This window comes from Myotis nattereri, assembly GCF_964212035.1.
Source record: "Myotis nattereri genome assembly, chromosome: 5".
Classification (NCBI taxonomy): Eukaryota; Metazoa; Chordata; class Mammalia; order Chiroptera; family Vespertilionidae; genus Myotis; species Myotis nattereri.
Window position 1 is genome coordinate 110,485,401 of NC_138080.1, and position 69,928 is coordinate 110,555,328.

At 60.0% G+C, this 69,928-nt stretch overlaps 2 protein-coding genes across 2 annotated transcripts; both read right to left on the minus strand.

Moving 5' to 3' along the window:
- Positions 1 to 13,202: 13,202 nt before the first annotated feature.
- On the minus strand, positions 13,203 to 14,390 carry FOXL3 (forkhead box L3; the record flags this gene model as incomplete). The annotated part of the gene is made up of 3 exons (XM_081092811.1): positions 13,203 to 13,583; positions 13,858 to 14,026; positions 14,284 to 14,390. 3 exons carry the CDS (start codon positions 14,388 to 14,390, stop codon positions 13,203 to 13,205), a joined length of 657 nt encoding a protein of 218 aa, XP_080948937.1.
- A 6,728-nt stretch (positions 14,391 to 21,118) lies between these two features.
- On the minus strand, positions 21,119 to 51,483 carry FAM20C (FAM20C golgi associated secretory pathway kinase). Its single transcript, XM_081092695.1, has 10 exons — positions 50,901 to 51,483; positions 49,158 to 49,336; positions 39,614 to 39,692; positions 27,876 to 27,968; positions 26,936 to 27,051; positions 24,217 to 24,397; positions 23,476 to 23,585; positions 23,183 to 23,264; positions 22,257 to 22,316; positions 21,119 to 22,006 (listed from the first exon to the last, which is right to left on the minus strand). The coding sequence occupies exons 1-10, from the start codon at positions 51,479 to 51,481 to the stop codon at positions 21,748 to 21,750; spliced, it is 1,740 nt and encodes a 579-aa protein (XP_080948821.1). The 5' UTR covers positions 51,482 to 51,483; the 3' UTR covers positions 21,119 to 21,747.
- Between the last annotated feature and the right edge of the window lie 18,445 nt (positions 51,484 to 69,928).

Here is a 69,928-nt window from a genome sequence, read left to right on the forward strand (position 1 = left end):
CCTGCTCAGTCCTTTACTGAGAAGCTGCTGTGTGACCAGCCCCAGGGGCAGTGGGCACTTCTGGGAGGTCTTCAGGGGCATCTGTGGGGTGAGCCAGCTGGTGGGCAGGGCACAGAGGCAGGCAGCACCCAGGCCTGGGTGTCCGGGAAAACAGGTGCAGAGGTAGGAACCAGCTGCAGCCAGACAGGGAGCTGGTCAGGACGCATGGGCTGCAAGAAACAGAGGAGCCCATCAAGGTGCCCTGACCCAAGGCGGGTGACCAGCTCGGTGCTGAAGTCCCCGGGGCCAGGCTCTGCCGCTCCCATTGTGCGAACTGGAGACCAAGGCACAGGATGGGCTCTAAGACCCCACAGCTGAGCCTGGCCGGTGTGCTCAGTGGTCGAGCATCGACCTAGGAACCAGGAGGTCACAGTTTGATTCCCGGTCAGGGCACAGGCCCGGGTTGTGGGCTTGATCCCAATGTGGGGCGTGCAGGAGGCAGCTGATCAGTGAGTCCCATCACTGATGTTTCTCTCTCTCACTCCCTCTCCTCCCTCTCTCCCCCTCCTCCCTCTCTCCTTCTCCTTCCTCTCCTTCCTCTCTCCTTGTCTTTCCTCTCTTTCTCTCCTTCCTCTCTGGGGAAAAAAAAATCATACAGCCAGTAATTGCAGTTGAGATTGGACCTGGGGATTGGACACTCAGCACAGGAGGCAGCTGCTCTCGGCAAAGAGGGTGGAGGACCCTGATGGCTGGGGCTGTGACGGTTAGGGTTAGGGTTAGGGGCGCGGGCTCCGGGAGACAGCGGGCCCAGCGAGGGTCTTTCATGCAGGAATGCTGGGAGAGACTGCAACGGGCTCCGTCCAGCGCACCCTTCTCCCCACTACCTCCACCTTCCCTGTGAGCTCCCCGGTCCCCGCCCTGCTGCCCAGAAAACTGACGCTAACAACACGACTCGTGTTCGTGGGAATCAGGTGGGTTCTGTGGGGATGACGTCAGGTGGTGGGCAGGCCTGCTTCGAGCACCTGCGCACGCACCTCAGCTCCTCCTTCCTCACGATGTGGGGGTTTGAATTCTCCTCCAGCTGGTTTCCTCACTCCCTAACGAGTTCAGTAAAATCCCCAAGACATGTATGTTCGTGGCCAGTCATAACTTTACTCTTAGCAGCGAGCCTTCACTGCGCTTGGTCGTTGAGGTGAGGGCAGGTGGGGGAGCCTGGGGAAGGTGGGGCTGAGCCGGGGATGGGCTGGCACAGGCCCCCCACAGGCTGTCCCCCAGCACGTGAGGCTGGCATGTCCCGCTGGGACGCCCTGACCCACCCCGCTGTCGGCCTCCTGTTCTCACAGGCGCCCTGGACTCCCAGCAAACCCATCCCTGCTCACGCTCACTGCAGTGCTGGTGGCTGATGGTGGTTTTCCACGGACGCCTCCAACGGCTTTAAAACCAGACACTAAAGGTATCTCCCGCGACAGCCCTGCTCAGTTTCAAAATTCCCTCAACATTCCCGTTTTAGATTCGTAAAAGTCCACCTGCTGTGCTGGGGACCCCGGTGTGTGTTTTAGTACAAAACTCGGGGCCGCTTAGAATCAGCCGCGGGTTTCCCAGCCCACGGACCCCTCCAAGGGGCAGCTGGGGTGCCAGTCTGAGACCTCCCTGGGGTTCTCCAAGGAAAGCCCTGCCTGGGGACTCAGCCTGGGTGGGGTGACTCCAGACTGGGTTCAGGCTCAGCTGGGCGCTAAGGAGAATTTGGAGGGAAAGGGGCCCCTGGATCCGAAACCTCTCCCCGACAGCTGTCCTCTGGGTCCCCCCAAGAGACCACAGGGAGGGCAGTGGGAGGAAGGGGGCGGAGCCCAGGGTGGGCGGAGAGGGTCAGCGCCTCCTGGGCCCAGGGCTGTTTCTTAGCTCAGGCTGGAGGACCTGTGCCCACGAAGGGCCAGTCCCCCGCCCGGGCCCGGCCTGGGCCAGCGGGTCCAGCTCCCTCCGGCCGGGTCCTCTTGCGCCCAGGTGCCCGCCAGGTGCGCGTCCTTGTCTGTACCGGGTCCTCCGCGAGGCTGAAATGAGCGGCAGGTGCGCAGGGCAGGCCTGCGGGCCATGGGCCAGCTCCACGGGCAGCCCTCCCGCCGCCCCGCCCCAGCACCCACAGCGCCGATTGCATTTCAGGGGGTCGCTGCCGGAGGACCCTGGACCCGGGACCCCAAACCTGGGAGCAGGCAGTCGGAGGGGGCGGGGCCTAGGCCGCGGGGGCGGGATCTGGGCGGGGCTGCTCGTCCCTGCTCGGCCCCTGCCTGACCGCCAGGCCCGTGGCCGGCGCTCTGCTGCCACCTGGTGGCGCCGCGCGCGCGCGCACCTCTGGCCTCGCCTGCAGGTGGAAGGCAGAGCGGCGCCCTCAGGCCCCAAGACGGTGTGGGGTGGTCGCTGGCTGGACGGGGTGGCGGTGGCGTTTGATGGAGACCTGAATGAGGACGGAGTGAGCTCATGCCGGGTCAGGGGACAGGGCCCAAAGGCTGGGCAGGAAGAGCCAGAGGCCAGTGTGGCTGGACGGGACGGACGAGTAGAGAGGGGAGGGGAGGGAGATGGAGGGGAAAGTGGGGAGCTAGGAGCCCGAGGGGCCTGGAGTGAGGGGGCAGGGGGAGGGGGCGTGTGTCCCACTGTGGCTGCAGGTCAGAGACCAGCGGAGTGGGCAGGAAGCAGTGGGCACTTGCCTCCTTTGGTGACAGGGGACAGCTGGACGCAGGGCTGGGGAGACGGGAGACGAGCCGGCTGGGAAGGGGCTGGCATGGGGCTGACACAAGGAAGGATCAAGGCCGCTGCCAGGTGTCGGTCCAAGTCACACACAGGTGTGATGGCCCCGGGCCAGGTGACGTTACCCAAAGGCCCCACTCCCGGCTTCAGGTCACGTGCAGGTATTATCTCAGTTACTTAGCACAATGGCCAGGGTGTTCCCGGCCTTATCTCACCGATTGGCAAACAGCCTGTGAGTCAGGGTTATCGCCCTGTTTCAGACATAAGGCAACAGTGGCCGAGGCTGCCAGGCTAAGCTTCTGTGCAGGGAGTTCACCCTGGGTGCGCGCGTGCAATTGTTAAATTAAGGTCTGATCCATGTAACTTAAAGTCCACTATTTTAAAGCGTACAGTTCCCTGGTTTTTATGTATTCACAATGTTGCACATCCATTACACTATCTAATTCCAGAACATTCCCGTCATCTTACAGAGGTCGCAGCCTCTGTCGGTGCTCACTACGGACCTTCTACGGCTGACTCATATTCCACGTGTAGATATGCCACCCTTTGTTTATCCACCTCCTCCTTGAATGGGCATTTGGGTTGTTTCCACGTTTTGGCTGTTGTGGGTAATGCTGCCACGAACACTTGTGTACAGGAGGACGGAGGGAGGAGGGAGGTGGGACCGGAGGGGGAAGGGAAGGGGGAGAAGGGGAAGGGAGGAGGGAGGGGGAAGGGAAGGGGGAGAAGGGGAAGGGAGGAGGGAGGGGGAAGGGAAGGGGGAGAAGGGGAAGGGAGGAGGGAGGGGGAAGGGAAGAGGGGAGAAGGGGAAGGGAGGAGGGAGGGGGAAGGGAAGAGGGGAGAAGGGGAAGGGAGGAGGGAGGGGGAAGGGAAGGGGGAGAAGGGGAAGGGAGGAGGGAGGGGGAAGGGAAGGGGGAGAAGGGGAAGGGAGGAGGGAGGGGGCAGGGAAGGGGGAGAAGGGGAAGGGAGGAGGGAGGGGGAAGGGAAGAGGGGAGAAGGGGAAGGGAGGAGGGAGGGGGCAGGGAAGGGGGAGAAGGGGAAGGGAGGAGGGAGGGGGCAGGGAAGAGGGGAGAAGGGGAAGGGAGGAGGGAGGGGGCAGGGAAGGGGGAGAAGGGGAAGGGAGGAGGGAGGGGGAAGGGAAGAGGGGAGAAGGGGAAGGGAGGAGGGAGGGGGAAGGGAAGGGGGAGAAGGGGAAGGGAGGAGGGAGGGGGAAGGGAAGAGGGGAGAAGGGGAAGGGAGGAGGGAGGGGGCAGGGAAGGGGGAGAAGGGGAAGGGAGGAGGGAGGGGGAAGGGAAGAGGGGAGAAGGGGAAGGGAGGAGGGAGGGGGAAGGGAAGGGGGAGAAGGGGAAGGGCGGAGGGAGGGGGAAGGGAAGAGGGGAGAAGGGGAAGGGAGGAGGGAGGGGGAAGGGAAGAGGGGAGAAGGGGAAGGGAGGAGGGAGGGGGAAGGGAAGGGGGAGAAGGGGAAGGGAGGAGGGAGGGGGAAGGGAAGAGGGGAGAAGGGGAAGGGAGGAGGGAGGGGGCAGGGAAGGGGGAGAAGGGGAAGGGAGGAGGGAGGGGGAAGGGAAGAGGGGAGAAGGGGAAGGGAGGAGGGAGGGGGCAGGGAAGGGGGAGAAGGGGAAGGGAGGAGGGAGGGGGCAGGGAAGAGGGGAGAAGGGGAAGGGAGGAGGGAGGGGGCAGGGAAGGGGGAGAAGGGGAAGGGAGGAGGGAGGGGGAAGGGAAGGGGGAGAAGGGGAAGGGAGGAGGGAGGGGGAAGGAAGGGGGAGAAGGGGAAGGGAGGAGGGAGGGGGAAGGGAAGAGGGAGAAGGGGAAGGGAGGAGGGAGGGGGCAGGGAAGGGGGAGAAGGGGAAGGGAGGAGGGAGGGGGAAGGGAGGAGGGGAGAAGGGGAAGGGAGGAGGGAGGGGGCAGGGAAGGGGGAGAAGGGGAAGGGAGGAGGGAGGGGGAAGGAAGGGGGAGAAGGGGAAGGGAGGAGGGAGGGGGAAGGGAAGAGGGAGAAGGGGAAGGGAGGAGGGAGGGGGCAGGGAAGGGGGAGAAGGGGAAGGGAGGAGGGAGGGGAAGGGAAGGGGGAGAAGGGGAAGGGAGGAGGGAGGGGGAAGGGAAGAGGGGAGAAGAGGAAGCCTGAGGGGTTATAACTGACAGAAAGAACTTCCTAGGCCAGTGGTCGGCAAACTGCAGCTCCTGAGCCACATGCGGCTCTTTGGCCCCTTGAGGGCGGCTCTTCCACAAAATACCGACTTCTGCGCGTGGGCCACGAAGTTTCAATCACACTGTACGTGTGCGCCTGCACGTGGTATTTTGTGGAAGAGCCACACTCAAGGGGCCAAAGAGCCGCATGTGGCTCGCGAGCTGCGATTTGCCAGCCGTGGTCCTAGGGTGTGACTTGGGAAGAAGGAAATGGGCCCAGAAGGGGGGGGGGGGTGCGGGAAGGAGTGGTGAGTGGAAGGGCCCTCGTCTGGAACACGGGGCTCAGGGGCTCACTGTGGAGACACAGGAAGGACAGTGGGGTCGGGTGATGAGCACAGTGGAGCTGGAATCGGTCGAGATGCGTAACTGCGAACAGCACCTGTGCCCTGGCCACGTGCAAGCAGACGCCACCTTGTTAGGGGCAGGGTTAGGGAGCCCAGCCCGGTGTGTCTCTGCCCGGCGCCAGGGGTGGGAGGAGGCTCTCCGAGGGGCTGCGTTCTGAGGACAGTTCTTTGTTGTGTGGGACGGTCTTGTTTATTGCCAAATGGTTAACATCCCTAGTCCGCACCCAGCACTGCCACACACTCCAGGCTGTGTAAGAGCCGAGGCGCAGACCCCAGAGAGCCTGCAGCCCCGGGAGGCCGCCCGGCCCGGCCCACACGGCCGCTCCCACTGCACTTGCCGAGGACAGGTCCCCAGTCCTATCAACACCCCATCACTCACAGACTCAGTGACTGAGCGGGACGCCTGCTTGGGAAACGCCTCGCAGGCGTGAGTAGGAACCCACGTTCATGTTTCCTGAGAAGGCGGAAACCGTGAGGCAGGGCACCCCCAGGCCGGGCGCAGGCTCAGATGCGGGGTCTCTGGCCCACGGCCCACGGTCCAGCTCTCGCTCTGCGTCATGAGCCAAGGGACATGGACGTCGAGTCCATGCAGTTCCTCGAGATGCACCAGGCAGAGTGACACGCACTGGCTTCCCCCTGAATGGCCCCCTGGTGTGGGTGTCTCGGGGTCGCGGAGCTCCCTGTGGGACCAGGACAAGGCCGGCTCCCTCCGGGGCTTTGCTTACCGACAACAGAAAACTAGTCTGCGTGACGTCAGAGTCAGACATTTGCCGACAACCAGCGCGGCCCTGCCCCTGATCACCTGGCAATCATGAGGAGAGACATTTGACATTTCCCTTTGATTTACATACAAAGCTTTCCCTCCCGGGGCTGGCTGGGCTTCCCCTCCAAACGGGCTCTCCGTGGGGACCCCGAGCACCCTGCCACCTGCCCCAGGAGGCGGTCGACCTGGGAGTTCCCAAGTGCCATTCTGTGCACCCATTTCCTGGCACCGAAAGGACTGGAAAGATGTTTGCATTGAGGGATGGGGACACTGGTGTGGCTACACCTGCCCAAGCTTTTCTCAGGCCAGTGCGGGGGCTGGAGATTCCTCCTAAGTAAGTGCTGTGGGCAGGGTCTGGGGTCCCTCCATTCCAGGACTGGGTAGTGAGGTCCCTCCATTCCAGGACTGAGTAGTGGGGTCCTCCTATTCCAGGACTGGGTAATGGGGTCCCTAGAGAGGCAGCCCCTAGGCATGGAGAGGGAGACTTCCATGCCCAGCAGGAGGACAGTTTGGGGGTGCTTGGCTCCTGGGCCTGGCTCAGCCCCCATCCTGGGCCCAGACCACCCCTGGCAGAGAGGCTGTCAGCCCTGCAGATGAAGCTGGGGTCCCTACGCCCGCCTGTCACCTCCCCTGGGCTGAGACTCATCAGCCAATTCCTGGCCAACGCCTGGCCCAGTTGGTGAATTAAACAGAAATAGTTCCCATCTCCCCAGGAAGGGAAGACACACGTGGCCCTCTTGGTGCCTGGAACACACTGCTCCAGGGCCCGGGCTTATCGGGGTGTGCCCAGGGCACACTCACCCTGGGTGCAGGCCGGGTGCAGGACACCGACTGCACTCCTGCCCCTGGGGTAATCGTGCCAGGCACCTCAGCCACCCAGCCACACGGGCCTGGCACCTTTGTATCCTGGGAGCTGCGGCGTCCTGCCCAGTGCGGGAGCCTGTTGGTGCCTCCTGGGAGCGTGGGCACCAGGGAGGCCTGGATGGACCCGGCCGTGGGAGCTGAGGAGGCCTCTGTGAGGCTGAGCGATTCTGATCTCTCTCCCGCCCCCCTTCCTCTCTCTCTAAAATCAATGGAAACATGTCCTTGGGTGAGGATTAACTAATCTCTCTATATAAACTAGAGGCCCGATGCACGAAAATTTCTGCAAGAGTAGGCCTTCCTTCCCCAGCACTGGCTTCCCTCTGCACCCAGGACCCGGGCTTCTCTCCTCCGGCCGCTGGCAGGCACCCAGGACCCGGGCTGGCTTCCCTCGGGCTGCCCTCCAGCACCCAGGCCCTGGGCTGCTTCCTTCTGGCCCTGCTTTGTCAGGAAGGATGTCTGGTCTAATTAGCATATTACCCTTTTATTATTATAGAAGCCTAAGTGACATTCGATGGAGGGACCGCACTGGTACACGAATCCGTGCACCAGGCCTCTAGTAAATAAATAAAAAGAGCAGGTTTGAACTTTCTTCTTCTCACCCCAAACTTGGAGAAGAATGTGGTGTCCCATGGACCAGACCCGCTTGCCTGCTGTCAGGCTGGAGCCTGGAGCCAACTAGGTTTGGAGGGTGAGGCCCGGTGCGGAGAACTAGCCGTGGGGTGATGCAGAGGGTGCCAGGCGGTCCCATGGGATGAGTGGGCATGCGTGGTGAGCAGGTGGATGGAAACAGCTGTGACTGCAACCCACACACAGGGTGGCACCTCCATGGTGACTGCCTAGGGACGAGCCGCTGTCCCCTCCTAGGCGGGTGTGGGAGAACTCGCCATCCGCACCCCTCCCACGGGGCCCCTCCATCGTGCCCGTCCGTGGTGCCTGTCCGCAGTGCTTGTCCGCGATGCTGTATCCCCACAGGGCGCAGAGGGGAGCTGAACAAAGTTCGTAGGTTCCCACCCAGTTTTCTTTCCTGTCTGAGAACCGCGTGGCCCACATGGCTTGTTGATTACAAATCTCGGTGCAGGTTCCAGCTGAGTGAGCTCACATCCTATTTGGACCCTGGGCCCCACGGCGCCAGGAGCGGGAAGAATTCAATCTCACAGAAGTGCACGGGGACATTAATTTGGGCAGCGGCCCTGACAAGCTGCGCCCGTGGGTGTGAGGACCCGTCTCTCCAGCGAAGCCATGGATGAGGCCCATTTACATGCAACGCATTGGTATTTTTAACAGGATGAAAGCACATGATTTTGCAAATGTTTATGAATCATTCGTGTGGCTGAACACAGAATCGCGTTGCAGGTGATGGACTGTGTGCACTTCCCCTTCCCTGCTTCCTCTGGTCCCAGGGGAGGCGGTGTGGACCCCAAAAGGCCACTGAAGGCATTAGGCTGCATGGGGTCTGCACCCTCATCCGGTTCCAGGATTAGGGGTCCCTGGCGCTCAGGGGTCAAGTGGTGGCCACAGCCACTGTGTGGTGTGTGAGCTCAGGTAAGTCAGCTGGTATGGAGGCCACATTAACCAGGTAAAGTGCCCAGGATGTGGGAGGTGACTGTCCTGCAGGAGATGCATGTCAAAGGTTAAAGAAATGGGGTGTTTGGCTGGACTCAGGGGCTCCGTCCTCCACCTCCCACCAGCCACACTCTTTTCTGCAAACCCCTCCCCCATTTCTTCCCACCTCAGAAGTTCCTCTCACTGCCCTTCCCCCCGAATGCCCTTTCCGGTGGCACAGCAGCCCCTGCTGGTCCCAGAGGGCCCTGCCCAAGCCCAGTCCAGCTAGCTGCTATGCCCATGGTGAGCTGCCCCCTCAGCACCTGGGCAGGGCCTGCTCCCGGCGGCATGGGGTGAGAAAGTCCGAGTCACTCGGTGGCAGCTTCCCGTGCACGTGGCTGGGACACAGTCAGGGCCTCTGGTTCATAATGGCACCCAGCGCTGAGCACAGCTCACAGATGTCTGTTGATGGAGTGAAGAAACAGCCCCAATTTGATCAATTAAGGGAGGAAAGACCCAGGAACCAGGAGGTCACAGTTCAATTTCTGGTCAGGGCACATGCCTGGGTTGCAGGTTGATCTTCAGTGTGGATCATGCAGGAGGCAGCAATCAATGATTCTCTCTCATCATGGATGTTTCTCTCTCTCTCTCTCTCTCTCTCTCTCTCTCTCTCGCTCCCTTCCCCTCTGAAATCAATAAAAAATATATTAATATATATATATATATATATATATATATATCCTATATAATAAAAGCCTAATATGCAAATCAGCTGAATGGTGGAACAACTGGTCACTACGATGTGCACTGACCACCAGGGGCAGATGCTCAATGCAAGAGCTGCCCCCAGCCTGCAAGCCCCAGGCCGGCCAAGCGGGTGCCAGTGGGGGCCCCCTGTTTGCCCTGCCAGTCACCCTGCAGAGAGAGGAGACTGGAGGCGGTGGTGGCAGGGGCGGGGCTGGTGAGCAGGCAGCACCAGGTCGGCCAAGGCAGGTGCCAGGGGTGCCCCCCCGATCACCCAGCCGGTCACCCCCCAGATTGGCCCTGACCACCGGCTAGGCCTAGGGACCCTACCCGTGCATGAATTCTGTGCACCAGGCCTCTAGTATATCTACACTAATAAAAGAGAAAAATGGTAATTGGCGTACGGCGATACCTTTTTCATTGGCTAATCAGGGCTATATGCAAATTAACTGCCAACTAAGATTGGCAGTTAACTGCCAACAAGATGGCGGCTAATTTGCATATGTAGGCACAATGCAGGGATGCGAAAGGGAAAGCAGGAAGAAGCCCCCTGCCACTGACAGTGATCGGAAACCCAGGGGGGAGCTAAGAGCTGGGGGGCAGGGCAAAGGCGGCCCCAGCCATGATCGAAGAATCAGGCGCCTTTGCCGCCCTGGCCAGTGATAGCAGGAAGTAGGGGTGGAGCCAGCGATGGGAGCTGGGCAAGGTCGAAGCTGGCAGTCCCAGGAGCTAGGGGTCCCTTGCCTGGGCCTAAAGCGAAGTCCACGATCGCGGCGCCCCCCGCTGCCACTGCAGGTCCCCGCTGCCTGGGCCGGACGCCTAGGCCAGAGGCGTTAGGCCTGGGCAGGGGCGGAGCCTGCAACCGCGGGGAGCTGGGGGTCCCCTGCCCAGGCCTGACACCTCTGCCGGAGGCCTCAGGCCTGGTCAAGGGGCCGATCCGGTGATTGGTGACCGGAGGGTGATGAGGGTCAACTCCTCTGGCTGAGGCATCAGGCCTGGGTGGGGGGCGGAGCAGGGGAATGGGGGGATATGATGGTCCCCTTGCCCAGGCCTGAAGCCTGGGTCAGAGGCGTCAGGCTTGGGCAGGGGGTGGAGCAAGCGATCAGAGGGAGATGGGAGTCCCCTGCCCAGGCATGATTCCTGGGCCAGAGGCCTCAGGCCTGGGCGGGGGCCAGAGCCAGTGATCGGGGGGAGATGGGGGTCCCCTGTCCAAGCCTGACACCTCTGGCGGAGGCGTCAAGTCTGGGCAAGGGGCCGATCAGGCGATCGGAGGGTGATGGGGGTCAACGCCTGAGGGCTCCCAGTATGTGAGAGGGGGCAGGCTGGGCTGAGGGACACTCCCCCCCCCCCCCACACACACCCAGTGCACGAATTTCGTGCACCGGGCCCCTAGTATATTTATAAAACAAGAAATATAGGTGGGGGAGGAAGGAACTTGGAGAGAAATGAGGCCTCTCTGCTGCCCAGGGAGACGGGCCAGGACAGCAGCTCGATGTGGTAGGAAGTGTCCAACCGGGTGCTGTGGCTGAGGGAGGCCTCTCTGGGGAGCCCCAGGGTCTAGGGAGGAGGCGAGCCCCACCTGAGGCTGGTGCGCCCTCACACACCTGCCCACGCTATGGACCCTCGGCCCTGCCCCTGCACCTGGGGCGGGTCCCCCTGCCTTCCCAGGAGGGATAGGCCCTCCCTGGCCCTGCAGCCCCAGCTCCGGAGGAGGGACACCCCCACTATTTCCAAGTCCCGGGCCCAAAAACTTTACTCCGCACGCAGGAACCTGCACGCGTCTCCAATCACTCCGCTCGCAGCGCCTCCCGACTTTGCTAATGGAAACCTGGTGATCCATGACCGTGAGTGGCAGACACCTGCTCCGGGTAATGTGGCATAATGTACATATCGGTGATCAATCAGCGGATTTGCAAGAGAGGCATAAACTACTTAATTATAATTACGCCGGCACGGTGGTGTGGTGGCGGCGACATTTGAATAGGTCAGAGGCAGCCCTCGCCGTGGCGCTGTTTGGTATTAAATGCCACTCACTCTCGGGGCTGGGAGCCCTTCCCAAGTCGCAGGATACCATGGGCTGGCAAATTGAAAATGTCCCTTTGCTTTTGCAAACATGATTGATATCCTCTGCAAAACAAATGTTACACCTTGTAGTGCACGGATCCCGCCGCTGGGGCCGCCCCGCTCCGAGCAGCCGGGGTCGTGTGCCCAGGAACAGCGGGCGGAGGTGCCCAGCAGCACCCAGCTCCTCCCCAGGCCAGGCCTCCAGGGATGGTCTCTTCCAGGCAAAGGCCTCACTCACCAACAAAGCACAGGAACAGAGCAAGAACCCGGGAGATAAAATGCAAATTTTATTTGCTCAGTTGGTAGCAGAAAAATAGACCTTCAGAGGCTCCAGATGCCATAATACCTATGCCTGCTTCATGTCACCTCCCACGTACACGTATGTCCAGCACAATGTGCTGTGTTCACCACCCACATACACGTATGTACAGCACAGCCTGACACATGTCACCACCCAGGTACACGTATGTATGTACAGCCTGCTTCGTGTCACCATCCAAATTACATCTGGTATAGTTTAAAACAATGCTTTTAGCACCGCCAACAAGGGATATAAGTAAGGAGAATGCAGCCAGTCGCACAACACACACCTCCGAGCACACACACACACAGGGGCACATGCCTGCACCTGGCCCAGCCGCTGCTGTAGACGGGAGACGAGAGTGAGCCTGGCCTCCCAGCCTGGCAGGCAGATGCTGCAGTTGGCAGGGCCGGGTGGGGGCGGCTGAGGGGGCACTGGCGGGGGGTGGGGGGGTGGGGGGCGTGGGCGGTCGCCATGGAGCAGCCGCCTCTCTTCTGGAACAATTAAAGGAGCACCAGAGGCCCTGTTTGCGGGGCGGGGGTGGGGGGTGGGGGTGGGGGCGAGTCCTCCGCTTAAGGAAACCAGGCCTGACCAGAGAGGAGGCCAGGGAGGGTGCCTGCATTTACTCTCAGCCGCCTTCCAGATTCCATGAAGCAGCCACCAAAATTTTGCGTTTACAAAATGAGCCAATCATCATCATTATCATCGAGTGGATCAGATTAGGTGCAATCCACACTCAGGTTCAAATTAAGCCATGGATAGCAATTAACTGCAAAACGGGCTGGTGAAAAACGATAAGATTGTTCAAATAGGTTCACTGTACACAACTGTGGTTTTTAAAATGTCCATCTCTACACAGTGATTAAATAATTTACATTTACAAATGCAGTGAGCCTGCCTCCGGTGCTCGGAATTGTGCACACCGCACAGTGGAGGGGGCTCTGTCTCCGCGGCTATGATGTCATGGGTGGAGGGCACCGACTGAAGGGGCACTAACTCCTCTCAGAAGAATCAGGAAAGTGAGCTTTGCCTCCACGTTGTCCCGGACTTGGACCCCCCTCTTTCTTCCTTCCTTCCTTCCTTCCTTCCTTCCTTCCTTCCTTCCTTCCTTCCTTCCTCCCTCCCTCCCTCCCTCCCTCCCTCCCTTCCTCCCTCCCTCTGTCTTTCCTGTAAAAAAGTGCATGGAACGTCCTAGACAATCACCAGATATTCTGCCCACAACCGAAGGTGTATCTGTCCCTCACAGGGGCACCCAGAACCTGGGCCGCAGTCGGGCCATTAGTACCTGGCGTCCGCCTTTGCACTTTGTTGTGACTTGTCTCCTGCGAGGAGATGCGCACTGACTCTCACCGAGAGAGCGACTGGCAGCCCCGGTGTGGCCGCCTGTGACCGAGTGAGCGACCCAGGGCCTGTTCCCATTCCCTGTGCGGACGGACGGACGGACAGACCAAACCCTTAGGCGCAGCAGGGAACCTGGCTCTGCAGGCCGAGCCAGCACCGCGACGCGATGCGATGCGCACCTGCCCCAGGTCTGCTTCCCTCCAACCCAGGCTCCTTTCAGACCCAGCGCGCCCGCAGGTTTGTAAGGTGCCGGCAGCGCCTGGCTTCTCGGCTCGATGTGGGACTGCAATCACCCCGAAGACCCCAGGCAGCCCCGCGGGGAGCGGGCAGCCTCAGCCCCTCACAGGGTCCAGCAGTGGAGGCTCGTGGGCTGGGCTCCCTGCCGGCCGCGGGGCGAGCCGGGCCTGAGGACCGGGTCGGGGGCGGAGAGAATGTAGTCGATGCTGAACTTGATGTCCTTGTGCGGCGCCTTCCCCGGGACGGGGCCGGCGGGGGGCGGGGACTCCCTGCGGGGGGCGGGGGACCTGGGGGCGCAGGCCGGCCCCTCCGCGCCCCCCGCGCCCTCCGCGCGAGCCCCCCGCGGCCCCTCGCGCGTGGCCCCGCGCCGCCTGCGCCGCCGCCGGTAGTTGCCGTCCTCGAACAGGTCCCGCAGCGACGCGCAGCCGCCCGCAAGCGTCCAGTAGCTGCCCTTGCCCTTCCCGGGGCCCTCGGCCCGCGGCACCTGCGCGGCGGCGGCGGAGGTCAGCGCGGGCTGCCTCGGTGCCCCTCCCGCCCGCTGGGCGCCCTGAGGGCGCAGGGCACGTCCCGGGGGGGGGGGGGGGGCGTCGCCCATCAGCAGGTGGGGGAGCCCCATTGGCTAAGGGTGAGCTTGGCAGCAGCTGCCGCTCCCCCCCCCCCCCATCAGAGAGGACCTGGCTAGGTGTCCCGAGCCCGGGCCTGGGGTGGCGGGGACTGGGGTGGGGACCGGGTGGCGCGGCAGGGACTGGGGGACCCACCTTGACGAAGCAGCTGTTGAGAGACAGGTTGTGGCGGATGGAGTTCTGCCAGGCGCGCTGGTTGGCGCGGTAGAAGGGGAACCTGCGCATGATGAAGTCGTAGATGCCCGACAGCGTCACCCTGCCCGCCGGGCTCTGCTGAATGGCCATGGCGATCAGCGCGATGTAGCTGCAAACGGGGCGCGTCAGGCCCGCGGGCGCAGGAGGGTCCCCAGGCCGCCCTTCGGGGCGCGGGTCCCCTCCAGAGGCCGCCGCGCCGGCCCTTCCCCCGCGCCCGGTTGGAAGGGGAGGGCGCTGAGGGCTGTGGGGGGAGCGATCCCTGGGCTCCCTGCTCCCCGCTGTCTCCCGACCCCAGAGAGGAAGCTCTTCCGTCGCCGGGCAGGGCCTGGCTGTCCCCGCGCCCACCACCGACCCGGCCCCGGTCACCTGTACGCGGGCCGCGTGAGCCGCTTCTCCTCGTCCGCGCTGCCGGCCGGGTGGTCGTCGGCGTCGTAGTTGAAGCAGTTGTAGGGGTACTGCGAGCTGTCGAACATCCTGGCGCGCCCGCCGCCTCCCCGCGCGCCCGCCGGCTCAGGTCTGTGCGCACGTCCTGGCGGCGGCGCCGACGGCCGCTCTGCACTGCGGGGTGCTCTCCACCAGAGCTGGGACCTGGGCCCTGGGGTCCCCACCCGTCCCCACCCGTCCCCACCCCGTTCTCTCGCATCCAATCCCAGCGCGGGGGAGGCCCCGGCCGGCGCAGTGGCGGAGGGGAGCGAGCGGGGCTCTCCGTGACCCGCTGACTGGGCAGGAGAGAGGCGGGATGGCGCTGGGTGGTCCCGCGGGCGGGGCGGGCGGGCAGGCAGCGCTTCCCTCCCTGCGGCCCCAGAGTCAGGGGCTGGTCCTCCCGCTCCCTGCGCCGGATTTATCCGGGGGCTCCTTTGTCCCGCGCCCTGGGCGCCAGGAGACGGGTGGGTCTTTCCGCACAGAGACCCTGGGAGTGGACCCTCCCTGCCAGTCTCAGCCCCTCTCAGCCGAGCAGCCGTCCAGGCGGGAAGGGTGCCCCACAAGTGTGTCCCTGCCTGGGTCAGAGCCTGTTCAGATACATGGTCGGTCCCCCCCAGCCCTGGTCCCCACCGCTGTCTCTTACTGCTGGAAGGTGCCTGCTCTTGGGGCCCCCAGGCCGGGCTCAGCCCTGTGGGCTGGGTCTGCACTGTGCCCAGCTCCCGTGTGCCTGGGCAGCCACGCCACCAACCGCTGCCCTGTCCCTGGTGCCAACGCCCCTGTGCAGGGGTGTGCAGAGAGAAGGCAGGGGTGTCAGGACATTCTTGTGGGAAGTCAGGTGGGACCCTAAGCTGCTGGGGGGAGCGGGGGCTTTGCCTCACCGTGGCTGTGTCACCAAAAGGTGTTTCCACAAAGAGTCTGCGGTATTCTGAGCCATGTCTGTGACTCTGCCTGAGGCCAGGAAGCCTGGGTAGAATTCGCCGGAAAGTTCTGCCTTCGACACTGCACCCTTAGCTCAGAGTGACCTGTGCCCCCAAAGCACCCAGAGCTGCCCTTGGTGCGGAAGGTGGGCAGGCCCGCTGGGGTTGGTTGGCATCCCACTGGGGTTGGCAAGATGTCACCATCGGGGAATGGGCCCGTGGAATCTCTGTTTTATTTGTTACAACAGCATGGAATCTACAAATACCTCAAAATGTAAACTTTAAATTGAACACCCTGCCATGCTCCGGGCCAGTGGAGCTCAGTGGTTGGGTGTCATCGCACACCAGGAGGTCTCTGGTCTGATTCCTGGTTGGTCAGGGCACAGGCCCGGTTGTGGCTCCATCCCCAGTGGGTGGCGCAGGAGGCAGCCGATGGTGTTTCTCTGTCACCCATCTTTCTATCTCTCCTCTCCTTTCCCTTCTCTCTAAAATCAATAAAAACATATTTGAAACAGTTTAAAAAGCAACTAAATGAAATAAAAACCCTGCAGTGGTTGTGGAGACCAGCTCCTTCCAGGGCAGACCCCCAAGGTGCGAGGCTGCGGGGATGAGCTCACTAGAGAGTCACCCGTTAGCGTCTGAGGAACAGAACCCCATCACCGCCCTCCGTTGGGGTTTTCTTTGCTGAATGGTGACGCCACAGCCGCTCACCTGCCAGCCCTACCCGTCCTCTTCCTCTGCTTCCCCCCTCTGAGCAGCGGTGAGCTTCCTGGGAGCCCGGTTCCTGGTTGTCCTCTGGGAGCCCAGGGTCAGGCAGAGCCCAGGAGATGATGTGGCGGGAGTCGCGGAGCACCGGCCTGTCCCCATCGCCGGCACCGGTGACCAGGGCTCTGGTGTAAAGTAGTGACGTCAGGACGCCAGCCCCTGTGAGAGGCAGTGGCACCTGCTACTCGACCCAGGTCCTGGCAAGTGCCCCCGGGACCACCCAGACCAGCCCCTGTGGGAGGGGAATCCACATTGGCTCCACTGGGGGCGTGTTCTGTCCCCCCACTCCAGGTAAAGCCGCCCCTGAGCGCAGGCGCCTTCTGCACAGGACTTGTCCCGTCCCGTGTGGGGGCCCAGCTTCCGCCTCAAGGCTGCGCACCGGTCCGAGGCACAGAGGATGGGACCCAGGCCTGGCCCACAGCTGCTGCGATCAGCTCTGACTAGGAGCTCCCTTTACCAACCCTACCTGCCCCCCCCCCCCCCCCCAGTCAAAAAGACTGAAGCAGGAACAGCGGGAGACAAGGAGGTGCCCGCCTCCCAGCTGCCAGCTGTGCCTGTCTGGGGCGGGAACCTGGTCCCAAACCCCATGATGCGCATCGTGACAGCCCTGGCGGATCCTGCTGCTTGTGCCGAGGCGGCTGGTTCTGCCGGAGTCTGTACAGCACAGGCAGCTGGTCCTTCAGCGGGTGTAGGCCCTTCCGTTGTCCCGTCTGGCTGACCCCTGGGAGCTGCCTCCACACCTGGGCCTGGGGCCTGGGGCTCCTGGGTCACCTGCCAGCTGCTTCCAAACCCACCAAGAGGAAGAGCAGTTTATTTGAGCTCAACAAGGACAGAGCCCCTCAGAGGAGGACAGAGTCGCAGGGCGGCTGGCGGAGCTCACCTGTCGGCCCCGCAGGAGGAGGAGGGCAAATGTCGGGTCCCGAAGCCCTTCAAGTGCCCGGAACGCGCACGGCACGTTTCCGGAGCAATTACCATGTCAGCTCTGCTCTGAGTTGTTTTTTAAAATATGTTTTTATTAATTTTAAATATACTTTTAAAATTGATTTCAGAGAGGAAGGAAGATGGAGGGAGGTAGAAACATCAATGATGAGAGAGAATCATTGATGGCTGCCTCATGCACGCCCCCCCACTGGGGCCTGAGCCCGCAACCCAGGCATGTGCCCTGACCAGGAATCGAACCCTGACCTGGTTCCTGGGTCCTCGCTCGACCATTGAGCCACGCCACCAGGCTGCTCTGAGTTCTTACCGCACATGAACTCACCCGACTCACTGGCACCTCCAGGCGAGCAGACTGCTTAGCGTCACACCTCGTACCTGCGAAGCCAGGTTACTGACGGACCTTTACCCCCTAGAAAAAGACCTGGAGAAGTCGCCCTGAGGTAGAACGGTGTGACCTCTGGGGAGAGCCCGGCCTGGCGTGTGAACGGATAAGGACGGTGCGCTTCTCGTGTAATGAAATGATCTGTGAATTCGCCGTGATTTCTGTCATATTTTCTGTTGCTGGGAACCATCTGCCAGGCTTGGCGGCTTCACCTGCCACCACCAGAGACAGACTCAGCGACACAGCGAGAGCCCTGAGGGCCACCCGAACCCACCCTGGAAGACAGGACGGCAGCGGGAGCTGGGGGCTGGCGGGACCTGCTGGTGGCGCCTGGGGGCCCATCTGCCCGGCTGAGGGTCCTTGCCTCCTCTGGGCTCTGACATCCTGGCTGCGGACCCTCAGAGCAGAGGCCCCGCTGTGGCCTCCCTGCCCTGCCTTCCCAGGCCCTCCTCCAGGTGGCGCCGCGGGACTGGGCATGGGCAGCGCCCCTCAGTGCAGCCTCCCAGGCAGGGTGATTGCAGGGCACCTCTGGCCAGTGTAGCTGGGGAGGACAGAATCGGGCACCTGGGGCTTGGGCGAGGCTGACTGGAGCCCCACAGCAACCTGCCCCCGACCTGGGCTGGCTCTGGTGTGCACCCCACGCTGCCCGACCCCACAGCGACAGGGACGCCGATCCTGGGCAGCTGGCCCTGAGGCCCCTCCCCTGCTGCTGTCATGGCTTCTCCCTACTCACCCCATTAGAGCCGCAGGCCAGGAGCTTCTCTGCCCACCCCCCAGCTCTCCCCCTGAGATGGGATGGACACTGAGCCCAGTTCCCAGAGGCCTGGGCCCCGGCTGGCAGTTCTCTCAGCCCACAGACCCTTCCTTCCAAATGCAAGTCCCCTGTACATATGGGAACCCCCCCAACACACAAGCGGGGGGGGCTTGTCCTTCTGTTCTCCCGACAGCGGCCTGAGATCTACTTTCCTCCCCCACTCACAAACAAGCCTCCCTGCCGCCCACAGCCAAGGTTCCAGGCCCCTGGGTGTGGGTGTGGCCAGTGGCAGCTGGGCAGGCGGTGGGCGCGCAGGCTGAGGGGAGCTGCTCCAGTGGCAGCTGGGCACCACTGAGGCGAGGCAGCACCCCAGGGGGGCGGCTGGGAGCCCAGCAAAGGCCCCTAGATCCTTCACCTGTGTGGCCTGCACTTTGGGGGATTGGCCCCAGGTCACTGTGAGGCAGGCACACGTGGGTGCCGGGGAGGGCACAGCAGTCCACCGCCCGAGGTGGCCATGGTCTGCAGGCTGTGGGGAGCGACCTGGGTCCTCGTCCATCTCAGACTTCTGGATGAGGGCTGGGGTCGGAGACATGTCCTCACGCATCCTGTCCCCACAGCCCACAGGGAGGGTCACGCCGGGTCCCCATGTTCGCCTTGAGTTACTGTTCATTCTAGCTGCCCTCAGAGCCGCCCCTCCGCTGGCTCTGTTTTTTGTTGTTGTTTTTAAAATACATTTTTTATTGATTTCAGAGAGGAGAGGGAGTGAGAGGTAGAAACATCCATGGTGAGAGAGAATCTTGCATCGGCTGCTTCCTGCACCCCCCACACTGGGGATGGAGACTGCATGTGCCCTGACCGGAATCGAGCCTGTAACCTCCTGGTCCATAGGTTGATGCTCAACCACTGAGCCATGCAGGCCGGGCTGTGCTGGGTTCTTGATTCTCCAAAGTGAGCCCCAAGCCGCCCGGGAGAGGGTTGGTTTCATTTTCCCCCTGTGGTCTGACTTACGTAATAATGTTTGAATTTGTACCCACGTGTCTCCCTGGGCCCTCTGGCAGGCGCTGCCCTAATTGTGGACAAAGCAGGCTGCTCAGCTCTCGCAGGGGCGCGTGCGTTCACCAGAGGAATTTGAAAGTCCTTTTCTTCATCTAGTTCAACCCCCTCAGCCCAGGTTCACCTGCCCTCCCCTCCGTCTCTCCTTCACACGGTCCACGGGGGCCCAGGGTGGGAGGCTGGGCGCCTGGGCTGGTGTTCTTGGGCTGCCATGTGGAGCGGGCTCTTGAATGTGAAGATGGAAAGGGGGTCAGTGACGCGACTCATGCCATCGAGCTGTCAGGCAGATACGGTTCCAAATGCCATTCCCCGTGTTGAGCTCAGGGAAGTCCACACTAGTCAGTGCCTCGGTTGACACAGCTGGAAAATGGGCACAAAAGAGAGCGCGTCTGCCGGCCAAGCAATTCCAGGAGCACAGAGAACATGGCAGGAGGGGCCGAGAAAGCCCAGGCCCCGAGCTAGCGTGAGGCCGTGCATCGTGGCTGCAGTGCTGACCCCACCTCTCTTCCCACCAGCAGCTCTGACTGCATTTTGAATTTGATACAAATGAACGCAGTTTAAAGCCTTAAGTAACATTCCAGATCCAGCCATGGATAGCAGACCTGCTCCTCCACCTCATCCCCGTTCCTGCGGCGATGACGGGAGACAGGGACCTGGAGGGGACACTCCCCAGCTGGGGGCTGGTGCAAAGAAGGCGAGTATTCAGCTGGGCAGGAAGACGTGGGGACAGGCTCTGGGGGCCGCTGATCACATCACCCCATCCGCACACATCACCCCATCCGCACACATCACCCCATCCGCACACATCACCCCATCCGCACACATCACCCCATCCGCACACGTCACCCCATCCGCACGTCACCCCATCCGCACACGTCACCCCATCCGCACACATCACATCACCCCATCCACACACATCACCCCATCCGCACACGTCACCCCATCCGCACACATCACCCCATCCGCACACATCACCCCATCCGCACACATCACCCCATCCGCACATATCACCCCATCCGCACACATCACATCACCCACCCCATCCACACACATCACCCCATCCGCACACGTCACCCCATCCGCACACATCACATCACCCCATCCACACACATCACCCCATCCACACACATCACCCCATCCGCACACGTCACCCCATCCGCACACGTCACCCCATCTGCACACATCACCCCATCCACTCCCTTGGGACACTTCCCAGCCTGGTGCCCGACGGCTCTGTTGTGTGGGTGAGGCTGCTGTATCTGAGCTCAGCCCCGGGGTCCCAGGGATCCTAAACTGACCTTTGCAGAGTAACTTGACCCTCCTGAGCCCATTTCCCCATCTGTAAAGTGAGAAACTAATGCTGACCTTGTGGCTCAGCTCAGACCAGAAATGCTTGGGGCCGGGTTGCAGGGGGCGGGAGGGGCTGGGATTTCCAGACTCTGCCCGGGGACTCTAGTGCTTTGAGAGCCCGAGGCTTACCTGACCCCCGGGCTCAGGCCGCCTGGTGCCTTGTGCCTGCACCCAGAGGTGCTTTGGTGACTGTTGGGATGAGCCTGGAGCCGCCAGGCAGGGCTCGCTGTGGCCAGATTTCCCCCGCTGCCAGGAGATGGGGGAAGCATGTGGTTGGGGGCCTGGATCTTTTAGACCAGCCTTCCTGTGGCCACCACTGTTCCTGCTCTGCTGGGTAAACACTTGCCCACCCGATGCCACCTTCTGTGGCCGGCCTGTGCCTGGGAGGATCGCCACCCCTCTCAGAGCAGCCCCGCCAGGCGTGGGACAGGGGCAGCCCCCATGCCCACCCACCCCCTTGGAGAGAGCTCAGGTGTGACTCTGGGCCCCTCCTCCCAGCCCAGGTGCTTGGCCACCTGGACACTTTGGAAGTCGAGGCTGAGGCCCTGCCCAGCACCAGGACTTGCCTCTCCGGAGGGCGGGCAGCTGGGTACAGGGGGAGGGACCTGGGCCCCAACACACATCTGCTGTATCTTTATTGCACGTTCACCACATTGCAAATCTTCCTCAAGAATGTACCGGGGGTTGGAGCCCGGAGACACGCTCACACGAGTCTCCACGGAGCGGAGCTGCGCCCTTGGCCGCCTCCCGGGAGGTCCCGGGCACTGGTGGGCGGCGCCGAGAAACAATAGCTGGTCATTTTGTCACCGAGAACATGTGAGTGTCCGTCCGTCCACGCGAGTCCTGCTGGCCTCAGGAGCAGGTGTCTCGGAGGGCCTCCCGTGCGGCCGGGAATGGGGGGAAAGGGGAGTTTTAGTTTTAAGTTAAGTCCAGAGCACAAGGGCCTTGGCGGGAGCCGGGCAGAGGGTGGCTCTCCGCGTGAGTCTGGGTCTGTGCCGGCGTCTCTGTTTATAGACATATCATCCGTGTATAAATACAAAACAGTAAGGAAAGGCTTCCCTTCTGTACAAAAGGGTGGTCGCCTGCCGCCAGGCCGCCTGTCCGGCCACAGCTGCGTGCTCCCTCCGCAGCCGCTTTGTCTTGAAAGCGAATGAAACGCGTCCTGCGGACCCACAGCTGGAGGACCCCACGGCCGAGTCAGCTGGGGTATCGTGTCCGTCCCCGGCACCAGCCGGCGGCTGTGGTCACTACCTGTCGGCGGAGCCTCTGTGCCCAGGGTCCAGGGGGTCGAGGTCATCCTCCACCACATGGCCCAGCCCGTCCTTCCCCACGCAGGCGCCCACGGCCTGCAGCACCAGGCGCAGCCGCCGGTCCAGGGCCTGCAGGTGCGGCTGGAACAGCACCGGCGCCACCCGGTCCTGCCGCAGCGACTCAGCCATCAGCAGGCTCAGCTTGTACTCCTCCTTGGCCAGCAGCTGCAGCCGCAGGTAGGTGGACTTCCGGATCCTGCGGGAGGGAGGGAGGGAGAAGGTGCCGCTGACGGACCTCAGGTGGGGACAAGCCGAGGGCGAGTGACTCCCCGACCCTCAGCGCCCTGGCTCTCAGAGGCACAACCAAGGGAGGGGTGGTCCTGTGGCCCCACAGGCACCCATCATCCCAGGCAGACGCTGGGGGAGGGGGGATGGCCTGCTCACAGGGGACATAGGCCCCCTACTTGGCTCAGCACATCTGGCTGAGCAGGGCGGAGGGCAGGTACCTGCAGCACTGTTGTAAAGGCACCAGAATGGAAAGTTCGTCATGGGAATATTTTCCAAACCTGCAGGAAGGAAAGCAGATTGTCCAGGGGTGGCCGCAGGAGCCCTGTGGGCAGAGCCTGCGGCCCAGGCAGCCACAGGGACAGGAGCTGGGGGTGAGCTGATGCAGCGCCTGGGGCAGCAGGTGCCTGTGTTCTGGGCAGCAAGCCCGCAAGGTCCTAGGCAGGGTGAGTGGACGGCGTGGGGGTCAGCCGGGTCCGCACAGCAGCGCCTCTTACAGCTGGGAACGCGTGACCCCCACCTGTGAACCTCCAGGTGCCCAAAGCTGACTTCTGAAATGGGGGTCCCCCCATGCACACCCCCTTCCCCGTGCACCAGGGACACTGCCCCTCATGGCCCTGACCAGGAGGGCTGATGTCCCCGCCTGCTGCCCCAGATTCCTACTTGCAGGGCAGACGCCCCTGCCTGCTCCTCACAGCCCTGCTCTTCTTGGCCAGCAATCTCTTTGGGCCTCAGTTTCACCAGGACAACATGTGGATAGAGCAGAACCCAGCCCATTGAGAATTAGGTGAAATAAGGTCATACACCAGTGATGGCCAACCCATGACACGCGTGCTAGAGGTGACACGCGAACTCATTTTTTTGGTTGATTTTTCTTGTTAAATGGCATTTAAATATATAAAATAAATATCAAAAATATAAGTCTTTGTTTTACTCTGGTTGCAAATATCAAAACATTTCTCTATGTGACCCGGCAGCAGAGGTAAGTTAGGGTTTTTCAAACGCTGGCACGCCGAGCTCAGAAGGTTCCTGTCACTGCCACACACCCTCCTTCCCACGGGGCCCGCATCACAGAGTGGGCCTTGGGGGTGGCCCTGTCCCTCCCGTCTGGGCGGGGCTCCAGGAGGCGGGGAGCGGCCAGGCTCACCCTCTCCCGTTGTCCAGGTGGATAATGAAGGTGTCGTTCCCAAACTTCTCAAACGTCTCGTAGTGATGGCGATCCATGTTCCCTGCGGAGACACGCGACCCGGGGTCACGGATGATGCGGCTTCGAGGCGGCTTCCTTCCCTCCCGACCCCGACCCCGACCCCGAGCCCTCATCATGAGCGAAAGCAGGACTCGGGCCCTCTTCAAACTGCGGCCGCAGCAGCGTCCCCGCGGCCTGGCCTGCAGCTCTGGGCCACGTCGCAGCAGGGCCGACGGACAGCCCGCGGGACGCACCCATGAGGAAGTCAAAAATGGTCATGTCCATGATGTCCAGGATGCGGCGGCTGCGGTCGTAGGGGGGCGTCTGCTTCACCTCGTTGCAGTAGTTGGGGTCCACTTCCCACCTGCAGGGAGCCAGTGTGAGCGGCCGGCCCAGCGTGGGGCAGCGGGGCTCCCACAAAGGGCTGGGCTTGGAGAAACGGCATCACTGTAACACGAGTGTCTTCCGACTGACGCACCCACACGGCTGAGGATACATTCACAGGCATGTGGGCCTGGGAGCTGATGAAGCCACTCCTCCCGCCCGAGGTTGGCCACACCGGGAGGCTACCTCCGCCCTGGATGCCAGGCTTCTGGAGGGTCACCCTGAAGAAACAGCCCAGGCACCTCACTCCCAGGCCTCGGTAGCTAAGAGAACAGGGGATGTTTCTCCAGCAGGAGGGACGAGAGGGGCAGGAGGGACGGATGCCATGCCTGGGCACAGAGGGGCTGTGTTTCCAGAGCCCAAGGGGACAGGCAGCCCCCCTTGGAGGCAACATCTAATTCTCAGAGTAAGGACGCCCCTCCCGACCGTCAGTCACGCGGTGGCCGTCACACATGGGGCTGGGCCCTCACACCCATGTGGCCATGGACGGGGTCCCGGGCCCCTCTGAGCTTGTCTTCTTGCTGCGAATGGATAGAAGCCAGCCCTCCCTGACCCCAGGAAAGTCGGGGCCTGGCCCGGGGCTGCCGCAGCCGTGCTCAGCCCACACTCACTCTGCCTTCTTGCGCTTGTGGTACGAGCGTCGCCACGGGTTCCGCCACGTCTTCCTCTTGGCCAGGGACAGGTCCGGCAGGAAGGCCGCCAGCGAACCCTCGATCTGGTCCGGCTTCCCGCACAGGGCGTGCTCCGTGGAGCAGTAATAGGAGCACTCCCCGTAGAAGCAGACGTTGTTGGCTGGCGGCAGAGGGCCGGCTGGTTAGCAGGTCCTCGGAGCCGGGGCCTCCCCTGGACTCTCACATGCATCTCAGCAAACCCTCCAACCCCAGGTTACAGAAAAAGGAGGCCCAGAGAGGGCAGCACACCTGCCCGAGGCCACACAGCTGTGGGTGTGAGTTAGGATCCGAACCCAGGTTCTTTATGCTCACCCTCAACATTGAGGGACTGGGGTCTATGGGAATCCTGGAGCCCATGTTCAACAGCTTAAAAAAGCATTCGTGCTATTGAGAAAGTGGAGAGACAATCCACAGAGTGGGGACCATGTTTGCAAACCACATATCTGATAAGGATCTAGCATCTACCACATACAAACAACTCTTGCAGCTCAACATGAAAAACATAAATAACCCAATTAGTCAATGGACAAAGGAGTTCAGTGGGTATTTCTCCACAGAAGACCTACAGATGGCCGCGAGGATGGGAAAAGACGCTCAACATCAGCCACTAGAGAAGCCAGTCCACAGTGAGGCCCCACTTCACACCCATGCGGTCGTTGTGATCAACAGAACAGATAACAGGTTCCTGGGGACGTGGAGACATTAGAACCTAACGCAGGGCTGGTGGGAACATGAAATGGAGCAGCCGCTGGGAACACAGCTGGGTGTTTCCTCAAAACATTAGACACAGAGTACCCACCGGACCCCAGGGTCCCCCCAACACCCAGAGGTGTGAACACAGGTGTGCACACGGCATGTAGCTGGCGTCCACGGCAACTCTGGTCCCAGCAGTGGAAGACTGGAAACAACCCACACGTCCATCAAGTGATGAACAGATACACACAGGTGGTCCATCCACACCACGGACACCAGGTGACCTCACACCCACACCACGGAGCACCAGGTGACCTCACACCCACACCACGGAGCACCAGGTGACCTCACACCCACACCACGGACACCAGGTGACCTCACACCCACACCACGGAACACCAGGTGACCTCAAATTCACAGCACGTGCAGAGCCACACAGCTGTGGGTGTGAGTTAGGATCTGAACCCAGGTTCCTTCCATGCACCCTCACCACTAAGGGACTGGAGTCTATGGACATCCTAGTCAGTGCACCAGGTGACCTTATAAGGAGTGAGGCGCACACACTACACATGAATGAACTTGAAAACACGGTGCTCAGCAAGTAAAGTCAGACCCAAAGGGGCCACACATCGTGTGACTCTATTTATGTGCAATGTCCAGGACAGGCAGATCCAGGCAGAAATATTGATGGAGCCAGGGACTGAGGGGAGGAGACAACTGGGGTGACTGCTAACAGGCAGGGCTTCCTTCTGAGGGAGGGAAATGTTCTAGAATTGGATTGTGGGGATGGTGTACAACACGGTGAATGTCTAAAAACCTCTAGTGCACTTCAAAATGGTGAAATTTACGACATGTCAATCATCTATATATTTAAAAGCCTAAGCGACCATTTGACTGGTAGCTATGACACACACTGACCACCAGGGGGCAGACGCTCAATGGACAGGCATGGAAACATGGAACAGACTGATGAATCTCAGAGGGAAGGGGCGGGGGAGGACGGGAAGAGATTAACCAAAGATCTATATGCACACTAGAGGCCTGGTGCACGGATTCGGTAGGGTCCCTCAGCCTGGCGTGCGGGGACCGGCCGAAACCAGCAGTCCGACATCCCCTGAGGGGTCCCAGACTGCAAGAGGACGAAGGCCAGCCGAGGGACTGCACCAGTGCATGGATCCGTGCACCGGGCCTCTAGTGTCTCAATAGACGAGTAATTTAGAAACTGCACTTGGCCTGGAGCCCAGACCCACTCGCTGCCACAGCTCTCGGCGCCACATCTCTGATCACGCCGACCGTGTCCACCGGCCTGTGTGTTCCCTCACAGGGCCCGAGCTCCTGACTAATCACTCTGTGGAGAAACACTCAGGGGCCTGGGGTGTGCAGAAACATGGGAGCCAGAGCCCGAGCACCCTGAACCCCGACACCCACAGCATGTTCTCGGCCCCTCTGACCCTGCTCCGCGGACCCTGACACAGTCTCTTGGGTGCACCTGAGGTGAGAGGCTGACGGAACAGAGACCTCGGCTGCCGGGGGAAGATGATGCCAACGGCTGAACTAGGGGGCGCCACATGGGACCTGGTGTTACTGCCTTAAGTTTTGAAACTGAAATATGTCACTAGAAATGTTGCAAGAAAAGCTGCACAAAGAAGTGGCCAGGAGCAGCCACACGGCCTGGGCAGCAGGGACAGGTGGTCCCAGGTGTGGCCCGGCCTGGACCCCGGCTGCACTACCGGGAGGAGATTCCGGGAGCCTGGGGTTTTCCAAAACAAACCTCTTTTGCCTTTGAAAAAGCAGGTGGTAGATGTCCCCTCTATGCCCGCCCAGAGGACAGACGGAGCAGGAAAGCACGTGGAGGGCACAGGCGGGGTCCGAGGGAACTGCAGGCTGGAGACCAGTCCTCGACACACTGACGGGTCCCTGGGCCCCATCACGTGCAGCCAGCAGGGGCTCCCCGGGCGCAGCCTACCTGGGGAGATGAAGAAGGTCCTCCACAGCTTCTTGTCCCGCGTGACGTCCCGGATCTCCCTGGTCATATTGATCATCCTGCCGGCCACGGGAGGGACGCGGCGGAAGTCCAGGATCCTGGCGGGAGGGGCGTGGGAGGGGGTGTTATCTGCGCCCCTGTGGCTGCCCCAGGTGGCGCCGAGGGAATGTGTCTGCCTCTGCCTGTGGGCCCTGGGGTTCTGTCTGGTCCGTAGGGGACTCTGCATTGTAACCAGCCTGGGAAACGTCACGCTGTGGGCCCAGGGCACACACACACACTGGGGCTCCAGAGTACCGTGGGGTGGGGGGCAATCCTCTGGACCCTGGGGCTGACCCCAAAGCCAGGCCCATGGATTGTCCCTGGGGGTGCTCTGTCCATCCCACATGGTCATACATGGGCCACCTGTCCACCTCCCCAGCAGCCAGGGGCCATGTGGAGCCCAAAGAGGAATCCATTCTGCTGAGGAGACTGCCCCCAAGACAGGTGCCCACAGTGGGGGATGGTTTGTGAGACTTGCGTCCCTCGTCCCTCCCTCGCTCCCATCCTCACCTCCCAGAGAAATTCACACCTGCAATTTCCTGCGCAAAATCCATGCTCTCGGTGCCCCTTCCTCTTTCCTTTTCCCAGTGGCCCACTGCGCGCCCCCCCCCCCCCGCCCCCGCATGTCTTGCAGTCACTGTTCTAGGTGTGGGAAGCAGGGCATATCCATCTGGGCTGTGACCTGAGGGCAGGGAGTAGCTCTCTCTTGGGAGAGGAGTGGCTCTGAGCATGAGCAAATCGGATGCTCACAGCACCCGTGTTCCGCTCTGTACACGGGGTAGCCACGGGCCCCACCACAGGGAGCGGCAAGAGTTGAAGGGACCAGCTCAAGCTCAGACCCCGCAGCCTGGCATCTGTGGGAGCCGCAGGTGGGTCAGCTCACCTGTCCAGGTGGAAGGCAGCGATCTCCGCATTGTGCCTCTCGTAGTCAGAGAAATAAAAAAAGTCAGGGGGTGTCTCCTGCTCTCTTGTTTGCCTAGAAAAAAGGGGACAAAACAGAAAGGGTTTACACTGAGAAAACCTTCCCGTGGAAAGGCGCATGCGGCTCATACCGGTCCAACCTGGGCTCTGGGGCCGGGCCTCCCCACCCTTACTCCTTCGTCCCTCCCCCCAGCCAGGACTGTCAGAAACCTCCTGGTGACTTCTCCAGCCCTGCCCTCCTCCCCCCACCCTGCAGCTCTGGCGTCACTAACCCTTTCAGCAGCCTTGCCCATTTCTACACGTTGCCTGTGCTGTGCCCTGCCTCCCCTCAGCCCTGCCTCGGCCCCCAGGTGCCTTCCTGACAGCCAGTGAGAAGGCTTCTCCCCTGAGGAGCTTGGCACCATGGCACTATGCCACTACTTGGAGGGCCAGGGCAGGAGTGCCCAGCCAAGCACCTGCTGTAGAACAGGTGAGTAATAAACAGAAGGACAGAGGAGGGACTGATGGAAGAAGCACCGGGAAGAGGCATAAACCTATTTGCAATGTCCAGCTCTTTTCCCTGTTATTTCTTCAATTTCTGCCATTACCACCACCATCATCACCACCATCATTATCACCACCACCACCATCATCATCACCATCACCACCATCATCATCACCACCATCACTATCACCATCACCACCACCACCATCATCATCACCATCACCACCATCATCATCACCACCATCACTATCACCATCACCACCATCACTATCACCATCACCACCATCACCATCATCACCACCACCATCACCATCACTGCCACCATCACCACCACCACCACCATCACCACCACCACCACCACCACCACCACCATCACCATCATCACTATCACCATCACCATCATCACCACCATCACCACCATCACCATCACCATCATCACCATCACCATCACCATCATCACCATCACCACCATCACCATCACCATCACCATCATCACTATCACCATCACCACCACCATCACCACCATCACCATCACCATCATCATCACCATCATCATCATCACCATCACCACCACCATCACCATCACCATCACCATCATCACCATCACTATCACCATCACCATCATCACCATCACCATCACCACCATCACCATCATCATCACCATCATCATCATCACCATCACCACCACCATCACCACCATCACCATCACCATCACCATCACCACCATCACCATCACCATCACCATCATCACCATCACTATCACCATCACCATCACCACCATCACCATCATCATCACCATCATCATCACCATCACCACCACCATCACCACCATCACCATCACCATCATCACCATCACTATCACCATCACCATCATCACCATCACCATCACCATCACCACCATCACCATCATCATCACCATCATCACCATCACCATCATCATCACCATCACCATCATCATCATCACCATCACCACCACCATCACCACCATCACCATCACCATCACCATCACCACCATCACTATCATCACCACCACCACCACCATCACCATCACTATCACCACCACCATTACCGCCATGGCCATTGTCCCTAACACACATTGGCCTCTTATTGCCTGATGTGCAGGGGCAATATCTGTGATGCTAAAAAGTGAGAATTTCTATCTGGCAATGCTGTGACCTTTGTCCTGCCTCCCTCGCCTCTGAGTGGGTCACACACCTGGAGGGCAGGTGGCTCTGAGCCCTGTTGCTCTGGGAACAGTGCAGCCACTTCTCACAGCCTGTGACCAGGTTCCTGGAAAGTTCCTGGTCTCCTCCCTCCTCCTGCCTCGGGGCTTTCCTCCATCCTGAGCAGTTCACAGAAGGCAGCTCTGTCCCAGCCCCGAGGCCACACAGGCCAGGCTGTTCTGGCTTCCCGATGCCCTTTCCCTCAGGCCCGGAAGGCAAAGAAGTGGCTATGAATGCTCTTTGTCTGCCTTCACTCCAGAGGCTCTGAGAGGCTCTGGGTTCCCCTGCTTGCTGAGCACACCCCCACCTGTGCAAGTGGCTTGTGCGTGGTTGGAAGGCTCCTCCAGACTGGGAGCTCCTTGGGGCAGGGACCCAATTTCACCTGTGAGGCCCCCAGGGCTGAGCTGGGCACTGAGGAGCACGCCCAGGGGGGAGGCACACAGGTTGGACCCTGGCTTCAGCCTCCCCTTCTCCGCTTTGGCAGACACTTGGGTGGGAGCAGAGGCCCAGGGTGGGCAGACCTGCTTCCAGCAAGGAGAGCTGAGGGAGCGCCCCACCTCTTCGCCCCGTTCCCAGCTGTAAAACCGGGCACTCTCACCTCCGTCCTCACAAGATGCTCAGGCAGGGCTCTTGGGTGGGGCTGGTTGGTACGGCCCTTCCTGTCCTCAGAGCCGGTCGCCATTCCCCCCAACACACACACACACACACACACACACACACACTCGGGGAGGAGTGAGGAGGAAAGGCCAGGACTGATGTGTAAGGCCAGTGAGTGGGAGGCTGATGAGGGTCGTGCACACTTGCAAGCGTGTCCTGCAAGGACGGGAGGAAGGAAGGAGCAGCCCCCCGCCAGCGCATCACCCACCAGAGTCAGCCTCCACGCGCCGTCTGCTCACCTCCCGCCAGCTGTCCCTACGGTCTGTCCACGCCCGGCAGCTCAGGGCCTCCGCAGCGTGTATTTGCTGCAGGGTCACGCTGGCTCTGCTCAGGGCCAGGCTGTAAAAAGGGGCGTGTGGGGAGTCTGCAACCCCCACCCCCCATCCCCACCTCCCGGGCCGCCTGCAGAACAGGCGGTGCTGTCGCTGCCTCCGCCGTTTGGGGAAAACACTTTGGAAAAGTACTGAACCCACTGCCCCAGGCAGGAGACTGGGCTTGGCTGATCCTGGTCACCTGGCACCCTCTCCTTCCTCCAGGTGTCCTGGCTACAGGTGTGCCAGGTGCGGGAGGGCAGGTGCAGGGCGTGGCCCGCCGGTCTGGGCTTCTCCCTGGGGTGGTGGGGATGGACACGTGGGAGATGCTGTTGGGCACCGGGGTCGGCGGAGCTCCGAGCTGGCACCTGCCCCATGAAGCGGGGAGACGGGAGGCTGGACAAGCATTTCCTGGAGCAGCACCCAGGAGCACGGAGCCCCAAGTCAGGGTCCTCCCTCAACGCCAGGGAGGAGCTGTCCTTTGCGCTGGTTCCCTGTGGCTGCGGACAAACGCCCACGTGCCTGAGGCAGCCTGGGAAGGGTGTGCGCCTTGGTCTGCTTCCTCCAGCTCTGGCCACGCCACCTCTCAGGAAATGCATTGCACGTCTACGAAACGACAGCGTTTTCTGAGGAAAAGTACCTCTGTTTCCACAGAAGCCAAAGAGGCAGAACCTGGTAAATGCTGGGCCATCCCTGGTGCACGATCAGGCCGGGGGTCCTCCGGCTCTGACCCTGGCCCCGGTCTTACTGACATGGAGGTCGGAGGTGGAGAAAGAGGAAGGCACGTTTGCAGAATCACAGGATGGAAATGGCAGGTCCCGGGTAGGAACAGGTGTCTCTGACCCAAGTCTGCGCTCCTTCCTCTGCACCCTCCAGTGTCAGACGCTGCAGCTGAGGGTCCTCAAGTCTCTGAGCAGAACACCTAACTCCACGGCCCAGAGCTGGGCATGCGCAGCTTGAAGTGTCGGCCGCGAGGTTGGGTGCCCAGGCTCAGGGGGCACAGGAAGGGCCCGGGGTCTGGCTGCAGGAACAGTCCCCATGTCCGAGAGAGGCCAGTTCTTTGAGGCCCTGCTCTGTGGGGGGACCCGTGAATGACGGGGCTCCATGGGAGGACGGTCACCGCAGAGCCCCATTCCAGCGAGACCCATCGCCGCGTCTAGGCCCCGCACCAGACTCCTCCACCTTCCATATGTCACCCCTACGCAGCCCCTCCCTTTAGAGCAGCGGTTCTCAACCTGTGGGTCGCGACCCTTTTGGGGGTCAAACGACCCTTTCACGGGGTCACCTAAGACCATCAGAAAACACATATATAATTACATATTGTTTTTGTGATGAATCACTATGCTTTAATTATGTTCAATTTGTAACAATGAAAATACATCCTGCATATCAGATATTTGCATTACAATTCATAACAGTAGCAACATGACAGTTATGAAGTAGCAACGAAAATAATTGTATGGTTGGGGTCCCCACAACATGAGGAACTGCATTAAAGGGTCGCGGCTTTAGGAAGGTTGAGAACCACTGCTTTAGAGGGACAGCCCCCTAGAGTCCCCACCGTTACTGTCAACACCTCAATGTCCTTTAATCTGTGCAGAACTGAGAACTCATGTTTGGATTAAAAACAGAGGAAACTGGCCCTGGCAGGTGCTCAGTGGTTAGAGCCTCGGCCTGGGGGCTGAAGGGTCTTGGATTCGATTCTGGTCAAGGGCATGCACCCTGGATGCAGGTGGATTCCCAGCCCTGGTCGGGCGCATGTGGGAGGCAACCAATCAGTGTGTCTCTCTCACATCCATGTTTCTCTCTGTCTCTCCCCCTCCCTTTCACTTTCTCTAAAAATCAACGGAAAAACATCCTCAGGTGAAGATTAACAAAAATGAAACAAAACAGAGGAAACTGGCAGTGTGCTCCCAAGGCCTGTGAGGAACAAAAGCCGACATTATCCGGCTCCTCCCAGGAGTGGATGCCCACTGAGCAGCTACGTGACTTCCCTCCTGAGTCCTCGCGACCGTGACGTGTCCCCACCCCACAGACAGGGAGACGGCCAGCCAGAGGGCTCAGCCCACGGGTGCCCTGTTTCCAACACCCTCTGCCGGCTCCCCCGGTTCTCAGGGGGGTGACTCAGGAGTGAAGTCAAAGGGGAAGTGAGTGCGCCTTCCCCAGAGGCCGCCGTCCTGCACCGAAGCCCCTCGGTGCATCGTTTTATTTAAACGCAATAAGAGTCGAGGATGCCACGCTGCTCTGAGTCTTCCCACTGAGGACGGGGCTTAGCGTCAGGACCGCTGCTGTTTCCCTCCAGGGGGAGAACCCCTAAGGTTGGGGTGGGGCTGCAGGCAGCCCGTTCTCCAGGCTGTTGGAGGAGCTCTTATCTGCAAAGTGGACCTGGGGCATCAAACCTGCCGGACCTGATCACATTGCCCCTGAAAGAAACGCTGCCTTTTCCGTACATGGAAAATGAAGGCCCTAGTTCCTTCCTGGCCTTTTAATCTTCCCTCCCATTCATGACAACTAGAGGGATGGCCCACATACCAGCAGGCACCCCAAGACAGCAATAAGCAGCGAGATACAAAGACATGCTCGGTTCTGCTGTCAGGAGAGTGGCTTTGGGGGAAATGACCTACTTGCCTTGATTTTAAACAAAGGGGATGATCTTTTCCAGAGCCCCCAGGGAAACATTAGCCATAGTGAGCGAGGGGGCGGTGGATCAGGGTGGGGACCCTGGAGGCCCGGGCCCTGCGAGGCGACCCTGCCCAAACTCAGCTCCCCCATCTGCTCAATGGGGACAGGGTGGGCCCAGAACTGCCTCTCAAGGGCCTCACTAAGCGTGCACCATCTTTCATCCCCTGCTGAGGTCTCTGCAGCTGTTATGAATCTATATGTGTAAAAGGCTAATATGCAAAGTGTCCCCTTGGGAGTTTGACCAGGAGACTGGGAGTTCAATCACTCACTATGATGTGCGCTGACCACCAGGGGAGAGCATGGAGCAAAGGAAGGCCCCCGACGGCCCTGATCACTGGCCAGGCCTAGGGACCCTACCCATGCACGGATTTCGTGCACCAGGCCTCTAGTCATTAATAATCCCTTTTCCCTTTGACCCTGTTACACACAGGATTCCTGCTGCCACGCGGGAGCAGGTGGGGATGGTTAACTCCTGTGGCGGCCTGGGTAGCGCCCTTTGGCTGCAGGTGCATGAACAGGGCCATGCACACGGCCGGCACTGGCATCACACAGCTTGGTAGCCCACCAAGCCACTCGCCAGGCGGCCGTGAGGACTCAGAGACCTGCTGCCCCATCCATGGAGCCTGCGCCCGCCACACCCGCCACGCCCACCACGCCCACCAAGCCCAGGAGGGCACCTTGCAGTCCTGCTCCTCGGCCCCTCCCGTGGATGCACCTCTGTCTGGGAGGGCGGTGCTGAGAGCTCAGCTGGCGGGGGGCAGAGCGAGCCACATGCTGAAGGGGGACCTGGATCCCGGGGGAAGGTCTGCAGTGGCCCCAGGAGCGAAGGGGAGAAGACCCTTCTCCAAAACCCAGCACAAAGGCTCCACTGTGCTGTCCTCCAGCAGCAGCCCTGCAGTCGGCCGGCCCCACTCTGCCCCATGGATGCTGCTCCCGCTCTTGCCTCCTCGAGCTCCCCCACGTCCAGCTGGTCCTCGCGATGGTGGACTCAGGGTGGATGGCCAGGCAGGGAGCAGGGGCGCGAGGGCCATCGGCCGGCGCCATCCTCCTGCTGAGTCCCGGGCAGCTCAGGAGTCTCTCTCAAACGCTGTTACGGGTCGTTGGTTTGCTTCTCAAAGTCCAGGTTCTTCTATAAAAATAGTCCATGAAATTGGAGACAAGCCGTGTCCCACAGCGGGAGCCTGGAGGCGAGTGAGCCTGTGGGCACGGCCTCTGCTCAGACCCCGCCTCCCATCTGCCCTGGGCCTGGGTGGGGCTCCACGTGGCCACTCTCTCCCTCCTCTCCAGGACCTGGGGCCGAGCCAGAGGCCTTCCCGGCCCCAGTGAGCCTCTATCTGAATCCCCTCCAGGCACTCAGCCTCTGAAAAGTGTGTGTTTATCTGTGTACGTGGCTGCCGACTCCCCATAGAATTGAAGCTCCTCTGGGTCCTGGTCACTGCTGAGTACTTGATGTCACGCCAGGTCTGAGTGGGTACTGATGACTGTGCCAGGCGGGACCCATGGGGGGGCGGAGAGGGACGAACCTGAGTGCCAGGATCTGTAAGGGGAGGCCCACCTCGGCCGGGCCCGCAGCTCTGACCCAAGCACTGCCCGCCCAGGTGGGGCATGGCTCGGGCAGCTTCCTATGGGCGCACGAGCTCTGCCTGAGGAACCTGGCGCTGGCCCCATAGAGGATGCTGAGCTCCCGAGTCAGGCGGAGGGCGGGGGGCTTGGAGGCCGGCCCGAGCTGAGCGTGGACACAAAAGGGTCCTTGTCCACCTCTGGCCAGGCCCAGGCCTCTGCGGGCTCCACACCCTGCGACTGCTATTGGGCAATGTGTTTGCCTCTGGGCTGAGTGAGGGCAGCAGAGCGGAGGAAACAAATTATTTATCAGAACAACTCAAAGACTTACCCACTCCTGACGGTGCCATCCCAGGCCCTTAGCACCGGCATTGCCCACGGCCTCCTGTGCTGATCCTGTGCCAGAAGCCTTCCCGCCCAGAGACAACTGCCACCCACTCGGCAACACCGTCTCCCGAGGTCGCTGAGCAGCCAGAGCTCCTTCCGTCCCCCCGGCCCCGGCAGCTTCACCCGAGGTCCTGCTCTCACTTGTGCCACCGCCTGTCCACCTGCCCCGGGCCCCAAGCGCCCGCACGGTGAACACAGGACCAGACCCGGCGTCCAGCGCTGCCCACTGCCCTGCTCTCCGGCCTGCGCCTCCTCTTCGCCGTGTGTGCTGGTGCCTGGCGGCCACACCGATCAGAGCAAGAGGGGCTCAAATTTCTGATTTAGAAGCACCTTCCCCACAAGGTTTCTACAGCCGCTTATGCGTCTGTGCCCAAGGGATGGGCCTCCAAACAGCTGCCACAGATGGTTTATCTCCAAGACACACACACAGACACACACGCACACGCACACGCACACGCACACACACTTCTAGTCTTTGCAAAAAGAAAGAGAGCAGATGGCGCGTGGGGAGGCTCTGGGCACAGGATGCCCGGCAGAATCTCAGCCTCAGCCCCTGTGCGTGGCCTGGCTGGCAGAGAACAGTAAGTCAAGGCGGCAGACATGCTGGGCTGGGGGCCCCGCCCTGTGCACCATAAACACAGCAAATAGGAGAGAAATCGAAATATTTAGGGCCTCTGTGCCACATGCAGGGCCCAGGGCTGGCGGGAAGGGCAGGAATGCCTGCTCGGGCTGGCGAATGAGCCTGGGCCCAAGGCCTGGTCTGCGGCCCACTCCTTGTTTGTGTAAACCCTTCTGATCCCAGTGCCTCCTCCTTGAAGGAGAGTGCAGGAGAGTGGGTAGTAAAACCTGCCCTGTGATAGGAAAGGTCAAATGACTTGATGCGAGGAAGAGCCACCAGCCCCTGCCACCTGCTACGCCTGGAGCAGCAGCCGCCAAGTCCTAACAACAACATGGAGATGAGGAAACAGCTTCGAGGGGGTGGTGTGTGTGCAGTGTCACAACCAGCAGAGTGGCCTCAGAGACAGAAAGAAAAGGAGGGAAGGAGGGGCAGGTGCTGGGGGAAGCCACATGCTCTCTGCAGCCGCCAGCCGCCAGCACGTGTCAGCACATGTCAGCACGTGTCAGCATGCAGGAAGGAATGGACCCAAGGCCACAGAAGGGCCACCAGGACCGCGCACTCGGCAGGGACGCCACACCCAACATCAGCCACACAGGCACCTGCACCGCTACCTACAGACACATGTTTACACACGGCGCCTGCACCACTATCTACAGACACATGTTTACACACGGCGCCTGCACCACTACCTACAGACACACGTTTATACACGGCGCCTGTACCGCTAACTACACATATTTTTCAGTATCAAATTGGTGTATTAAATGTTACACCACAATCACAAGCAACAACAAAATAGATAAACTAGGCATCCTGAAAATTAGAAAGGACACCACACAGGTTCCGGAATATAGAAAGAACTCTTACAGCCTCTTAACAAAAACAGCTAAAGAAACGGCAAGAGACCTGAACAGACGTTTCTGCAAAGAAGACAGAGACGGCAACATGGGCCTGGAAGCCGCTGTCCATTGTCGTCGTTGGAGACGCCAGTCAGTCCACAGACCCCCCGCCCGCCGGGATGGCGGGAATCCAGGGCACGGTAATCACCAGTCTCGCAGAGTGAGGCTGCCGGTGGGCTGTGGGCCGGTAACTGCTGTGGGAGGCCGTCGGCAGTTCCTGAGCAGGTCAGGTGGTTATTACATGCCCGGCTCTTGCATTCCTGGGCATTTACCCAAAAGAAATGAAAACATACGTCCACCCAAAACCTGGTAGGTGAATGTTCCCAGCAGCATTATTCTTAGGGCCAACAGGTGGGAACAGCCCAAATGCCACTGAGTGAAGAATGTGTGAACTGTGACCCACCCACACGATGGAATATTGTTCGGCCTGAAAAGGAGTCAGGCCCGGCCGGCACGCTCAGTGATTGAGCGTCAACCTGTGAACCAGAAGGTCACCATTTAATTCCCAGTCAGGGCACAGGCCCAGGTTGCAGGCTCGATCCCCAGTGTGGGGCGTGCAGGAGGCAGCCGATCCATGATTCTCTCTCATCATGGATATTTCTCTCTCTCCCTCTCCCTTCCTCTCTGAAATCAATAAAAATTATTTTTTTAAAAAAGGAGCTAGGCCCTGGCCCCTGCCACAACTCGATGAGCCTTGAGGATGTGCGGCTGAGGGAGAGAAGCCACTAGAGAGCAGCATTTCGTGATTCGATTCATTCGAAAGCCCCACAACATGTAGACACATGGAGACGGTTGGGGGCCAGCGGTCGTCCAGCAGAGGAGGGCAAGGAGAAGTGGGGGGCAGCAACCTGTGCACAGGGTCCCTCACAACGCTTTGCTACGTCTCCCTCGTCACGCGGATGAGCTGCCCTAGGAACTAACTCTTGTTCACACCACAGCCTGCAGCGAAGGGTTTCCTTACGCGTCATTTTGCTCAACATTTTACTCAACGTTGCAGAACCTATAGAGGCCGTGAGTGAGTGAGGACTTAGGGTTCACAGCCTCTCTCCGCAGTAACGGGCAGGTCCTAGAACTGGTCCTGGTGGCGGACACGCAATTCGGCGCACACACTCACAGCACAGAACTATGGACTTCACATGGGTGACGAAGGTGATATGTGAATTTTCTATATGTATAAAACCCTAATGTGCAAATAGACTGGACGGCGGAACACTGAACATCCGGTTGCTATAACGTGCACTGACCACCAGGGGGCACGCGTGGAATGTGGCAGGCATTGACCATGGTGGGATGGTGGAGCAGGTGAGTGGGGGTATCAGATCACAGAGGGGCGCCGGTCGCTATCATCGGGGTGAGCCTCTGGTGGTTACTGAAAATTCTTAGCTCCCACGCGACACGGTCCCGCCCAGCGCTACACCTGCTGCTGGCGCCAGAGCCGCCACTCACACCTGCGGCCAGCGCCTGGTGCCAGCCCCGATCGCTTGGTGCCGTCAGTGGGTGTGAGTGGCAGCTGCCAGTCCCGATCACCCCTGAGGGCTTCTCCACCTCCCCCTGCTCCTGAGGGGCAATCGGCGCAACAGCTGCCACTTGCACCTGCTGCCAGCACCGGCCCCATCGTACCTGCTGCTGGCGCCAGCCCCAGTCGCTCTGTATGGTCAGTGGGTGCGAGCAGGGCAGATGCTGTCAGCCCATGGGAGCAGCGGCGGTGGGAGCAAGGCTGCCAGCAGACAGGGGAATGGGCGCCGATAGGCTGAGACCCGCCACTGTGCCCACTGCAGCCTTGCAGCCCACAATTCCTTTCAAGGTGCACGAATTTGTGCACTGGGCCCCTAGTATCTTGATAAAGCTGAAAAGTCTTGCTTGAATATCCAGAAACTCCTGGGCTAATGTGTTAATTATATGCTTTTAGATGCGTATTAAAAATATATGATCCACCCCGGCCAGCATGGCTCAGGGGTTGGAGCACCAGAGGGTCTTGGGTTTGATTCCTGGTCAAGGGCATGTACCTGGGTTGCAGGTCCAGTCCCCACCTCCCAGTTGGGGTGCATGTAGGAGGCACCCAATGTGACGCCCTCACAGCGATGTTTCTCTCTGTCCCTGCTCCCTTCTACTTAAAAAAAAAAAAAATCAATGGAAAATATCCTCACTCCTCGTGTATATACATCCCTTAAGCTTTTATGTCAGCCACAAGTCACACAAATGTCCCAGGACCCCAGGCCCCACCCTCCTCATCCAATCAGTTCAGAGTATTCTGCCAGCAGTTTACAGAGAGGATCAGGTCACAGAAGGACGTTTTTTATTAAAGAGACGATTGGTCATGGATTTAATCGTTTAATGGGTTCCCTTGTGGCGGCCACAGGGTCATGGCCATTCGGTGCCTCACGTTTACTTGGTGGCAGCTTTCATGTTTCCTGCAGCAGGACAAGCCACGCCCACAGGGTTACAGCTAAAGTGCTGCTGGTGCACAGCCAGGCGTCCACTATTCTGGCTGCTTTGGGGCGGGGCAGCACTGAACAGCTGGGACACAGACCACATGGCCTGCAGACCCTGAAACACCCACCCTGACCCTACAGGAGACTGCTGACCCTGAGCCGTGTGCGGGCGGGGTCCTCTCTCCAAGGGGCAGACAGAGCAGCAGTGGGTTTCCCGCTGGGTCACAGGGGTGAGGGTGGGGCAGCAGGCAGCGGAGAGAAAGCGGGGAGCAGTCGCCGAGTTCACCCCAAAACATTACTGGAGGACACACTGCACCTTCCACCAAACCTGGTGCCTGTGGGCAGCGCCAGCCCAGCCCAGCACCCCTCCGCACCCTCTCTACACCCGCTTCGCACCTCCTGCCCCCTCCCGCCCACGCCCCATTGCCGCCGGCGCCAGCACTTACTTCATGGGCTTGAACAGGGCCTGCCCGTAGTTCTGGAACGTCATGATGAGCTTGAGCTGAGTGCCCCCCGACTTCATGGCTGCAGGGAGGCAAAGACACAGGGTCACCCACTGCCTGGCCCTCTGCTCCCCACGCAGACCTCACGGCCTGGGCCCTGGGCATGGCCAAGGGCCCCCACTCTGCCTGGGTAGTAGGGTTCCTCACAAGGATGCCGACACGCCCGCCTCCCCATTCAGAGGTTGGGGCAGAATCTCTCCCCAGGCCAACCCAAGACAAAGGGCCCGGCTTCTGGAATGGCTGGGTGTACACACCTGCCAGCAGTGCCTCCCGCCCCAGACACACCGCTCACACCTGGACACACCCACTCACACACAGACACAGCTACACACACAGTTACACTCAGAGCTACACACACAGAGTTACACACACACACACACACACACACACACACAGCTATACATACATACACAGCTACACACACAGCTACACACACACAGGAGGTGAGCTGGCCGACCAGCCCTGTCACCGCACAGGGAGGCCCAGGCCACCCAAGACAGGGTGGTCACAGGGCGAAGTGAGGCAAAGTGTCCCCACCAGGGTCCACGCTCCACTGGGTGGGACCCCGTAAACCACAGGCACCCAGAGGCTTCGGGCTGTGGTGGAGAGGTCCACGCCCAGGGGAGCCTGCAGAGGCCGCTCTGGGTGGCGCTGAAGCTGCCCCCACAGAACAGGGGGTGGTCGGGAAGGCCTAGGGCAGGGGAGGAGGAGAGAGCGGGCACATGGCAGCACCTGGTGGGTCTGGTGGCCACTGGTCCCAGGGCAGGAGGGGATGGGAGCAGGTGGGTGCTGTCCCCTCAGTGTGGGGAGCTGACTAGGGAGGGTGGAGGCCAGTGGAGGGGGGGTGGCTGGAGGAGATGAGGAAAGAGATGGAGAAAATGGGAAAATTCAAGAAATATCTGGGATGGAGGAGCCATTTGGAGGGGCTGTTGCGGTACTGAGGGGAGAGAAGAGACGAGGGTGACCCCGAGGTTTCGGCTGGAGCAGCTGGATGGAGGAGGAACAGCCTGGAGGTGAAGGTCGGGCCAGGTGAGCCTGGATGCCCCAGGACAGACCCAGGAGCCGGCCTGAGGCGGCCAGCGTGTGGCGCACACGTGTGGAGGACCGAGGACCTGAGGCCACTGCAGGTCAGGAAGGGCCTGCAGGGCCTGGGCGGTGCTGAGGTCAGGGAGGGTGGACACAACCTGTGAACACACCAGGGCTGAGGTGAGAGGGCGTCGCCGTGCAGGAGGCTGCACTGCTGGAGGGCTTTGCTGTGGGGCCCTGACCAGAGTGCCTGGGGCTCCAGGGGCACACGTCAGGCGAGGACAGCAGTGTCACCAGGGAAGGCCCTGCCCTAAGCGTGCACGCCATGGGCGCTGCGCGGAGCACCCTCGTGGAACCTGCTGGTGTTAACGTGTGTTAATGTAGCACGGGCGTCCCTAATTGGCACGAGGCCTCTTGGTGCGAGCGCGCATAGAAGCTGCCCCTGACCAGCCAGCTGCTTTGTTCGTAAGGAAGCACACCCCACCTGCTCCTGTCTCCGCGAGTTCTTCCCTATCCTGCACCCAGAGGGCTCCATCCGGGCTGAGGAGCTGGCCCCCACCAGCAGCCCTGAGCCTGGAGGCTCCGCTCAGCCCAATACGGCTGGGCACCTAGGAGCTCACGCTTCCCAACCTCAGGGTCCCCTTTTGGTAAGTGGGGCTCAGGGTGCCACCCAGCCTCCTCCAAGGGGGCCTGGGGGTCCAGACAACCAGGGAGCGTATTTGCCCTGTTGGCTGCAGGGGCCACTCACCTGGGACACGGGGATGAGACCCGTCCACCTCCTCAGACAACAGCCCCATGAAGGGGTGACGCCATGACGCCTCGGGAGAGCACCCGACGGGGCACCCCCAGGACGGCAGGTTGCCATGGGGAGCGAGTTACCTCCCTGAGGTTGTCGGTGGCCCATGGCCCCTAAGCACCAAGCCCAGACCCTGCCTCCAGGTTCCGCCCCCACCGGCCAACTCCTCCCAATGCGGCGTCTGCTTCAGCCACGGCCAGGCTGTGTCCGAGGGCCTGGGCCTGGCATTCAGGACCGAGAGCTCTCAGGCTCCACGATTCCTGTGCACGCTCCTCGGGGACACAAAGCCACTTCCCTGCAAAACACTGGAGACTCCCGAGGGACAGAGTGCCACGCGGCCTCGGACATGCCGAGCGTGAAGGACGCGGAAGCCGCCCGTGACTTATTATTAGCTTGGCCCTGCTGGGCGGACGGTGGTTCTCTCCCGAAAGCTGCAGGTGAGTTCAATTTTCTCTCCTCTCATCACGAACAATCTCGGCTCTTTAACAAGATGAGAACAGCAGTGGCTCCTGAAACACTTAGGGGCCCAATGCTGCCCCACAGGACGTCCCCATTTCCACGGAACAGCTGGGGCCACTGGGTTTAACTCTCCCCCCCTCCCCCAGCCAGTCAGAGGCAGCCCACCGCTCTTCCCAGGGCTGGGGACCCTGGCCTCTCTTAATAACAAAATGTTATGCAAACCTGGCCAGCTTAATCCCTCTTGCTCTGGAAGGAAATCCACACGCATTGCTGCTCCCCACAGAGCAAACAAGTAATCTATATACATAAAAGGCTAAGTGTCTGTCCGACCTGTAGCTATGATGCACACTGACCACCAGGGGGCAGACATTCAACACAGGAGCTGCCATGATGCCCACTGGCCATTTAAAAACAAACGGCAGCACAGACCTGGTGCCAACAAACCAACACTCAGCTTCCCCCAAGTGGGACACAGGCCCCACCACCACCCCGGGGCGACACCTCACCAAATCGCAGCCAACACTGCCAAGACCCCCATGGTACAAAATGCAGCCCCCAGCCCAGCCCAGCCTGGAAGGGGTCACTGTGGGTGCTGGATAATGACGTCACGTAGTAATGCCTGGCTTCCTCTCCTTAGCAACTAACCTCCTTGCAGTTTCTTCAGCCCAGGAACACAACTTGCTTTATAGCCAGGTGCAAACATTTTACACTGTAACCAAATGTCTGTGAAGCGTTTTCCCTGCCTCATCTCATTTGATCCTCACAGAAGTCCTGGAGTAGGCAGATAGGAGACTCAGTGGAATCCTATTTTCCTTTCATTAGCCAGGAAACAGAGATGTAGAAAGATTAGAAACTTGACCCGACTGAACAGAAGAAAGAAATGGTGGACCTTGAAAATGACGTCAGGTTTTCTCACTGCACAGAATATAGTCAGACACGGCTGCAGTTAAATATTTTACCCTTGGTTCTCCCTGCATGATCTACAATAATAATCTGCTTCGTGTTGATATTTCCTGCTGTGTTGCTGACAATTACCTGAAAGAGAAGTTGGGGTGCTTCACTGGACTGTTAAAAGTTTAGCTGCATCAGAAAGCAGGTCTAATGAAGCAAGTTTATTTGATACTAAGGGCCCAGTGCATGAATTCGTGCACAGGTAGGGTCTGGCCAGCCGGCCCTGATGGGGCCCATTGGGCCAGGCCGGAGGGGGGAGGGGCTGAGGGTGGTTGGCCAGCTGACCCCACCCCCGATCGGGGTGTTGGGGGCTGATCGGGGGCCAGGCCGGCGGTGGGGGGGGGGGTGATTGGGGCCCAGATCAGGCTGGTTGGCTGCTGCAGTGTGCGTCATAGCCACTGGTTGTTCCGCTGTTCCAGTTGCTGGGCCATATATACGTGTGTTTGTGTATACACACACACACACACACACACACACAAAAGGCTAAGTTGACTCGCGCATGTGCAATACATATAAAGCTGGCGCTAATCGCGTGCGTGTGTTTCGATCTGTCATTGTCGATTGTGAATTTAGTTGACACTTCTGTTATAGAGAAAGGGCGAATAATGATATTAAAATATTTCTTCTAATTAATTTCCTTTCAATGTGCACGAATCTGTGCACCGGGCCACTAGTTAGAAATTGAAAGGCGTTCAACTCCACTAAGGACTCCAGAAACACCGCCATCACCCGGTCCTGGGCACCACCTTTCTCTCCTCTGGGGGCTGTGCCTTCCCACGGCATCCACCTCTCACGTGGCCATGCTAGGGCCACGAGGAAAGACATTTCAAATTCTGCTCTGAAATCTGGTGTTGTCTCCCTACAAAACCCACACCTCACTGCTCGGTGTCCTGGCAAAGGCCTGCTGGGGAGAGGCGGGTGCCCAGGAGTCTGTGCCCAGATGGGCAGCCCGCTCTCCCTGGCAGGGTGGGCCCTGGGAGGTGGCTGGCCCGAGGGCCACAGCAGCAGAGCTGGGCACAGACCGGCCATGAGGAGGAGGGGGTGGGTTTGGGGTTTCTGCTCATAGACAGACCGAGGTTGGCGAGTTCAGGTGACCTTGTCACAGGAGAGCAAAGGCCAATGTGAGGGGGCGCCAGGTGTGCAGGCAAAGGCCTTGGGCGGAGCTGCCAGGGGCCTCACCTGGTCGGGCTCCAGGGGCCCCGGTGGACAGCAACCTCAGCCCTGGGGAGGGACCCAAGAAGGGTCCCACGGGCGGCAAGCCAGGCACATCCCGTGGCCAGGCCTCAGAAGTCGCTCTCACTGGCCACGTCCCTCATCATCTGCCACCTGCTCTCCATCTCCCCAGCCTCCACCCAGTCGCCAGCACGCAGGGCACCCGGGCATCCAGGCCAGCTCTTCCACACCCACCCACAGCCACTCCCTCGCGGTGCCCCTGTGCGCGCCCTGCTCTCCAGTCCTCCGGCCGCGACCCTTCGTCCAGCTCAGTCATTCCTAACCTTCAAGCCACATCCCCAACCGAGTGTAACATGTCGGTAATTAACATTGCTTGATGGTCATCAACAACATGCATCGTTAATGGCACGTTAATATGCGTTCATAGGTCTCCATGATGCTTTGCAATTCATGGTTCATCGGCACCGAGACGCCCGTGACCACTAACCCACCTGGACCCGCCAGTGCTGCCGACTTCAGGCCACCACCCCGTGCCTTCGGGAGGCGGAGCCAAAATCGCTGCTGGCCCGGCGCCCACTTTTCTGGAAGATGGCTCCCTGTGGTTCTGAGAACTTTTTACGTAAAGGGAGCTGAGAGCACTGCCGGGTGGAAACCAGCTCCTCCTTGGGGTCCAGGAACAACTGGATCACACCCGCTGGGTTCGGGGCCACAGCTGCCGTCTGCACTAACTGGAGCGAGCAGGTGCGGGGCGGGGACGCCGCGTCAGCGCCAGGGCTTTTGTTCTTTTTTTGTTGTTGTTTTAAATATATATTGCATTGATTTCAGAGAGGAAAGGAGAGGGAGAGACAGAAACATCGATGAGAGAATCATGGATCAGCTGCCTCCTGCATGCCCCCCATGGGGATCGAGCCCACAACCTGGGCATGAGCCCTGACCAGGAATCGAGCTGTGACCTCCTGGTTCACAGATCAATGCTCAACCCCTAAGCCACGCTGGCCGGGCTGGACATTTGTTCTTGACCTTGGACCAGAGGCTGGAGGAGCGCTGAGGGGGCTCCGCCAGTTGCTGCTTTCTCCATGTTCGGCTTGTGGATGACCTATGGCCCCTCAGCGCTGGGCCTGGGGGGTCTGGCTCATTGGGCATTTTCCGTTCTCTGCTTCTAGGCCCCAGACACTGGGACTCACGACCGCCTTGCACTGGGGAGGAGGCGCCCTGTGCCTTCCTGGTGCTGGAAGGAGGCAGGGCAACCATGCCCCCGGCACCCAGGGCAGCAGCTGAGGGCCCCAGACACAGCCTTTGCTCATCCAGCCAGTCAGCCCTGGACTCCGCTGCCTCCACGAGGGACCAGGGCAGGGGAGGGGGGGGGGTGCCTGTTCTCCTTGGTTCAGGGACCAGCGAGGGTTTGTCCTGACCCGTTGGCATTTCCGGCAAGAGGCTGCTCGAGTCCTCTCCGGCCACGTGGCTTCTCCTTTGTAAGTCATCCCAAGAGCAGAGCCATTAACTGTGCCCTTGATTCTTCGCATCCATGACCGTGCAGGGCGGCGATTTCATTCGTGTTGACAGGAGGTGCCGCACGCCCAAGTCCAAGCTGAACAGAGGAGATGACGTCTTGAGCCTTCGAAGGCGGCCACCCTGCCGGGAGCCGGGAGCCGGGAGCCGGGAGCCGGGAGCCTGGCCACGAACACAGCCCTACTGGCCACACACGCTCATGAAGCGGTCAGTGGCTCTCAGCTGGTGACTTTGGGGACCATCCACTGAGAAAGCATCTCGAACGTCACAGGAATCACGCTCCCGCAAACAACACGCGGGTCCAGGTGTAATAATGTGAACAACGGATGATTACAGTGACTGCCCGGGGTCGATGGCTGAGGCAGACTCCCGAGTGGAGCACAGGGATGTCCTAGCCTCAGGCCAGCCTCCGCCCCCCCCCCCCCGCCCCCGGCCTGAGGCCTCCTACCTGAAGGGTGGCAGCCAGAAGGCTGGGTTTCTGGCTCTTTAAACCAAGGTCTTTTTATGCCCTCACTGCGGTGCCTGGGACTTCTGTCTTCCTTTCCTTCCATTTCATGCTCAGGAGGACGGGGATGCTAAACCTTGAATCCTGGCGGGCTCTGGGCTCCCGTAAAGGGGGTGTCACCCAGGGTCCCCAGAGAGCCTTGAAGCCGCAGCCCCCTCGGCCACAGCAATGCCAGGTAGGCCCCCAGCAGCAGGCAGCTCCCACCTGGACACCCTCGCATCCAGGGACCCCAGTCTCCACACCTCCCCATCAGGACCTGCTAGGGGAGGGCCCAGCCAGGGCTTGTCTCAAGCAGCTGGGTTTTCAACCAAATGTCCAGTGGACGTGGGGGCGACACCTCCCAGGAAGGGTGGGGTCATGGGAGACACCTGCCGCTGGCCCTGGCCGGCTCCTCTCCACTCCCTGCAGAGGCGGCCGGGCCTGGACCTGGTCTCCTGGGCCCCTGGATGCTGCTCAGTCTGCTCACAGGGGGAGGACTCCTGCTTCCTCGGGCACAGGGGGCTTTTCACAAGCAGGTCTCCAGGCCCAGGCAGCGGGAGGGAGCAAGTTCCTGGCCGAGGCCCTTCCCCATGGCGCCTGGGGTGAGGGCCTTGGGCCCCCACGGAGATCACGCCACAGAAACCCACCCTGCGGGCACTTGGCCCAGCTGTTCTCAGCTTTCCGTTACTCATGAGCCCGCGATGACCCTGTGAAGTATGTTCTGTGGGTTCACGTCCTTCACGGTCTCTGCAGGCAGACGTGTTCGTGTTCGGGGATTTCGGAAATTTCGGACGACCGCAGTGAGGCGGTGCCTGCGTCCCGCGCGCTGCGTGTGCGCTGCCTGGGTCTGGGCAGAGCCGAGGAAGCACCCCGACTCCACTGCGAGGGCGGCAACACGGATCACGCCGTCTCATCGGTCAGGCTTTGCCCACACGTTCAGGCTGAGCCAGGCCTTTGCTGTCGAAGGGGCTGTTTGGATTTCAGATCCGCAAGCTGGAGGTTAGGTCCAGGTTATCACCACCAGCGTCCCCGTGAGCACGAGAGGTTCGTCCGTGTGCCCAAAGCCACTCTGGCTGGCGACTGGCAGAACCAGGCCCATGTTCTGCCGGGGGCAGGGCACCCGTTCCCATCGGTGACACCTGTGGCCCAACTGGCACTGCAGAGTGACCCTGACTGACCAGCCCTCGCTCCGACGGACCCACTGCCCACAGACAGGGGAGGACCGGCTGGTCCGTGTAGTCGGCTCAGGCAGCCCAGGACCCCGACGGGCAGGCACTCTCCCCAGGGCACCCTCAGCCAGAACCCTGGGGTGGGGTGCCCCAAGGCCAGGTCCCTATGGGGATGGGAGGAGGAGGGTGCCCAGGGTCAGCAAAGCTGCCTGGGAGCCCTGGAGGTGCCCCCCCCCCACCCGCAGCCGCCCCGGGCTCTGGAGCCCTGCCCTCAGCACCAAGTGTGTCCAGTGAGGGCTGGGAGGCATCTGCTCTCTGAGGGGAGGTGGCCCAGGCTCTGCACCCTCACAGCCCTGTCCCTGACCCTGACCCTGACCCTGACCCTGACCCTGAATTTGCCCTAGACAAGGTGGGGGTGGGGGTGGGGCATGGAAGCCCAGATGCGAGCACCAGTTAGAGGCTTGTCACGCTCACCATATTATTAGAATAAGATGCAACCTTCCTGAGAGACACGAGCCCCCTGCACAAGTGGGGAAACTGTGGCGGAGGGATGTGCACACGGCAGCAGCAGGCAGTCTCTCTCAGGAGGAACCCCTAAAATGTTCCCATTTCCTGAAGCCCTGCCCTTCCTGCTGAGTCCAGACTCCAGGAAGACCCTCCTTCCAGGTGGGGTCGTCTCCCCGACATACCTGGCCTGGGTCTATGCAGCGCTTAAAGCATCTGCTCCTGGTCCGCGTGCGTCCTTCTGTCTCCCTGGGACTCTCAGGTCAGGAGGCAGCAGAATCACTTTGAGGATGGATTCATCCTCGACTGCCTGCCACCAGGACGGGCCCAAATGCAGGCGGTGCCCACAAAAGTCTGCTGAGTAGATGGAGGAGGTGGCAAGACACCGGACGTCTCCCCAGCAGCCACACTCCTCTCAGAAGGAAGGGCCACCCGGCGGTGACTCTCCCTGACAATCCCCACCACTCACTGCTGCCCAGCAAGGCCCGAGCCCCGGCCCTGGCGGGGTCAGCAGGGAGGCGGGGCGGCGCTGAGCACGGGAGTGGCTCTCAGGTTCCTCCAGGCAGCACGCTGGGTGAGGAGACCACCGCTTGCTCCAGGGTGAGCCTCTCATGCTGGGAGGAGCCGCCCGTCTGCCTCCCCCCAGCAAGCAGCTCAGGCCGGGCAGAGAGCCCAGAGCAGACTCTAGAGAACTTGGAGCTCACCTGCCTGTCTCAGAGGCCGCACCTAACTGCCCTGTCAGCACCAGGACAGCCCCGGGCGGCTGGCGCCCATCCAGCACCAGGACTGCTGCCCTGTGCACAGAGTGGAGACCTCACTCACAGCCCACTAGGCGGACACCTGCCAGGAATGGTGCTCCCGCCCAGGGATCTGCCCAGCCCCCTGCGTCTCCAGCCACTGCAGACACTGGGGCCTTCCCGAGGCCCGAGATCAAAGGCTCAGACCTCCACACGCAGCAGAAACCACTGCTGACACGCTTTCCCAGAACCAGTAACCGCTGCCCTTTCTGTCCGATTCAGCAGATCCCAAGGTGCTCAGGAAGGCTGCCTGCCAACCAGAGTGCGGGGCTGCACATGCACAATGGAGCCCGGGTCGACCATCCATACGGAAGGGCAGAGCCCTAGCTAAGCTTGGGTGCGGCCCAACCCAGGCAGCGCTGGATGCTCCCCTGAGCCCCCATGTGGAGGAAGGGGCACAACCCTGAGGTGTCCCTTCTTTGCTGGTGGCGAGAGCTGTGCCCTCCTCAGCTGGGGAAGAGCTGAGTGCACATCCCCTCAACTGCACGTGGCCTGGCACCACCTGTCCCCTCCTCCAGGCCTGTGGGCGTCATATGGGGATGCTCCAGCCGGGGCACCGGCCCCCAGGCCCCGTTGCATGCCAGTCACGTGCCCGTAGCACGTGCAGCGAGGCACCTACCCACACTGGTTATCTTCTGGGCGCCCAGGTCCTGCAGCAGGGCATCGACCGCAGGGCTGTCCCTGGAGTACAGCTCGTACCGGTTGATGCCGATGTGGAACTTGAGCCAGTTGGGGTAGCTGTCCACGGCCGCCTCCCCCGTGGGTGCGAAGTCCTCGCCCTCGGGGCCGTCGTGCGGCCTACGGAGATGAAGGGACCCTAGTCAGCAGTGAGCGGATGGGGAACCTGGGGGGCGGGGGGGGGGGGCGTTGGCCGCTGCCGCCAAGGTTTTAACTTTGGGTCTGAACCAACACAACTTCTGTGCCAACGGGCCATGCCAGGTCTGTGTTTTCCTGTGGCTGCTGCTCTAACGACTAATCACATCTCTAGAGGCCGTAATTCCTACTTATCCCCGAGCCCCAGACAGCTGTAACTAAAGCAGGAGCAACCAGGAGCTCAGCGCAAGGCCCCAGCATGTCTGTCCTGGGGTCACCAAGGCCGCCAGACAGCATGACGTCAGCTTGGGGTGCAAGGGCCATGGCTCCTGGGTGAGGGTGGGGGGGACCAAGCTCATTGTTGACCACAGACTATGTGCAAGTCTGACACGCCCAGCCTGTCAGAAACTTTCCCTGGGAACTCTGCTCTGGCTCCAGCAACCAGGGGTAAGGCTGATGCAACCGACTAAATTTAATTTTAACGAGGGCAGTCGTGGGTGGGGAGGGAGGAAGGAGGCAGGACCTGCCACCCACGAGGCTGTCCTCACACGCCTGGGGAGAGCGGACCCCACTTCCTGCTGGGCTGGGGGGGGGGGGGAAGGTGGACTTGTCCCAGGTCTAATTCACCTGCATGTGGCCTTCCTGGCCCCAAGTCCCCACCACAGTGGACACGAAGGGTGGGGCTAGCCCCCGACCACTGGCTCTGGGCTCTCTCCTCTGAAGACCCCAAGCATGCATGGAGGGGCTTTCAGACTCAGCACACGGCCTAGTTTCCAAGGAGAAGGCTCTTTCGGAGAGGTCTGGGCTCCTGGCCGCCCCCGAGCTTGGGTCACCTCCCCAGGTAGCTGTTTATTCCGGTCTCACTGTTGGTTAATATTTCACTACCCTGCTCCCAGCATCTGCTCAGCTTGCTCTTTGCAGCTGAGGAGGGCCTTGGGGGGAGGGTTTAGACCAGGACAGTTTAAAGAGATGCTTCTCCCCATGAAGCTGTCACCCCGGCCGCCCCACTCGGCTGGCACTGGCACAGCGGCTGGGAGAGCCCTTCCTGAGCCCTTTGGAGCCCGCACACCCCTCGGCTGACGAGTCCTCAGTGACAGGTTCGCACAGAGCAGGCTAGGCTCCCAGGCAGGGGCAGGGCGTGCTCTCCCTCACTCCCTGGGCTCATGCTCACTCCACCCGCAGCTCATTCATTCATTCATTCATTCGTGGCCTGACCTCACTTCCCAAGCCCGGGACCAGGGCCTGGCAGGACCCTCCCTGGCTCCCCTGCCCAGAGGCCTGGGTGGCTGACCCAGGGGCAGCTCCACACCTGCCCCTCTCAGAGACGCAGCCCTTCCTGAGGCAAAGGCAGCAGGGACAAGAGGCAGGAGTGGCCAGTGGTGGCCCACAAGCTCCCCTTCTGGCCGTGGGTCCCCGCACACAGTGCCCGGGCGCGGAAGGGCCTTTTCTGGGGGGAAGGCACACGGGCGGGTCTTTATTCTCAAAGGGAGCGTGGCTGCCTGAGGGGCTGGGCCTGCCGGCGTCCACCCCGGGCCCTGGACCCGCTCACCAGTTGGGGTTCTCCACCGCCGCCTTGGGGTTGAACCTGATGTCGCTGTTCACGTTGAAGAGGACGTCGTCCTCGGTCAGCGGGGGCACGGCGACCCGGTACAGCGGATGTTCGAACAGCCGGGCCAGGAGCGAGCCGTCCCCGCTGGGGCCGGGCGGCGGCACGGGCCGCCGGAGGCCGGGGTCTCGAAGCAGCGGCCGGTGCGCGTGGCCGCGGGGTCTGGGAGCCCCGGGATCCTGGCCCCGCACGGCGCCCTCGGCCGGCTCGGCGGGCGGCAGCTTCTCCAGCGAGTGGGACGTGAGGTTGGAGGACGGGTCGGAGCTGAAGTCCTGCAGGATGCGCAGCGTGTGCTTGTGGGGCCAGCCCGCGTCGCCGGCGGCGGAGGGCTCCCCGGGGTGGCCGCGCGCCTGGGCCCAGCCAGGCGCCGCCTCTGCCGCGGGCTGCGCGCAGGAGCAGCCGGCCTCCCCCGGGGGCCGCGCGCGCCGCTCCAGCCGGGGCAGCAGGTCCAGCGCGATGTGCAGCGCGCACGCCACCAGGAACACCATCAGGACGAGCACGCGGAACCGGCGCACCTGGATCATCTTCACGGCGCCTCGGAGCGCCCGCCCGCGCCCTCTAGGCTTGGCTCGGCCCGAACGGATCAAGGTGCATCTGGCTTCCGGCAGCTACCAGCTCCGGGGATGCTCGCAGGCCCGCGCCACGTGGGAAGCGCCCACCGCCCAAGCGCGCGCCGGCCGGGCCATCTCGGGTCGGTCCCTCTCGCCTCTCCGGAGCGGCCGCGCCCTCGGCGACCGGGCCCAAGGGTCCTCGTCCGCGGAGCTGGGGCCCAGTCGAGTGACCGGCTCTGGGCCGACCGAACTCATCTGGCGCGCGGGGGGCCCATGCGGCGCCCCATTCCTGCCGGGGCGCGCGGCCTGGGGATGGCGGTGGCGACTCGGCGCAATCCGATCCGGCTCCGGGGCCGCGCCGGGCGCCCGGCCGGGCGGTGGAGAAAGGGCGGCTCTTTGGGGCAGGGCTGGGCCCTCTCGCGCTGCAGCCCGGAGGCGGGGATCCGGAGGGGAGCGAGGGCGCAGGGCCGCGGGGACCGATGGGGAGGCGGAGTGGGCGGGGGGCACACCGAGCGGCGGGCGATCCCCGGCAGGTGCAGCGCCGACCCGAGCGCAGTGCCCACGGCGGAGCCTCGCGATGCCCGCACCCGGGCGGGCAGATATCCGAACGCCGCGGAGCCGCCCCCCGCGTCAGCGCCCGCAGATTGGCGGAGCCGCGGCCCCGCGAGTCACTGCCGCCCGGCCGATCGGCTCCCTCTCCTTTCTCCACCCCTCGGCCGCGCCCCGCGATGCCTCTGCAGCTCCGGGCCCGCAAGGAGAGGGCGCCTTCCCGCCGTGTTCGCGGAGAGGACGGCGCCGCTCGGGAGAGGACGGAAGGCGGAGCGCGGGCCTGGCTCCTGCCGCGGGAGCGGGTCCCCTCGCGGCGCGCTGTCCCCACGGGCCCTCCGGCCGGTTCGCTGCGCCCCGGACCAGTGCCCGCCCCCGAGCCCTGCCGCTAGCTCAGCTCCTCGCCTCCTCCCGTCGCCGAGGGCCAGACCCGGCCAAGTCCCTCCCCGGAGCCGCTGGGCGTCTGCGCCGCCAGACGGCGACCTTGCGCCCCCCGCCCCCGCCGCGGCGAGGGGAAGGGGAGGGGTGACGGGCCGTCGCCGGAAAGAACGGAGGAGCGCGGAGCGCGGATTTTGACCCAAATCCGGAGCAGACGCTGGACCGGCGGGGGAGCCTCCAGCCCCACCCTCCCTCCGGCCCCACTCTCCCTGGGCCCCACTCTCCCTGGGCACCACTCTCCCTCTGGGGACGCGCCTGCGACTTCTCTCTGGCAGCGCCAGAGCCAGAGCCCAAGCGGGTGTCACGGCACAGAGGGGTGCCCGGTGTGTGCTGCTCAGAGGAGCAGTGTGTGTGTGAGTGTGAGTGTGTGTGTCTGTCTCACCCTCATTTGCCTCCCAGAAGCACGGAATTGGACACACACACCCAGGGCGCGATACTGCCATCTGTGGCCTCCCCCGGGCCCACCCAGCCTCTGGACCCGCAGCCCCACAGGGAGTGTGACTGAATGTCACCCCAAAGTCACAGGGAGGAAGGTAGGAGCCTGGCCAGTGTGTAAAGCAGGTGGGTAATGCCTGGCACAGCCTCTCCCGCCAGAGGAGCGGGGATGGGGGCCAGGTACCCCCATTCCTCACTGTGCTCCTGGAACCCCACTACCTGCACGGACCTCAGCTTTCCCTCGAGGGTTCGGAGTGCATTGTCCCTGCCACTAGCCTTGACTCTCACACCTGCCAGTGCCTGAGGTCAGCAGGGCCCACTGGACGCTGAGCGAAGGGGGTCCCTGCTCACCTGGGGAATGAGAGGGCTGGACTGGGGTAGGTTGGGGTGGGGGAGGGATGGACTTGACCAGGAGGTGGATAGTTTCTTCGTTGGAGCTGAGTCCCCCTCCCGCTCACTGGTAGTTCCTTTTGTGTGCACAAGAGGTAACCGTCCACCCCATCTGGGGGAGGGGAGCAAAGACAAGCCTCCTGGCACAGAGGAGCTGAGGACTGTAGTCACTCAGCCTTGGGGTTCTGTGGCCTCCACACCCTCACCAGCCCCATCATGGTCAGTGTCCTCAGAGTAGGCGTGGGGTGTGCCCATCCTGTAAACCATGGACAGCAGGTATGGCTCTCACTGGGGTTCCCTGCCATTTATTTTACACCCCATATCCCTTGGGAGCTGTGATGGTATTTGGACTCTTCCATGACCCCTGCATGGCTCCCTCGAACGGCTTCATCTCGGCTGCCCCTGGGAACCCGATTCTGTGACTTTTTGCCCTCCCTACCCACCACTCTCCTTTCCTGGCACAGCCTTGCAGTTGGAGGCTCCGTCTCCTGTTCTTTTACTTTTTAGTTTTTTTAAAATATATTTTTATTGATTTCAGAGAGGAAGTGAGAGGGGGAGAGAGAGAGAAACACATCAATGACAAGAGAGAAACATTGATTGGCTGCCTCCTGCACGCCCCTTACTGGGGATCCAGCCCGCAACCTGGGCATGTTCCCTTGACCAGAATCGAACCCTGGATCCTTCAGTCTGCAGGCCTACACTCTATCCACTAAGCCAAACCAGCTAGGGCTGTCTCCTGTTCTTACGTTCACGCCCCAGGCCTTGCTCAAGCTCTGCCCTGGGACCGTGCAGACGGGTCAAAGAAGGGACCACCAGGCCCCATCCAGCCTGGATTCAGCTGTCACCCATTAAGGTGACACAGGTGAAAGAGACTCTGAGAACAGCACACCCACAGGAGGACAGAGAATGGAAAACCCTCGGCTGGAACCTTTATACTTTGCTCCGAGGAGTAATTCGATTTGATTCAATGGATCCATCCGTGGAAATTACAAAAAACAAACAGCCCTAGCCAGTTTGGCTCACTGGATAGAGCTTCGACCTGGGCACTGAAGGGTCCCCAGGTTCGATTCCAGTCAAGGGCATGTACCTTGGTTGCAGGCACATCCCCAGTAGGGGGTGTGTAGGAGGCAGCTGATCGATGCTTTTCTCTCATCGATATTTCTCTCTATCCCTCTCCCTTCCTCTCTGTAAAAAATCAATAAAATATATTTTTAAAAAACACACACAGATGCACACAAATGCACACAGACAATGCACAGACACACATAGATACACTGACATATGTACATGTGCAAACACAGACACTTGCACACGTATAGATGCGCGCGCGTGCGCGCGCGCGCACGCACACACACACACTCACACACACACACACACACCAGAAACTCCCTCAGGCCTCTGCCTCGTTGTCGGGCAGAGGCTGGGCTGGGCCCGGCTGGACTTGCTTGGAGGGACACTGGGGGGCTAACAGGCATGCTCACTGAAGACCAGGGAATAATTCTGGGGCTTTTCCTCCCAAAGCTAGCATCCCAATGCCAATGTGTAATCCATCAGGTGGCGACAGGAATTGCGTGGAAAACTGTGCAGCCGGGAGGGACTCGGACATCCTGGGGGTCGCGAGGCGCCTGAGAGAGTGACTCTGGAACAGAAGCTTGAACACGAGGGAACAGGAACGCCAGGGTCTGTGGGATGCTGTTCTGAGCACTGGCACCAAAAATGCTCAGACCCTGGGTGGGGCCCAGAAGAACATGAGGGCCTTGAGGTTGGTGTTGATGGGGAGGAAGGGGCTGGGACATTCCCAATGGGGGGGGGGGGTGCAGCACAACCCGTGCACTGGTGAGCCTCCTTCCTCTGCAACACCCCCACCTGCCTCTCCCCACGCACCCCATCCTGCTGGGCACAGAGGGGGACCTGCCCACCCACTCAGGGCCTGGTGCCCACACCTCTCGGATTCTGCAGTGTTTCCCTCAGGATTACTCATCTGACTCCTGGGCTGGTGACCACAGGCTATTCCGGGAGCAGAGTGGGCAGCTGGGCTGCCAGGCGGGCTTGTGCTCCGGGCAGCAGGGGGAGGAGGGTTGTGGTCTTCGCTGGGGCCTGTGGCTCAGCCTGGTCTGGTGGCCCAGAGAACGTGGTAGGATTTGTGGCCTTCCCCCTTGCCTGGGACGTGGCCCACAGCAGGGGGCCGATGGTAATGGGCCTGGGCAGCAGGATTTACACGGGATGGAACATAAAACCAGAGTCCTCTGTGCTGGGTTTGAGAGACGCGGGCCTGTGGGGAGAGGGGCACTGTTCTGGGGACAAAGGTGGCCTCATCCCTGAGCCACCTGCACTGACCCTCAAGCATGTCCATCTCCTTGCTGGTCCTTGGCCCTTTCATTCCACAGCCTCAGCCACAGTGGGAGGGGGCGGGTGTCTTTGGAAAATAGAGCCTCTTTGTTCTCATTTAAGATGACAGATCCAGAAACCCCAAAACAAGTGAATCTACACTAATAAAAGACAAACATGCAAATTGACCATACCTTCACTATACCTTAAGCTACGCCCACCAGCCAATCAGAGCAACTGTATGCAAATTAACCCAACCAAGATGGCAGCCAGCAGCCACGGAGCTGGAGCAAGCAGGAGGCTTGGTTGCCCCAATGATGGAGGAAGCCAAGCTTCCCGCCTGCCGCACCAGGTCTGAGCTCCATTCAAAGCAACCAAGTTTCAATTATAGAAGACAAATAAACCCCAGATACCTGCTTTCAGCTGGTGTGGCCACGGAGCTGGAGCGAGCAGGAGACTTTCCCTCCCGCCCGCCCTGACTGGCTCTGAGCTCCTCTCAAGGCTACAAAGTTTCAATTATAGAAGGTAAATAAATCCCAGAATTAAAAAAAAGAGAGAGAGAGAGAGAGAAAGGAGAGGGTGGGAGCTTCCGTTGCACAGGGGGGCTTGGCCAGCCTGAAAACAGCCCTCAGCCCCTCACCCAGACTGACCAGGCACCCAAGTGGGGACCCCCCACCCTAAAGGGGTTGTGGCCAGCCTGAAAACAGCCATCAGCCCCCCACCCACACTGGCCAAAACTCCATGGGGTGAGGGTCCCCACTGGGGGGGCTTGACCAGCCTGCAAACAGCCATCAGCCCCTCACCCAGGCTAGCCAGGCACCCCAATGGGGACCCCCACCCTGAAGGGGGTGTGACCAGCCTGCAAACAGCCATCAGCCCCTCACCCGGGCTGGCCAGGCACCCCAGTGGGGATCCCCACCCTGAAGGGGGTGTGACCAGCTGCAAACAGCCATCAGCCCCTCACCCAGGCTGGCCAGGCACCCCAGCAGGACTCCCACCCTGATCCAGGACACACTTCACAGCAAACCAGCCGGCCCCCACCCATGCACCAGGCCTCTATCCTATATAATAAAAGGGTAATATGCAAACTGACCCTAACAGCAGAACAACTGGGAATGACTGGTCACTATGACACACACTGACCACCAGGGGGCAGATGCTCAATGCAGGAGCTGCCCCCTAGTGGTTAGTGCGCTCCCACAGGGAGAGCTCTGCTCAGCCACAAGCCAGGCTGTTGGCTGCCAGTACAGCAGTCGTGGTGGGAGTCTCTCCCGCCTCCTCAGCAGCGCTAAGGATGCCTGACTGCAGCTTCAGCATGCTCCCCGCTGGCAAGTGGACATCCCCTGAGGGGTCCCAGACTGCGAGAGGGCACAGGCCGGGCTGAGGGACCCTCCCCTCCACCCTGAGTGCACAAATTTTGGTGCACCGGGCCTCTAGTAAAACAATAAAAAGCTTGATGTTGTCCTAGCCAGTTTGGCTCAATGGACAGAATGTCAGCCTGTGGATGGAATGGTCCCGTGTTTGATTCTGGTCAAGGGCACATGCCCAGGTTGTGGGCTCGTTCCCCAGTAGGGGGCATGAGGAGGCAGCCAATCCAAGATTCTCTATCATCATGGATGTTTCTTTCTATTTCTCCCTCTCCCTTCCTCTCTGAAATCAATAAAAATGTATTTTTTAAAAAGCTTGATGTTATTTTTCTACATATTGTATCATTCAAATACATAATTTATATTATTTTTGATCATACATGAAATAGCCACAAAAGCTATCTACTGGCCATAAGGAACATGTCAAGAATTCCAAAGGCAGATATTCCAAGGCTGTACATACAGATATCTACATACATGTACATACACACATCTACACACATACAGACACATGTGCATCTGCACTCTTTGCTGAACACAATGCAGTTTAATAAAATATAAGCTAAGCTTGGAAAATATTTCTACCTGGGAATTAATACCACAAATAAAAACACGCTTAAGTATAATTTGGGGGTTTGCAGGAAATGAAAGGGAAATCACAGGCTTTAAAATGAACGCAAGCGAGAATAGCACCTGTGAAAAACCCAAGGCGCCACCAAAGGGGCTCGAGGAGGTGGGGGTGACAGGAGATGATCGTGACTGACACTAAGGGCCCTGAGCTCTCTGTCCGAGAAACTAGAGAAAGAACCATCGCCCAGATGAAGAAGAGATGGATTCGTGCAGAACAAACAAGAACAAACGCGGATAAAGGAAGGGTGGTGGAGCTGGCTAATCCTCGAGGACAGACCAGCGACAGAGGCCGGGGGCTGGGATCTCTCACCGGCTACCTGGGGGCAGAGGTGACGGTGAGAATGTGGGGTGTCCGCCAAGCTCATTCTCACTCCCCCTGCTACCCTCCCCCCAGGACGCCAGGGCTCGTGTGCCAGGGAAGCCCCCTGGCGCTCAGGTACTGGGTGCCAGCGAGGAGCCCACCCCCACCTACGCAGCCTCTTCCAGGTGAGCCGGGCTGCAGCTGCTGGGACCATAGGGCCCAGTCGGGCTTCCTGTGGGTTCCTGTAGGAGCCGGTCTGCGAGGCCGACCTGGAGAGAGCGCGCTGCCCACCCAGCTTCTGTGCAGCGCCTCTGGGCAGCCCAGACGCCTACATTGCTCCCTGGCCCGTGGCGTCCAGCCGTGCTCACCGCATCTCCGTGCGGGGACTTGGGCACCATGATTCAGCAGAGGGGGCGTGCGGGGGCCTGAGAGCCCAGATGCTGCCCAGGGCCCAGAGGTCAGCTGGGACCTGCCCTTCCACACCAGACGCTTGTGCTTCGATTGCCAGCCAGGCCTGGGGACCACACCTGTGCACAAATGTCATGCACAAGGTGTCCAGTTCAAGGAGGAAGCACTTTGCACGATCCTGATGTTGCTCCAAAGTTGAGGGACGTGGAGATTTCTGCAGAGGACGCCCGCCCGCCCGGGTGAGCTGCCCAGGTGAGGCCGTGTCACCTGGAGGCAGAGATTACTTCACCGTCTCCACAGACAAAGAGAAACCCTTTGATTAATCAATAGTGTTGAAAACCACTTTGTAAAATTCAACACATTCCGGTTAAAAAGTCGAGCAGACCATGAACAGCAGGGAATTGTCTCTGACAGGGCAGCCGGGGGCTGCCAGCCACGAGTTCCGTCTCTCCCTGGAAAGAGGGGAGTAATTTTAGAAGGTGGCGTTTTGTAACATTAAAATGCATTCACCAAGCATTATTTTATGCATGAACATAATCTATAGGCTTGTGATTAGAGTGAAAATGTGAATATTAGAAAGTAAGATTTAATATTTAGAGACCAGTGCAAGGCTCAAATAAGAGTATATTATAGCAAAACATTCAGAACCCTCAAATTTCTGTGTCCAGAACAAAAATATTCATGCTGATAAGTCAGGGGTGGGGGGCGTGAGGCTACCCCTGGGGTCGCAGCTGTGCTGAGGGGCAGGGGGTCCCCTGCGGCTTTGGGTGGTGCAGCCACGCTGAGGCTGAGGACGCCACCTGCGCCTCCCCCTGCAGGTCTGTGCTCTGCAGGCTCCAGGCTCTGCCCCGGGCTATGGCCAGGAGGGTGTCTGCCCTCCTTCTCCCTGTTAGCACAGAGCCAAGCGGACAGGACAGGCTGAGCCCCCCACACTGGAGCCGCCTCCACACTTCAGTGCTGCTGATGGGAGGAGCTGCCCAGAGGCGTCGCCACAGAGCCCGGTGACCACACAGAGAGGCCTGCAAACAGCTGCCTGGATTATCGTTTGTGCGGAGAGTCAGCGTGGAGGTCATTATTCAAACTTTTATAGGCCATTTCTTGGCTGAGCTCCAGGATGGCTCCTGGCTTGGCAGAACGGTTTTATGGGTGACAGGCGGCTGTTATCAACCTCTGCATTAGCGCTATGGCAGGGAGGTGGGGTGCCCTGCGCGGTGTGTGGGCCGAGCTGGATCCCCACTCACTGTGGCCCAGAAATGGGGTGCAGCCTAGCAGCCTGTCTCGGCAGGACCACTGACCCCATGGGTGGAAGGGTGTGTTCCAGGCCAGCACGCAGGCGTGGCTCCTTCCTCTGCCACCTTATCCAAACTTGAACTTTGTTATCCAAGCCCCATTCTCTATCAGGAAACGAACCAAGTGAGTCTTCCTGTTTGTCTGCCCCCCACCCCCTGCAGACCCCTGTGAGGGGTGCAGGCTGAGCCCCATCGTCTTTGCTCACCCGCTGGACTTCACCCTGTCCAGGTCTGGTCTGAACCTTCCCAGAGCTGAACGGAATTTGAAAAGATGGACTGATTTCTCAGTCCAAGGAAATCACTGCATTTGGCTGAAGGAGGCAAGGCTTAAACATCCTTCAAACCAACTCTGGCTCCTCGTCCGCCCTGCTCCAAACATTTAAAGAAACCCTAGGTCCCACCAGAGAGGGGCCAGCTCCCGGGGTCCAGCTGAGCAGCCAGGATGGGGGAGGGGGGCAGGCAGAGAATGGCCCAGAAGCCAGGAGGCAAAGGGATTGAGCAGGAACAGGGGACCCTGAGGGTGGACAAGGCAGGCTGCCTTCGATCCCTCCCTGGGAAGCGCAGCCTCCTTGATGGTCTGTCTCCCGTCGTGTCTCAGCCCTCCTGTCACTGGAGGATGCAGGTGCAAAGGTTTGAAGGATGCTGTCAGAGGCCTCAGCAATTTTGAAGACATGGATGTTGTAGTGAGAAGTGGAGAAGCAGGAGCCAAAAGAGGGACATCCCTGGTGCCCACAATGAGGACCACGTAGTGGGTCACACCAGGCAACTCCACACCTGCGTGCCGGTCCTGCCCAGTGCAGGTCCCCTGACCCGCCCACATGCCTTTGCCGTGCAGATGGACAGGGATGGGGAGCCCAGGATGGGGGCACCCCCAGCAGCCTGGCCAAGGCCCCAGGTTGCCAACGGAGGGTGGGGGGTGACCGCCTAGGACTCACTCAGCCCTGACTGTGGCTCAGGCTACACAGCACTGCAGGTGCAATGCTCATAGCTGAGTCCTCAGGATGTGCCCTCCAATCCCACGGCTTGGGAAGCAACCCTGCACCCCCAGGCTCTGGTGTTTGGAGAGGATGTTACCCCACGACTGTGAAGACCCCAGAGAGGGAGAGGGCTGCACCACCATGGCCTGCACCCCCGTCGGTGAGTCCAGGCTGGTCGCAAGTGGTCTGGCTCGGCAGGGTGCATCCGACATTGTCTTGGGAGCTCCGGCTGCTATAAGAAGAATGCTGCAGGCAGGCGGCTCACATGCAGACCTCTCTTCCTCACCTAGTGGCTGAGTCCTGGGTCAGGCACCGCATCGTCCTTTCCTGTCACTGGTGCTGTCTTCTCATGGTCCTCACATGGCCAGAGGCAGAAAGCTCTCTGGGGTCCCTTCTGAGGCCATCAGGGCGGTTCCACCCTCCAGAGCTGATCCCCCAAAGGCCTCACATCCTCACAGCACACACTGCACCCCAGGCTTCAGTGTGTGAAGTTGGGGCGAGGGACGTTCAGCCACCGCTGAAGCACTCGCTGCAGGCAGTGCTGGGGTCTGGCTCCTGCTCACCTAGGCCTGTGAGCTACCCCTCCTCCGCCCCGGCAGCAGGTGCCAGCGAGACGGGGCCTCAGCAAGGCTCATGCAGCGCCCACCGCTGGACAGTGCATGCACACACACCTAAACATGCCTCTGTAGACACATGTGTGTGCGCCTGTGTGTGCACGTATGCATACATGTATAAGTGCCCACATGACACACGAAAGTGCACACATACACAAAGGCAAATGTGTTTTAACATGCCTGCACACGTATCCACACTCACAGTCACATGCATGTTCATGTGTGCATGCACCACGTATGCATACAGCTACACACCCCTCTTCACTTCAGCAGGAAGCATGCTGCAAACCTGGAGTGTAGGACAGCGGTCATGACGTTCATGCCTGAGAGGCCCAGGAATGTGCCATCTGAAGCAGCTTGGGGACTGACACAGAACCAGCGTCAGGAGTAACTTGTAAAGATGAAAAGCTGAACACACCAACACCGAGCTCGCCTGTGCATCCCACAGCCCAGGATGGGGGCACCCCCAGCAGCCTGGCCAAGGCCCCAGGTTGCCAACAGGGGGTGGGGGGTGACCGCCTAGGACTCGCTCAGCCCTGACTGTGGCTCAGGCTACACAGCACTGCAGGTGCGATGTTCATAGCTGAGTCCCCGGGAAGTGCCCTCCAATCCCACGGCTTGCTGCTAAACCTAACCCCACCTCCCACATGACCCAGGGCACTCAGCCTCCTGCGGGTGCTGGGGGATCCCCGTCTTCTCTGCCCCTTTGCAAGGGGACAGGCACAGCTCAGGGGAGCAGGGAGGACAGAGGTTGTGCCTGGACACGCTGGCTCCCAGCCAGCACAGCTCCCCACAGCACAGCCAGGCAAAGGACACCCCAAAACGACCAGCAGCGCTATTTAGGCTGAAGTACCTTTCCAGCTTCCCCCCTCAAAAAAGACAGAAACTCAGAAACTTCCCTGTGGGCCAAGGGGACGTTAGCTAAGGACAAAGGCAGCCGATGATCATTTATCACCGCCAGCGGGGAGGGCGCTGGGAGCCGGTGCTGTCCTCGTGGCTCAAGGTCAGAAGCGTCCGCTTTCCCTCATTATTTCTATTTTTAACAATCGTGTTCAGGCCTTTTGCAAAAATAGCAAGAGGTGAGAACATTTCAGGCACTAACATGCTCCCTTTTGTCAGAAAACCACAGGGAGGCAGGAAAAACCGGCCAGCATGCAGACAGCCTCTCCTCCCGGGAGTGTCCACGGCCCCTGGCGGTGATCTGACCCACCACGCCACACATGTGGGTAAACTGAGGACATCCAGGGTCAGCACATGCCCAAGGTCACGTAGGGGTGAGGCCCCAGAGCCGCGAGAATGAGCCCCGGTGCCGCGGGTGCAGGCCGTCCATGTGCAGGCCCCCGACCTCTCCGAGAGCCAGGACGTGGACACTGTATTTGCCTCCATCTCAGGAGATTAGGACAAGCCCTTTGGGAGGGAGCTGAGGGATGAAGAATGCACCTGGGACAGACATGTGTGCATTATACTAGTACGTGTGCATGTATGCAAGTGTCCATGTGTGTACACATGTATGCATAAGTCCACGTGTGCATGTGTGTGCTAGTATGTGTGTGCGTGTGCATAGCCACCACTCAGGCTGGAGGACAGGGCTGCTCTGTGGGTTCAGGAGCCCCCCGGCTCTTCCCCAGCTGGAGCCTGGGTGCCAGCACCCAACTCTGGAGCAGCCAGGCTCTACGGAGCCTGGAAGGGCTACCCCTCCCCGTGCTCCCCACACCCACACTGCACTTCTCCTTTCTCATCTGCATCTAAAATGCACCAATTGGGCCCAGGCTGAGCCCGATTGGTGCCCCCAGGCAGAGAATGAGGAGGGACGGCCATCTGCTCCCTCCTCGGGAAAACCACGGACAGACTCACCGCCTCCCAGGCATCCTCGGCCTCTTGGGAGCCATCCTCTGCGCTTTGCCCTCACCCAGGCCGCTGGTTAGCCTCTGGGCCACTCTCCCCGGTGAGGTGAGTAGACACCCCAGACGCCTGCATGGCCTCAGCCCGGACACAGCGAAAGCCCACGGCTGCGTCCGCGACAAGGACTCACGGTTGAGGGAGAGAGGGACATGCGAGACCATGGGCCCGAATGGTAAATGGCGTGACAGGTGGGGCGGGGGCTGGGGGATGACTGGGCGTGTGCTGCCTCTCAGACCCACGTGTCCCCTTTATAGACCAAGACCCACAGAGTGAGGCCAGGCCGAGTGACAGAAAGAGTGTGATGGCTGAGACTCGTGTGTGTCAGACCTCAAGTGCCGCAGTCAGTGCGCAGTGAGGGGTTGTCATGGGGCCTTGGAGTGGCCGGAGGGGCCCTTTGGATTCACTGGCCGGCCTCCTGGCCAGAGGGCGAGCCACACCTCCCCCGCCTGGCCACGTCCTGGCCTGTGGAGGCTTCTGCCTCGTGCTGGGAGGTCAGCCTCCCCAGAGCCCAGGCTGCTGTACATGCTGCTGCCCCTTAGAGCTGGGGTTCCAGAGAGGCCGTCCTCACTCAGAAACCCAAACCTGCCGTCCACAGCAGCCGAAGGGCCCAGACCAATGGTCCCTTTGGGGATCTTGGCCCCTTTAGGGACTGAAGCCCACGTTGAACTCCTGCATCCTTGGCCCGTTCACCTTCCTCCACGCAGAGCCAGGAGCCCCAGGTGCCAGCGCCTTCTGCTCACTGTGCTCCTCACTCCCTTGTTGGTGACTCCCAGGTGGTCAGCCAGAGAGAGAGGCAGGGAGATCTGGCGGCTGGAGATGCACGGGCTTTAGTTAGTGAAACGTTTCACGCCCTTCGGTGGTCACGAAGCTGACAGTCAAAGACCACGATTCCAGGAAAAATGTTTAAAAACAGCGGTCGCCAACCTTTTGGACCTCACGGACCACCAGTGTCCTCAGACCACCGGTTGGCGACCGCTGGTCATGAGACGTCGTTTGTGCCTCTTGCCTAAGATGCCATCAGGGACGCACATTGTGAAATAGTTCCCAGAATCTTGTTCCTCATCTGGTTCAGTCACCCGACTGCAGTGACGAAGCCACTGGCATCAGGGCTGGATTAGTCAGACCAGGAAACCACAGACGCTTGCACAGACCGAAACACTCAGCCTGGCCGGTGACCCCTGACCCCTCCCCCCAATCTGCGCCTCTAAAACCTGATGAAAAACACCGGGAGCTTGGGTTTTGAACGCTGGCTCAGCCTCCCGGTCGGCGCCAGTGAGCTGCTTCCGTTTCTCCTCTGCAGAACATGGCGTTCCGCTTGTGGCCTGCCGGCGGCCAGTGGGCGAGACGCTGTAGGTCCTGTAACACTGCCCCTCATGGGGGACCGGCTTTGACAGGGGGCCTGGAGCTGCCCAGATACATCCGACCCCCAGGAGCGTCTCACCTGCTCCAGCCCATGGATTTTCTTCCATCGTTCCTAGTTCTGTAATCCCACCTCCCTTCCCCTAGCTCTTCAGGAGGCTGCCCCCAGTGGAGCTGTCCAGAGGGGAGTCAGTTTTGCTCCAGCATCTGCTGTGGAGATCACAGGTGAGCAGACAGGTCAGAGGTGAGGAGGGCACCGGCCTCCGGGAACCTCCTATTAGGATTTATCCTGTTTAAAGAAACAAAGATCAATGATATTAACATTCTCCTTCAATGATGAGGAGAAAGTAATTACTGAGGAAAAGAGTGTCTCCAGCTAGCTAAGGGAATGGGCTGTGTCCATGTGAATAGTCTCACCTCTTCATCAGCTGCGATCAGAAAAGCCAGTGCCTGAGCTCATCTGGATGCTCATCCCCCACCTCTCACCATCCCCCCACCCCCCTGACCTGGCCATTTCTCAGCCGGGGCTTGAGGGCCAGTCACCCATCATCCGGGTCATTTTATGGCCTGTTAGGCGGTGAAGACACCCATTACTGTATCTGGCATTGAGGAGGTTTTTAAACGCATGCACTGCTAATGACGCTGGAATTAGCGAGCATTAGTGGAAGTCTTGGAGCATTAATGGAATTCCGATCCCCACAGTGAGTGGCCCATTTCCTCCTCCTGGTGATGGTGTGGGCGCTGGAACTGGCACAGGAGGAACTGGCAGAGGCAGGAAGGTTGCCTAACGCACGGACCCCGGGTGAGAAAGGACAGAGACACCTGTGTTCCCAGGGCTCGGGGCAGAGGCCGAACTGACTTAATGGTGTTTTTCTGTGTTTTGTTTTTCTTTTCTTTCTTTCTTCCTTTTTTTTTTTTTTTTTTTTTTTTTTTTTTTTTTTTAAAAAAAACAACCAAAGTCTCCATTTAAAGATTTCATAAGCAAGGTCTTCCCTGAGGCCGGGCAGCTTACACCCATTCTCCCTTTTAAGTTATCCTCTTGATTTTTTAACATCAAAACATTGTTTTAGATTCGATGATTTTATACCCTATTTTAAAATTATTTTAAATATGTTTCCATTTATTTTAGAGAGACAGGAAGGGAGATGAGATGAGAGAGAGAGAGAGAGAGGGGGGGGGGGGGGGGAGAGAGAGATTGGCTGCCTCCTGCACTCCCTACTGGGAGTCATGCCCACAAGCCAGGCCTGTGCCCTGACTGGGACTTGAACCAACACCTCTTGGTGCCTGGATGACACCCAACCAGCTGAGCCACACTGACCAGGGCCGTACTCTACTGGTCTGTGTTTTAAATATGAGGGCCTGTAGATAAAGCAAAGAAAACAGAAAAATAGAGCTGCTGTGGGAGTTGCAAAGAATGGGGGACCCAGACCCCCCTCAGGCTTCTCTTCACTTCCAGTCTTTTTAAAAGAAATACATGTTTATTGAGCTCAGAGAGGAAGCGAGAGGGAGAGAGAGCTAGAGACATCAATGAGGAGAGAGAATCATTGACCAGCTGCCTCCTGCACGCCTCCCACTGGGGATCGAGCCCACAACCGGAATCAAACCATGACCTCCTGGTTCATAGGCTGACACTCAACCACTGAGCCACGCCAGCCAGGCTCACCCCCAGGCTTGGTGGCACTGAGGACACCCTACAGCCCTGTGGGATCTGAGGGCCCTTGACAGATCCTGGGCCTGTAGACTGGGAACGCCCAGCCCTGAAAGTAGATTCTGACTCGGGAGGCAGGCGAGTCTCGCCATGGCAAAGTGGAGTGTGCCGCCTGCGAGGCGAAGAGAACAGCCTGCATTTCAAGAATCTGGGCTTTCCTGGCCCAGCTAGCTCCCTCTGAGCCCTCCCAGGCCCCAGAGAACGTGAGTGTCCCATTCACAGATGCGCATGGCACTGGCTTCGTCTAGGACACAGACCTGAGCAGGCGGTGCCCTCAGCCTGCCCCTAGGTGCCTGCCCTTCCCCCAGGGCCCACGGGGACCATGCCAGGCAGCTGCTGGAGAAGGATTCACTGAGAAACCTGTACTCTGTGAAATAAAAATAAAAAGTCCCTGGCCCTTGTTTGCCAGAAGATAAAGAAATCATAGTTATCAAAGGCAACAAAGTGCTCACTAAGCTGGACACAAGTATATGTTTAAAGTGTCTGAGGTTCCCAAGGGCATGTCTCTCAGCTGCTGTTTTTGTTGGCTGGCCGCGCAGAAGCTAACATTTACCTTGAAGAAAGGTCAGGGTTCGCGTGCACAGGAGTGCCCTGTGCTAGAACCTGCTCTGCGGGTGACATGAGCTGCTCTCGTCCTAACAGCCCCTCACCTGCCCCCTGGGGGCCACCTCGGGCACCCCAGTACTGGTTTCATTAGCCCCCTTCTCAACTTTGAAGGAGGCTGATTTCTCCGGCTCGGGGAGTGGGTCTGGTCACTGGCCCGGCATCTTACTCAGACTGTCCCCTCCTGGGAAGGTCAGGTCCCTTTGCCAGGACCCATCCCTATGTGCTCTGAGCAGACACTTTGTAAACGGAGACCTAGGAGTTTCTTGGAAAATGGACTGCTGGGAGCCGGTCCATCCTTGCTGTTTCAAGGGACCTGGCATAAATGGCATACTGTTCTTAATATGTTTGCTCACCTTCTTGGCACTATGAGTTTTAACCAAGGTCACCTCTCCGAGAAAGGTTGTTTCCCCAGGTAGGGATTTTCCCCCTGAAGTTAGGGAGGGAATAAAACCTCTTAACTAAGTGCCAGGTGGGTAATTAATCACTTTAACTACGAACAATCATGCTTAAGCTACATAATCTTTACTCCCTGGAATGGAGATAAGAAACGCCCTAACCTTTGAAATAGAGATTGATAGGACTGGAATCAACTGGTATAAATACAGATGTAAGAAGACAGAACGGAGAGAGAGACAGAAATTGGCACAGAACCTACACAGAACGTTCTCTAGAGACAGAAGAACTTCGCTGGAGAGAACATGGCAAAAGATCCTGGACTGAACCTGACTACAGAAATTGGCAGGAGGACCTGACTAGAACCTGGTGACTGAACCTGGCTGGAGAACCTGGACAGAACCTGGCTGGAGAACCTAGCAAGGGAACTTGGCTACAGAACCTGGCTAGAGAACCTAGAGATCCAAACCAGAACCTCTCTGGAGATCGAGACCAGAACTTGGCTGGAGATCCTGGCTAGGCTGCTGATCAACTGAACGCTGTCTCCGTGTCATTCCTTCTTTGCCGACTCCGTCTACGCCTTTGGGAACCCCTGGACCTGCTGGGGTTGGACCCCGGCACAGGGCAGCCCCTCTGAGCTCCTGAACTGAGGGCCCGGGAAGCAGATGTTGGGGGACGTGGGTAAGGAGACTTGTGGGGCTGAGGAAGGGACCTGCCTTGGCTGGGCAGGCAGGGGTGCTGGCCCGAGATGGTCCCATTTAAACCGAGGCTCTGGGATCAATGGTTGGGAGCAAGAGGGGGGAGGGGTGCCCTGGTTTCTTGTTGAACTTGGACCAGAGGGTATCATCTTGGCAGGCTGCACGTACAGCAATGCCCACAGTCGCGGCTCCTGTGCTCCAGCGCGACTCTCCCTGCTGGGCCCGTGGTCAGCAGGTGTGTGGGTCCTTCCTCCATCACCCAAGCGTACATCTTGCTTGACCTGCAGCACTCACCACAGGGGCCCAGTTCCTTCTGGAACTGTCTCACTTGGCCCCCAGCTCCCGCACTTTCCTGGTTTTGTCTGATGTGATTGGGCCGCTGGCCTTGCTCACAGGCTCCTTTCCCGGCTCTGTTCTCACAACCTCCGTCTTGCAGGTCCTGGTCCCCTCCGTGCACGTCCTTCCTCAGTACCGCCCTCTGCTCCACACCCACATGAGGCACCAGCGGGAGGTCTCTGTGACTCCAGGTCCCCGTGTGGCTGCCTGTGGTGACACCCGTCTCGGTTACTGACTTGCTAACCAAGTGCCCTTTGCCCTAAGCCCTGCTCCCTGCAGTCTCGCCCCTGCAGTAGCCAGCAGCCATCCTGAGGAACTGCTGCACTTCACATCCATCCCGTCCACAGGTCCTGTTCCCTGTGGTCCCCACTCGTCCACCTGGGCCCTTCTCCTTAGCCTCACCTTTCCGCCAGGTCAGGGCTACTGGCATCTCCTCATGGCATGACTGTGGCTGTCCCTGCCCCCCAAAAAAGACCGTTAGCAGGTAAGCCCACCTAGAACTCACTGCTTTCTTTTTTAAAAATATATTTATTTTGCCCTAACTGGCTTGGCTCAGTGGATAGAGCGTCGGCCTGCGGACTGAAGGGTCCCAGGTTCGATTCTGGTCAAGGGCATGTACCTTGGTTGCGGACACATCCCCAGTAGGGAGTGTGCAGGAGGCAACTGATCAATGTTTCTCTCTCATCGATATTTCTAACTCTATCCTTCTCCCTTCTTCTCTGTAAAAAATCAATAAAATATATTTAAATATATATATATATATATATATATATATATATATATATATATATATATATATTGATTTCAGAGAGGAAGGGAGAGGGCGATAGAAACATCAATGATGAGAATCATGGATTGGCTGCCTCCCGCATGCCCCCCACTAAGAATCAAGCCTGCAACCCAGGCATGTGCCCTGACCGGGATCGAACCCTGACCTCCTGGTTCATAGGTCAACACTCAACCACTGAGCCTCACCAGCCAGGCTCTGCTTTCCTTACTGTCACAGTCCTCTTCCGGCTCCAAATGCATGGGCTTTCCCCACGTGGTCCACTTTCCCACACCAGCCGGGCTGTGCCTACAGAGTGAGGGCCGCTCCCTCCCGAAGACGCCTGTCGTAGCCACTCGCTGACCCTGCACTATCAGGATCCCAACCCCTACGGAGTCTTCATCATGCAAACATGGACAGGCACCAGCTCCATTTCCAGCCCCTCTTCCCTCTGGAGAATGAGGTGAAATTTCTAAGCTTCTAGTCAGGCTTTGGTCTTTGGGCAACCAGTCCCCAACCTGAAGCGATCCAGACCCATTGAGAGTTGCCCCAAGAGAACGGGACTTTCCCGTCAGCCGGGAGAGTCCAAGGAGCCATGTCAGGAGCGGGGGTCACAGTGCAAACACTGACACGAAAGCTGCTTGTGGCCCCTTCAATACGTAGAAAGTACAAAGGTTATAGGAGCACTAGGCATGAGCTGGGGACAAAGACACAATCTGTATTTATCCTATCACAGTATCACACTCATATCGGCTCCTCCTATCTTCTTTAGTGATAGTTCTCCCAACTTTTGGGTGGACTCAGGGTCACCTGAATGACTGATGCATTTCCCAGACTTCCTTGCAGTTAGTATAGGTGGGACGTAAGCAGGAATGGCATCTGGGAGCCTCTGGAAACCTCCTTGGAAGCCAGGGAGCAGGCAGACGTGA

Bases quoted from the DNA above. Each gene is read 5' to 3' on its own strand.
- FAM20C (XM_081092695.1), bottom strand. From the start codon at position 51,481: ATGATCCAGGTGCGCCGGTTCCGCGTGCTCGTCCTGATGGTGTTCCTG. The intron at 49,337-50,900 runs GTGAGCGGGTCC...TCATCTCCGTAG, and splicing joins GCGGTGGAGAACCCCAACTG to GCCGCACGACGGCCCCGAGG. The intron at 39,693-49,157 runs GTAGGTGCCTCG...GCCTCCCTGCAG, and splicing joins CCAGAAGATAACCAGTGTGG to CCATGAAGTCGGGGGGCACT.